Raw genomic sequence first — 51,494 nt, 5'->3', positions numbered from 1 at the left:
GCCAATTTACTTTCCAGAAAAAATAATCCAATTTACACTCCCACCAGAAGAATATGAAAATATATCTCCTCATACAATCATTATTATTGAACACTATCGTTTTGTAATCTTTGTTAGTTGCAAAATGGCAGCACATTGCTACTTCAATTAGTATTCTTTCAATTACTTGTAAAGCAGAATGCTTGTTTGGTATGTTTATTGGCCAACATTTTTTTATTTGAAAACTAGTAATTACTTTTGCCAATTTAACTATAATAATGACCATAATATATTTATTCATTATTGATTGATAAATTTATTTTATTTTGAGAGAGAGAGAGCACGAGAGCAGGGGAGAAGGGCAAAGGGAATATCAAGCAGGCTCCACACTTAGCGCCAAGCCCGACATGGGGCTCTATCCTATGACTCTGGTGGCATCATGACCTGAGTCAAAATCAAGAGTGGGACTCAACCAACTGAGCCACTCAGGCACCCCTATTTATTCATTTTTATTTTTTTTAATGTTTTTTTACTTAAAAACTTTTTTTTAATGTTTATTTTTGAGAGAGAGACAGAGTGCAAGTGGCAGAGGTGGAGAGAGAGAGAGAGAGAGAGAGAGAGAGAGAGAGAGAGAACCTGAAGCAGGCTTCAGGCTCTGCACTATCAGCACAGAGCCTGACGCAGGGCTCGAACCCACGAAACGTGAGATCATGACCTGAGCCGAAGTCAGATGCTTCACCGACTGAGCCACCCGGGTGCCCCTATTTATTCATTTTTAGACAAATATTTCATCAAGTACCTGCTATGTGCCAACCACTGTTCTAATTTCTGGGGATACAGAAGTGCCCCTCATGGAATGTAAGCTCCAGGAGGAAGAAGAACATTTGAAAAAATGAAGAAGTAAATTAGTTAGGATGTTAGAGGGTGATAGGAACTATGAAGAAAAATGAAGCAGGGATGGGTGAGTTGAGGACAGACAGAAAACAGGATGCAATTTTAGACTGGGTGGTCGGATAAGTATTTAGGAAGCAGGTGACATATGAAGAAAGACATAGGGTGGGGATACACAGAATATGGCCCTATCAGTTGGTGAGCATATATAACTCCAAACTGGGAGCTATATATGTTCCAAACTAGGAGCTATATATCAAACTGGAGCATTTTTAGCATGAAAGGTTGTGGGGGGTATTAATAATCACCCTGGGCCAGCTGTGGCTCCTCTGGGAAAACTGAGACATGTAGTCGTCCTCTGTATAGATTATTGTAAAGACTTTGACTTTTTAAAAACTTGACTGATGTGGGACATAACTCACATAATAAAAGTATGTGCTGTGGGAGCATAAAGGGGGGAAGAAAAGCACCTGGCTGAGAGGAGAAGCTACTGGAAGGTTTGGAGTAGAAAAGTAACATGATCTCATTAAAAAAAAAATTTTTTTTAAGTTTATTTTAAGAGAGAGAAAGAGTGTCAGCAGGGGAGGAGTAGAGAGAGAAGGAGAGACAGAATCCCAAGCAGGCTCCATGCTGTCAGCCAGGGAACCGGATGTGGGGCTCTATCCCATGAACCATAAGATCATGCATGAGCAGAGGTCAAGAGTCAGATGCTTACCTGACTGAGCCACCCAGGTGCTGCAAGACATGATCTCATTTAGATCACCCACACTGCTATGCTGAGGATAGATTCAAGGAAGACAGGAGCAGAATTAAGGAGGAGGGACTAGTTAGGATGCTAACAGAATCCAGGCAAGAAACTAGATTCTAGAACATGTGGTGTAAGATTGGCTGCCAGTCTGAGATTACTATTCATAAGTGCAGGATAGTGCTTTGTACACCTAATTTTAAAAGTAGTTTCTAGAGGTGCCTGGGTGGCTTGGTCGGTGGCTTGATTTTGAATCAGGTCATGATCCCAGGGTGGTGGGATTGAACCCAGAGTCGGGCTCCATGCTCAGCGTGGAGCCTGCCTGAGATTCTTTCTCTTGACCCCTCCTTCTCTCTCTGCCTCTCTCTCTTTCTCTCTCTCTCTACCAAAATAAATACATAAACTTAAAAAAATAAATAAAAGTAGTTTTTAAAAATCAGCAATGCACCTTCAGTTTAATCAAATAGTATTTGGGCACGTATTGATCTACTTGATCTTTGAACTACCGAAAAGATAATCATGTCTGTACTTGTTGCCTTTATATAAACAGATTTTCAGAAGACATAAAGCACCTGCACAAACAGCAATAAAAGGTAATTATAAAATCCTCACTTTTCACATTTAGAAAAAGCGTTGAGAGCATTTAAAAATTTGAGAGCATTAAAAAATTTAAATTTTTTAATGTCTATGTATCAAACATATTCACCAAGCTAGATTTACAAAGTTTTTCAACTAAAATATTTATCAATGCTTGCTAAATGCAAGAAAACACTATGCTAAACAGATCTACAGAGGATAAAAAGACAAACAAGGTAATGTCCCTAGCCTCTGGAAAGCAATAAGACAAGAGCCCAACTGAGTAAGTGCATGAGGAGCACAGAGGAGGGAACAGCCACTACCGGTGGGAAGGAAGTTCAAGGAGAGCTTCTTGGGAGACACCGTGACTTGCTGTCTGTGGGACAGGCTACCTAGTGCCCAGCAAGGTAGGTGGAAAAATAATCCAGACAGGCTGCATCCATGGGGGAGACAAAAGCACTGGGTGGATGAAACTGTGCAAATGACATGACATAAACTATTCTAGGATATTCTAATGGATTTTAAAGTAACAATCAAAAGCTAGGATCAGTGTGTCATGAGGATATAAAATATGTGTTAGAAATACAACAATAAAGAGAAAGAATTCAGGGTTAATCAGACAAGTTCAAGATAAGAAACTTGAAATAACATGGACCATTTATTAAAGAAGTTATGTCAAAATTTCCTCTACAAAATATTTAGTGAAAATTTAATCTGGGGGATAAGTATTTTTAGGAGATGATGCCACCAAGCATCATATAAAAAACCAGAGCTACCTCCTTCTATGAGCACACTGTAGTGCTGGGGATGTCAAAGGCTCAGTTGCTTTTCGCTGTGCTGCTGTCGCAGAAGCCACTTTCAGAGAAAGCATGCTGCCTCAGTCTCCAGGATTAACTCCTCGCTGTGTTATCATCTCAGCATGCCTAAAACATGCTGAGACAGAGACCTGACATTTATTTTCTGAGCTTATGATAACACATTACCCCATTAGTGACCATTATTTTTTACACTGCTCATTCATGGAACCAGATGCACCCCTGGTCAGAGAGAATGTAGCTGCATACCGTGCTTAGGAAGGAATCTATTAATGGAAAGAACTGTTTTAAAAGTCTTTCCAGATTGTTGGCTTGGACAGCCTTCTTCCTGAGTGCTGATGTCTCTTGGCCATGGGGCATACAAACCATCTTTACCAATCTAACTGGTTTGTGGCTTTCCTGATTATCTGTTTACTAGCAAAATACCTTTTCAACCAGTCTTAAGAAACAGAAAGTTCAATCATGTGCCTCAAAAGATCACAACAAATACAGACCATTCAAAACACTGTGAGTTATAGCCGCTGAATTTTAGCAGGGAACTGTCTGGGTTTCCTTCGTAAAGGCCAACAGGTCATATGAGCCGCATGTCAAGGTTTCTTGATCTCTTACAGTGTTTCACTTGTAAAACACTATTAATATCTGCCATCAATTCCCCTCAAAGGATTGTATGAAATTCTCTGGATAGGAATACTGCATATAATCATTTAGTTACAGCAATATATAGGTTCACTTCAAAAATTACTCTAATTTTGAATGTACTAGTTCACTTATACACATACACACATATACTGTTATCACCTAATAGTTGTGTTAATACAAAGACATTCTTTTTATTTGAATAGTATTTGTATGTTTGAAAATGAAGGTTCATCTTTGTATGAATTTACCAGTCCTTGACCAATGCATTTTTCAAAAAAATCTTTTCATTGAACCCATTTCATTGAATTAATTAGGAAGGTGGACTATCTAGAAATGGTTTGTTTTTAAAATAAGGGGATTATCTGGAAGAGTGGCTTGGAGTTTGCTATGTGACAAGCATTTCTCAACAGCAAAGTCATCTTAGTGTTAATCCTTAGGGTTGGTCCATTTCATCAGGAAAGACTTTGGTTTCTCCATAGAGTCTTATGCATCTGTTTTTCAGGTCACCAAATGGGGTGGAAATTTTATCAGAATGAAGTTATGAGAACTTTGGGATTTTCTTCTTTCTCCGTTGAATCTCTTGTGTTTTTCCTAAGTCTGAACCTGAAAATAAGATAAGCAGTAAAGAAAATTAGTCAAGACTCTTCTCCTTAAAATGCTAGAGGGATGCTGAAAAACATTTATCCAGTCAATGAACATAACTCTAGTAATAACTCAGGAGTCTAGAGTTTGTATTCTATAATTTTACAATTCTCCTCAGGAAAGGATCGAGTGGTAAACATGAAATTCTTGGCAAGCTAAAGTTAATATTGAAATAGTCCTATCATTAGAAGAAACAACGTCTTGGGTACATTTTGTTGTACATGTTCCTTCAGGGACCAGAATCTACTCACATACAGATTTATGTTTTTCATGGCTTAATGCTAAAGTCACTTTATCTTATGTAAACTCGCAACAGCCATATGAACTATTCCTGTACAACAGACGCAAATACTGAGGTTCAGCGAAAGTTAAGTAATTTTCCCTAATTTATGCAATAGATTTGGGATTTGAAGCCAGACATTTTCACTCTAGAATCTAAACTTCTCCCACACTACCACTCATCTTTAATTGTTTGCCAGTCTGTGATACTGTATAAAGATATTTGGTTTTTGTCCCTGGTTCCTGACTCAGCGCTCCTAAATCCTTTGTCATTTCCTGAGTGATAGGGGAAATAGGACTGTCTTGTCTTTTGTTCTAATGAGGCAACTCCTGGTGGGTCAGTTGATAGCTTCAGGATGGAGACTGGTCACCAGAAACACTAGGCCTTGGTTAGCAGCCTGGAACTTTCAGCCCCACCCTCCAACCTCCAAGAGAAGAGAGGGACAACAGGTTGCATTAGTTATTGATCATGCCTCTGTGATAAAACCTCCATAAAACCCTCTGAACACTGAGGTTTGGAGAGCTTCTGAATTGGTGAACACATCCATGCTCCAAAATGGCAGTGCTCCCCAGCTGCACAGGGACAGAAGTTTCCTGTATCCTGGACTCTTCTCGACCTCACCCTTTGCACCTCTTTGTACCTCACCTCTTCATCTGGTTGTTCATATGTATCCTTTATAATAAGCTTGAAATGGTAAGGAGAGTGTTATCCTGGTTCTGTGAATCATTCTGGACAATTACTGAATTTGAGCACAGGGGTTGTGGAAACATCAGACTCTGAAGCCAAGTTGGATAGAAGTGTGGATAATCTGGGGACCTGATATTTATCACCAGCATCTAAAGTGAGGGCAGTCCTATGGGACTGAGCTCTTAAACCTGTGGATTCTGATGGAAACTCTGGGTGGTAAGGGTTGGAATTGAATTAAATTACAGGACACCTAGTTGGGTAAGAAGTGGTTGGTATCAGGGCAAAAACTCTCATAAAATCTCACAGACAAAAAAATATATATTGAATTATTTTATTTTGTATCTCTTTATAAATATGGACAAGTATTGCTTTTCATGTATGTATCTGCCATTGAAATTTCCTTTTCTGTCAACTGCTTGTTGATGACCTTTGGCATTTTTCCTGCTGAGTTGTTTGTCTTTTTCTGACTGACTGCTGAGAGTTTCTTGTGTATTAGCTATATTAGCCCCAGGTACCTATTGTGTGTTGCAAATATTTTTGCCCTGGATTTTTGACCTTTGTTTTTAGTTATGGTTTCTTTTCTTGCTGTGCCAACAATTTCTAAAGTTTCACAATCAGACATAGCAATCTTTTCCTTTCATATTCTCTTTGCTTTTCATACCATATTCAGAAAGGCCTTCTCTAAGGTTATAAAAATATATATCTTTTCTTCTGGAACATTTATGATTTTACATTAATTGCTCTGCAATTTATCTTGATGTATTTTGAAGTAGGAGTCAAGTTTTTTTTATTTATACAACATAGCTAGCTGAGTTCTCTAACACCTTTTACTGAATAATCTAATTTTCCTCACTGATTTTGAATAGCTAATTTTTAGCATATACTGCCTTATCATATTTTCTTGGATTTAATTCTGAACTCTATTCTATTCCAGGGATTTCTATCATACACCAGTATCACACTGTTTTAATTACCTTTGCTTAGTAATATGCTTTATTATCTGATAGAGCTACCCTCCATTTACCACCCTTCTTTTTCAGAAACTTCCTAGCTATTCTTGGATGTTTATTCCTTCTGAGGAATTTTGGTATCAGTTTTTAAAGTTCCACTTACCCTTTCACTTTCTGCATCTGCTCTAAGGTCTCTGGTAGAGTTACTCCAAAACTTTCAGGGAGAAAGAGGGTGATGATTCCAATCAAGACAGTCAGGCTGCCCATGAGGATGTAGGGCAGAACTCTGTTGTATGCACCTGTAAGGAACAAGAACATCAATTACATATAGGGATTCTTCAGACGCTCTTGGGAATCCTTTTCTCATGGTGAACAATGGTATTTGAGAGCAGTTTTAAATCTGAACATTGTCAGAAGGAAAAAGATATGTAAAATATCACAATCACAGTTTCTCTTTGGCAGATGTCATTGCCTTCATGATTTCCATACTCATTTACTTACATGATGCTGCATAAGGTCTTTCATGCCAGTTCCATTCTCTAAGCCACTGTTTAACCATGTGTGACCCATGTTCCTTTGATGGAACTATTTGCCTACCAAGTTTTCCCTCTTACGGTGGAAGAAATTTGAGAGGAGGGATGAGAGGACATCAAGGAGAGAAAGCATATTGCAGGGACAGATACTAGCCATTATGACTGGTGTGACAAGCTGTGACCTTTGCTTTTGCCAGCAAAAGTGGGCTGCAGTGGACAGCTAGGTCCAAAGAGCCATGAGACTCTTCTTTTTTTTTTAATAATATTTTTTTTAAAAGAGAGAGAGCATGAATGGTAGAGGGAGAGACAGAGAGAGAGAGAGAGAGAGAGAGAGAGAGAGAGAGAATCTTAAACAGGTTCCATGACCAACTCAGAGCCCGATGTGGGGCTCGATCTCACCGAGCCACCCAGATGCCCCTAAAGAGCCATGAAACTCTTACAGAAAAAAAACCTAAGTAATACGTTCAATCCAGTTTCAATCACTAAATGTTAGGCACCGTGAATTCTGCCTGGCTTTGGTTGCTTTCTGCAACATTTGCATGTCTTGGTTTTGTATGTAATTGTATGAGCCATTCCACCTCTTCCTTATCAGGCATTCCTTGGACAGGAGAATAATAGATCCTCACCTTGCTTCCCTTCTGCATACAGAGATTACAGAGGAACAACACACCCAAGAATTTTATTTGACAGAAAATGTTAAACTTGAATCTTCTGCGAGGCGTCTATGTCACTAACAGGAGTAGCTATTGTGGAATAGAAAGCTCTGTCTTGGATTCCTCTGTTTCTTAGGCACCAATGGTCCACCCTTTAGACCAAGTGAGCAGGGTTTGAACGTATAGGGAGGAAGAAAGGAGAAATGACACCATTCTATATAATAATGTGCTTTCTTAGGTGTTGTTCAGGGCAGCCATGTAGAGTATGTTTAAAACAAGAAAATGCTTCATTTTCTCTGTAAAGATTTAGAGTGTACCTTTCCTGGGGATTAATATATAGTCTTTGTGTGTGTGTGTGTGTGTGTGTGTGTGTGTATGTTTTGCAATAAAAAACAACTGAAGGGCTATTCACTGAAGTGTTAATATTAGCTCCTTTTAGTTCTAGGGCTGCGATTTGGGCTGCCCGAGAGTGAAGAAGTAAACTTGCACTTTTTCCAGTACCTTTTATGCTGTTAGCATTTTTCACAATGAAAAAGTTATTCCTTTATATTTAAAAAAAAGAACAAATTGACAAAATGCATCTCACCGAGGTAAACAAAGTAGGGAGCAATGATGCTGCCCACTCTGGAGGCCATGGATGTAACCCCCACAGCCATATTCCTGACCAGGGTGGGGTAAAGCTCTGCAGTGAAGACATACAGCATGGAGAAAGCAGAAGTAATTCCGAACTTTCCTAACATCGCCAGACCAATGGACAAGAAGTTGTAATCTGGAAAAGAGACCCAGTGTAAATAGAGGTGGTGGGGTTTTGGGGTGATGGTGGGGGTTCAGAGCTGACAGCCAAGAAAGAATTCTTGAAGACATCTCGGGTACAAAAAAGTGATTTTATTAAAGCATGGGGACAGGACCTGTAGGCAGGAAGAGCTACCTTGGGGTCATGAGGAGTTGCTAGTTACATACCCTCAGGTTGGGAGGGGGTTAGGGATAGAGTAAGTCTCTAAGGAATTTTGGAAGCAAGGTTTCCAGTCCCTTAAGGGACTGAGTGTTGTTACGAAAATAAGCCATTTATTACCATTTAGTAAAACCTGAGTCATGAGACGCTTCATATGTATATCAGGGGGCCATAAGCTTGGAGTATGATTGCCAGCATATATCTTGGGGGTGAGATAAAGGAAGTTACCAAAGGAATTTAAAAAATCTTTTTTAATGTTTATTTATTTTTGAGAAAGAGAGAGAGAGAGACAGAGCAGGAGCAGGGGAGGAACAGAGAGAGACGGAGACAGAATCAGAAGCAGGCTCCAGGCTTTGAGCTGTCAGCAGAGTCTGATGTAGGGCTCGAACTTACGAACCGTGAGATCATGAGCCGAAGATGGATACTTAACCAACTGAGCCCCCAGGTGCCCCAAGGGAATTTTTATATGTTAAAGTAGACTTACAGGACCCTGGGGTGTGGGGTGGGGCAGGAGAATGTTAAGCCAAGCAAAGGGTCTAGCAAAGGGTCATCATTGAGGCAGCTCCTAGAGGAAGGTCACTGCTGGTTTCCAGGACTTGTCAGTGGGCTGTAGGCAGTAAGGGAATCTAATTTTTCATTTGCCTTAACTTCCCTCATCACCATGGTAAGCACTTAAACCCCTTTCCTTTGTTCTTGGGTAGGCAGGAGTGTCTGAGGAATATCACACACATCCCATCCTGGGGTGGGTAGGTTACTGTTAGTCTGTACTTTGCCCTCAACTTGCCCCACACTCCCTCCTCAGAAGTGGTTTTAGAAGTGAGATTTTCTTAACTCAGTTGCTTTTGTTGTCCTTTTTGCTTGTTTGGGGATTGTTTTTATAGTATAAAGATATTCCTCAAGTAACACTTTTTCTTTAAATATCTTTATCTTTTCTTTCTTTCTTTTTTTTTTTTAGGAGAGTGAGAGAGAGAGAGCATGAGAGGTAGAGGGAGACAGAATCTTAAGCAGGTCCAAGCCCAGTGTGGATCCCAACATGGGGCTCAATCTCATGACCCTGAGATCATGAACTGAGCTGAAATCAAGACTCAGACATTCAACCAATTGAGCCCCTCAAATATCTTAATAATTAGACACAAACAAAGGTGGAGAGTGACAGGTTCCTTCCTGTTTTTCTGTACTGTTTTTCTAGATCATTTATTCCTTCAGTGACCTTTGTCCACATTTATGTGTAACAACAGTTTCAGAGTAAGTTGTTAGCACGCTAATATAGTTAAATTTAATCCTCAAAGGGAAGAACCAATCCTTTTTATCCTGTTAATAATTAAGAAATATATATTTCTATGTATAATACTATGTATCAATGATCTATTGATAACATTTTAATAATATGATAAAGGTTGATATAAAGAGAAAAAAGAAGCAAATGTCTTTATGTGCTCTTTAACAACTTAAAGATTACAGACCATAAAAATCACTGGCCTAAGGGCGCTTGGCTGGCTCAGTCAGAAGAGCATGCAACTCTTGATCTTGGAGTCATGAGTTTAAGTCCCACTTAGAGATTACTTAAAAATACAACTTTAAGGAGTGCCTGGGTGACTCAGTCATTTGAGCATCTGACTCTTGATTTCAGCTCAGGTCATGATCCTTGGGTTGTGGGATTGAGCCCCACATTGGGCTCTGTGCTGACAGTGTGGTACCTGCTTGGGATTCTGCCTCTCTCCCTCTGCCCCTCTCCCCCAGCTCATGTTCTCTCTCTCTCTCTCTCTCTCTCTCTCTCTCTCTCTCTCAAAATAATGAATCAAATCAAATCTTAAAAAAAAAATCACTGACTTACACTGGACCTGGCAAGTACTACAAACTACAACACTGGAATATGTGCCTCACATAAAAGTACCAAGGGGATGATTGACAGTATTGTTCTTCCTCTCAGTGACTTCTGATTCTCTCAGGCTGACTCCTGTTTGGGCGGGGGAGGGGGGGGTGGTTGTTACGAACACAGGAAAATTATGTAGTTGTCTATCACTTATCTGATTGGATTGACTTATGAAGAACTTACGATCTAAAGGCTACATAACAACAGAGCACAGTGACAAATGATGAGTTTAGTCAAGGTGTGGAGCTTTTCTAGTAAGCTCTTTTTTTAAAAAATTTTTTTTAACATTTTATTTATTTTTGAGATAGGGAGAGACAGAGCATGAACAGGGGAGGGTCAGAGAGAGGGAGACACAGAATCTGAAACAGGCTCCAGGCTCTGAGCTGTCAGCACAGAGCCTGACGCGGGACTCGAACCCACGGACCGTGAGATCATGACCTGAGCCGAAGTCGGCTGCTTAACCGACTGAGCCACCCAGGCACCCCTCTAGTAAGCTCTTAAAATTGGTTAACTTCTTACCTTCAGGTACCAGTTGAATTAAGAGAAGCACACCTCCTCCCAAGAACAGTACTCCAGCTATGATATAGCGTCTGGGCAGGGTTTGCAACAGGAGCCAGGCTGTAATGTAGGCTGGAACTTCAATCAAGGCAGAGAGGAAACAGTTCAAATAGGCATCTCCATGTAAATTAGGAGCGTTGAGAGACAGAGCAAAGTAACCCACTGAGGTAAGCATCCTGCAAAACCACAGAAAAACACAAAAGTGATGAGAGGATGACCCGAACCACTCAATAATTCCATGATGGTCAAGAAATTGTCTAGATCTTTCTGTCCTACAAGTAGCCACTAACCACATATGGCTATTTAAAAGTAAATAAGTTAAAATTAAATAAAATTATAAATTCAATTCTTCAGTCATACTTGCCACACTTCAACCCACTTAATAGCTGCATGGGGCTAGTAGTTACTAAAATGGACAACTCAGACATAAAACATTTTCATCATTGTGGAAAGTTCTATTGGATAGCCCTAGTCTAGATATACCAACATTCAACAATACCTACCCTGTTCTAATGAATTTCAAATTTTGTTATTTCCTGAACAGCTTGTGTACATCCTCATTCCCTTACAACTATAATTTGAAGAAAGATTGTCAGTCATGTCAGTGAACATAAAATCCAGATTTCATTCTTATCAAAAAGAAAAACGAAGATACATAGGTAATACTATGGGATTCACTTACGGTAAATTCCTATCAATTTATTAAAACTCACTTTGAGGAAAAGAATGAAAGTCCCCATAATGGTTCAAAGTATCACACAGTACACACCCCATATCCCGTCATTACAGTGAATTTCCACATAACTGTGAAGCTTTTCTGTGCAAAAAACAACTGCCCTTTAAAGACTCCTCTGTGCAGAAATTTGCTTATTATTGACATGACCGAAAAGCAGAGGGCATTTGAAAAATGTTTTCAGGAACAATGTTGGATCTTTTTATACATATTCTACTGGGTTGGGTAGCACAAGGGCTAATGCAAAACAAAAGAAAAAATGGAACGTTATCAGTCTGAGGATTTTCGCGATGGTCGCATTTGGTAATAAGTACAATGCAGGCAAAACTAGGGACTAGTACTGGTTCAGTAGCACTCGAGATACATTTGCACCAATGACATACACTGACATAGAAGAAGTAAGCAGGTGTAGAGTGAGGAAAGCCATGTGCTTGTGACACACTTGCTGTATCAAGTGGCATAATTGTCACTGATCTCTTCTAACTGCAAAACAGGATGGCCCTAAAAGCAGACTCACTGCAGTCTCTGAACCTACAATTTCTTGTGTTGCTCCTGTCGGGTAGGCAGGTCTTCTTTTCTCCTTCCTCACTTCTTGGTAGATACATCATCAAATCTAGTCTACAGACTCAACTCATTATTTCTATGCCTGAAAAATCACTGGGTAGTCTGCTATTGGCAAGGGTGAAAAGCTCATCAGAAGTCCGATGCAGTGGGGATGTTGTGACGTCACTGTTCAGCTGCCAGTCCAGCTTGGAGAAGCAGGAGCTGAATTACCCTCTCAGTCTCAGGCACCAGGAACATTAATGGTCTTCATCTCAACTACCCTAGGATTGGCAGACCCTTTCCATGTGGGCCACAGGACTGCAGACCTAAAGATTATCCCCTGTGACTTTTTTTCAGCATCCAGTTCTGTGAATTGAATGAAGACATTTCCAAATGGCTTAGAATTCTATAATTTTTATTTTGTCTCAGGAAAACTCAGGCGATGCCCTGATGTTCCCTGTGGATTAAAGAAAATCAATTGTACACTTATGTGCTGCATGTCACATTTCTAGATCACTTGTTACTTACCACAACATCAAAGACATAATGGTAATTGTGGCAATATTCCGAGTCCTGAACAGGCTGAGAATGAGAATTTTCTGCTGGCTTGGGAGTTTTAGTTCCTGTAGCTAAAATAATGCAAATAACCAGGAGATGAAGAGGTTAGTAAGGAAGTATCTTCAACCATGACAGCGTGGGAAAGACTAATGCTTGTAACTCTGCTTCGCCTTGAGTATGCTCAGAAGTCTGGAATTTGAGGGGAATAAGGGCATCTACATATATGATGCTTATTCTAACACTTTAAAATACTTGTGGCCCATTTTAGACAGAAGCCTTTGAAATATGTAACATTGGTTTCACTGTCTCTTCATATAAAGCCTGATTGCTAACAGCCTTTTCTTGACTCATGGTCACATCACTGTGGTGACCTTAATCACACGGAGCTGTGATCCTTAGGATCTGTGCTCCTTAGGGCCAAGCAGCCCCTAACTGCCTTGGGATCCATATCTGCTTTTTATATTTTTCTTGTTGTTGTCTCAGAGTCAGAAAGGATTTGGGTTGACTGAGGGACCTTGGGCAAGTGACTATTCCCCCTGAGCCTCAGTTTACTTGTATGTTAAAAAGGTATAATAATTGGGAGTTGAGAAGATTACATGAGATCATATATATGTATATAAAGCTTAGCATAGTACTTGAACCATAGTAAATACCCAATACATTTTAACTATAATTATTGCTACTACTGCATCACTGAGGAAAAGGTGCTATTTGGCTAGTGGCAATTTCTTACTGCTGTCAATGGGCTTCCCTCCTTTATTCTTAATTTAACTAAAGTGAACTTGCCATGTGTTAGGAGTCTAGATAACCAAGCTCAGTGGAACTTGTAAAAAAGTTACAAGGCCCTGAGGTGGGTAATCTTTTTGGGATAAAGTGCAAGGACATAGAGTGCATGTGCAATAAGAGGCTGAGGGGCACCTGGGTGGCTCAGTGGGTTAAGTGTCTGACTTCAGCTCAGGTCATGATCTCACAGTTGGTGAGTTTGAGCCCCGTGTCAGGCTCCCTGATGACAGCTCTGAGTCTGGAGCCTGCTTCGGATTCTGTGTCTCCCTCTCTCTCTCTCTCTGCCCCTCCCCTACTTGTGTCCTCTCTCTCTCTCTCAAAAATAAATAAATAAACATTTTTTAAAAAAAGATTTAAAAAAATAAGAGGCCGAGGAAGGAGTGTCTACAATGAAGGAGTAAGACTGCCAGACTGGCTGTTGAAGCAAGTGCTCCCCAAATATGAGCATCTGTCTTCCCAAGAATAACCACACTCCCTCCTGCAGTTTGCAGACATATCGCCTTTCTTCTTCTACAGTATTTGGAGTGTGCAGCTCTAGAACACGCCCCTGGCAGTAGAACCCTGTTATCATGACAAAGCAAAGCCCCTGCATAGACTAGTGGGAACTAGAAGTCTTCATGGGGGTTCTGGAAGTGGTGCCATGCATGGATAGGACCTGGGCACCAGGTCTATGCTAACACTTGGTGCTTTATGAAAATGCAGATCGCCAGGTCTTACCCTGGCCCTGCTGAATCTGAATATTTCCTGTGGGCCCTGAAGCCTAGGATTCTGTATTTTTTTAAAACAATTTTTTAATCTTTATTTATTTTTGAGAGACACGACATGAGTGGGGGAGGGCCAGAGAGAGAGGGAGACACAGAATATGAAGCAGACTCCAGGCTCTGAGCTATCAGCACAGAGCCTCATGTGGGTCTCGAACTCACGGACCATGAGATCATGACCTGAGCCGAAGTCGGACGTCCAACTGACTGAGCCGCCCAGGCATTCCAAGGATGGTATTTTTAAAGCTCCTTGGGTGATTTTGATGACAGCCAGGTTCGGAAACCTCAGTACAAGAATATTCTTATATCCAGTGCTCGCCTCTGTATGGAGTCACCAAAATGCCTTTGAACCAGACTCGATGAGCAGGTTAAAGGTGCTTGAGAAGGAAAGCCAGAGAAGCCCCAGATCACTTTCCAAGATGATACTACTCTGTATTTTTTCCTGTCCACTGCCTCTACCATGAGATAAGAAAGCACAGTTGTGAAGAGCATGTACTTTGGCACCAGACAGCTCTAGTGAGACTTCTAGCTGTGTAATTCTAGGCAAATTACTTAACTTCTCTGTGCCTCAATTTCTTCTCCTGAAAAAAAGAGCCTAGAGTAGTATCCACGAGCTATGGCTTGAATGAACATCAAATAATTTGAATACCATGCCTGGCACCTGGTAGACTCTCCATTATCATTCTGAGCAGGCCGCACTTGCTGACGCAGGGCTCTGTGGACCCTCCTTAAGAGGACCCCTCTCCACTGTCACCAGGAGGTGAGCAGCAGAGATGAACACTGGCTCTCTTTTCCTCCAACAGGCTTGTCCAATTCAGGCTCCAAATGCCTCATGGTAGGAAGAAACAAGATTCTATCAGAAGCATGTGTTTTGACACTGGACTTTATTCTTATTTGCCTCTAACTATCTCTTGTAAGTCTGACTTATACTACTAAACTGTAAATTCCTCAAACACAGGAATCAGATCACATATCCAATAAATATCAACAAACAACCACCACAGCCCTGAGATGCAGAAGAGTTCACTGGACACTCCCCATGTCCAATAAATTATCTAAGGCTGGGAATGAAATTCTTTTTTTTAAACATTTTTTTAATGTTTATTTTTGGAGACAGAGAGCGGCGGGAGGGGGGGGGGAGGGGAAGGGGCAGAGAAAGCAGGAAACACAGAATCTGAAGCAGGCTCCAGGCTCTGAGCTGTCAGCACAGAGCCTCATGCGGGACTCAAACTCACAAACCATGAGATCATGACCTGAGCTGAAATCAGATGCTTAACCAACTGAGCCACCGGGGGAACAGAATTCCTGATGTGAAGAGTGAAGGATTCAGCAATCTCTGTCCTAGCAGCCCTCTGGGACCTTGGGTTCCTGGCACTGTAATTAACGCTCCAGCCATTGCCAGGACATCTGCTTCTGACAGAGGGGCCAAAGGCCAGGGACGGAGGAAGCCCTTGGGGTGGAGCAGTGGTGTGCCCACCACCCTCTGAAAGTTCTGCTTTCTGTGGAAGCCAGCAGTGCGGACTTCAATGTGGGCAGGCATACTGTTGCTGCAGCTGCCCTAGTCTTCTTTGGGTTTCCTGGGCAGACGCCTACCCTTCTCCTAGCCAGGAAAGCCCTGTTCCATTCTTTCCATTCATCTAAGGGCCCCCACCCCTGGTTCAGACCTGCCTCTTCAGCTCTGAGTCTGTTCCCTTTCTCTGCTGGCACACAGCATCTACTCCTTGGATACATAAGCATTTCCTCCCTCCTGGCATCATTTATGTTTCATCTAATCTTGGTGACACTCTTAGCTACATGCTATTCTCCTTAAGCATAGGAACTGTATCTCATTTTCTTATTTTCTCTAGGACGTGGCACAGGGCATGAATGGGGACACTGCGAGTCTTCACTGACTGTCAGGAAGTGTGGCTGCCACCATGGAATATCTTTTTCGCGTGGTCTCTTGCCTTCAGGGATGAACCTTCGAGCCTTTTGGGTTGAACCCTTGAGCCTGTGCTTTCACACCTTTAGGTTCTAGACACGACACAGCAAGACTAAAGGCATATACAGCTTCCTCAGCAGCTTTGGTACGATTCAGAGTACAGTGAGTAAATCCTGCATGGAATTTCCCTCAACTACATTTTTTTCCACTTAATGTGGACATTTAGATTATGTGATATGCAACTGCACCAGTGGTTTGGAGCAGTACCAGTAAAAAGTTGGAAGTAAACTTGCCAAAGGAAAGGGAATTAGTATTTAATCAACACTTGCTGTATGCTAAGCAGTTTACATACATGATCGCACCTAATTCATACACAGCCTTTTGACGTGGGTTTCATCTCAGAACTTAATCATCACTATGTCTCTAAGGACTCATGCAGCACGTGGTACATAGTGGGCACTCAAAACACATCGGATTAAATTACATTCCCTGAAATCAAGAATGCATGGCTGACCTCAAGAGGGCACATCTGCAAATGTTTACCTCCATAGGATCAAAAATCACCACTGGGGCCGCTTTGTTGTTCATTTTTGCAGCTTTTTGGATGATATTTTCAGCCTCTATAAATCTTCTCTGGGATATCAACCACCGGGGAGATTCAGGAATAAACCTGGAATAAATTTTTAAGGGTTTATAACTTTTCAGAATAGCAAGCTTTGATAGTATTCACCACAAGTTCCCCCCAAATGATTTTTATTTTGTGAAATTGTAGTGTGCCTGTTTAAAGGAAATCAGGAAGGGGGGCGCCTCATAAGATTTCCATTGATAATAGGAATAAACAAAAGCACCTCCAAGTTTCAAAGTCTTGATCAAACCATAAGACCAATCATCATCAGTCGTACTTGAAGCCAGGACCAGACCATAAGGAGTAACATTAACTGTGGGTGCGTGTAAGCCAGGGCAGTGGGAGAAAGTCATCTCAAATGTAATAGCCAGGGTGGGTCATAAAAGAAACACAATCTAGTGTCTTTTTAGTGTCTCCATCCCTTGAAGAATTCCTGGGGCCCCAGCTGACAAAGCTCAAAAGTTTATCAGGTAAAGGGTGGCCAAGGCATCTGTGCTTTCTGGGCTCTTCTTACAGTCAGAGGAGAAGATGTACATATGGACACCCTCTGATGGGCTATCCTTGTGGCTCTCAACAGACTACCAGGCCAGTGAGTAACCAAACCAGTTTTTGGGAGACAGTCAATGTTATCTTTTTTTTTTTAACCACCTAGAAACTTTTTTTATTACACACACTTGACTTCTATTCTTTCCTAATTTTTCTATTTTTTCTATTTCTATTTATTTTTTCATACTTATATTTATTTATTTTTTCTATTCTTTTCTACTTTTTATTTCTCAAAATCTCTCAGCCATTCTTCTGCCATTCTTCTCTTGTTTTTCTCACCTATTTGTCAGTACTCAGTTATCCCAGAAAATAAATCACATGTAGCAGGTATAGGGGCCTCCTATAATTACATGTGCCCCTCCAAAGCCTCAATAGGAATTAATCTCAGAGCAAAACACAACTTATCAAATGGTCAACCCTCAGCCTCCTTCCCCAGCCTATTAGCACATCAGTTGAAAAATGAACCCAGTTTATATTTTTTGGAATCTACTCTTAGTTGGTCCTTGTAGCAACTGTGATGTTAGGTCACTGACCTTCAGTAATTGAGCTGTGCTGTCCAAGGGAACTTTCTGCAGTGTTCTATAGCTGTTTTGTTCAATATAGTAGCCAGTAACCACATGTTGTTGAGCTAGTGTAACTAGTGTGACTGAGGAAATGAATTTTTAATTTTATTTACTTTTAATTAATTTTAATTTACATAGCTGCATGTGGCTAGTGGCTACTGTGTTAGTGCAGAATTTGAGGCCTTACTTCCCAGCCACTGTATACTTCATGTATATATACATGTATGCTTTACTTCTGATTCTGAGCAATGTCTTTCCCCCACCAGGTTGTTCTTAGAAATACTCTACCTTTCCTTCCACAGGCTTTCAGGGCCATCATTGACCTCAAGTTCCTAATGTTTAGTCAGCTAGATATTGAAAAGCTTCTATTGGTTCTTCAAGTTGCATCTATTGGCTCTTTCTCACCCCCTATACACATACTCCATTCATACCTGTAGTCACTTCTTGCCAAACCTTTTTAAAAATATTTTTTTTAACATTTATTCATTTTTAATTTTTTTTTTCAACGTTTTTTAATTTATTTTTGGGACAGAGAGAGACAGAGCATGAACGGGGGAGGGGCAGAGAGAGAGGGAGACACAGAATCGGAAAGAGGCTCCAGGCTCCAAGCTGTCAGCCCAGAGCCTGACGCGGGGCTGGAACTCACGGACCGCGAGATCGTGACCTGGCTGAAGTCGGACGCTTAACCGACTGCGCCACCCAGGCGCCCCGACATTTATTCATTTTTAAGAGACAAAGAGAGACAGAGAACAAGTTGGGGAGGGCAGAGAGAGAGGGAGACACAGAACCCAAAGCAGGGTCCAGGCTCTGAGCTGTCAGCACAGAGCCTGATGTGGGGCTTGAACCCACGAACCGTGAGATCATGATCTGAGCCGAAGTCAGATGTTCAACCAACTGAGCCACCCAGGCGCCCTTTGCTAAACCTTTTAAAGGGAACTTGGGACAGGGGTGGCTGGGTGGCTCAGTTGGCGACTCTTGATTTCGGCTCAGGTCGTGATCTCACAGTATGTGAGATCAAGTCCCACGTCGGGCTCTGTGCTGACAGCACAGAACCTGCTTGAGATTCTCTCTCTCCCTCTTTCTCTGCCCCTCCCCTGGTCGTGTGTGCCCCCCCCCCCCCGTCTCTCTCTCTCTCTCTAAATAAATAAGTAAACATAAACAAACAAACAAACAAAAAAGGAACCTGGGACATAAAAATTCCCCAGACTACCTGCAGGGCTCTGCATGGGTTTACTCCCATTTCCAGGCCACCATACTCAGGGCTGCTGTGATCTCTATTTTTGGATTGCCATGGCTTTTTACTGCATGGAGAATTAAGTCTAGCTGATTATTTCAAAATTTAATGGAGTACCATATGAGGTTATACACCGTAGCCTCTCTAGGTATTGAATTCAAGTTGAACAGGGGAAGGGCATTGCTAGAGAGTCTCTATCATACATTGAGCAGACAGCAGGAAGTGCAGCAGCCCTAACCTGACCCCCCAATCACCCCAACCCCCCTAGACTGATGAGTATGGCTTCCGGAAGTCCCACCCTCAGGGACGAGGCATTCATAAGAAAGCTATTCTGTTTTTATAGGGGAATGATAAGACTGTTGTTAAACTTTCAGCATAAGCACTCAGCTTTGTAGTGCTGGCCCGGGGCTGCCCTCTGTCTAGGGCAGTCCTGTCCCAGGTACAGTGTGCCCACAGCCGGGAGCGCTCATGGTTCAGCCCATGGGCAACCAACAGAAGCAAGAACTCTCCTTAGGGCAAGAGTAATGCAGCTCCTCATGGGATGGACCTCCTCAGCTGGAAACTGAAGGGACTGACCTACCAGAGTGGTTTCTTGCTGTAGTATCTGGGCCTGAGGCAAAGATCCAAGCCCCAGAAATTAAAATCCATACTAATCTCTAATGGTCAGTCAGGGCCCTTCTATTTTTATTCTCTCTCTCTCTCTCTCTCTCTCTCTCTCTCTCTCTTATAGGAGCACATACCAATAACATATTATTATACCATATTTTAGAAGTACTGGTGTCTTATGCCAAAACAGCAACCAGGAATCAGAGATTATTAACATCATTTGTGTGAAGAGGCAGAAAATAACCTTTGAATAATCTTATCTTGTGTCTTGAGAGAATCTCTGGTCACCACCATTTCTTATAATAAATTCAGCTAGCAAGGGAATTATGGAAACAGGGACAGAAGATGTGATGAAGGTAATGTTGATGATAATGATGATGCTCACTCTCATGCCAGGAAATTGCCCTTCTCTTGTAAATCTGGGGTGCTTCCTTGGAGACAGAGCTCTGTAGTTAATGGCCTGTCCTGATTTCCCATAAGCTTTCCTGACCCTCAGACTGGGTTCCAGAAGAAACCTCCAAATCAGAATAGTAGCTAACCTTGAAAACAGTGTCTCTCAAATTCCAGAGAAGTAAGGAAAAAAAGTGCTTTCTCCTCCCAGGCACATGTATGCCAAGAATTTACACTGAAAAACATAGCAGTCTTAGAGGTGATAAAAAGACAGTAGCTTGGAGTGGTCCAACCTGAGCTATCCAGTCCAAGGAGGCCAAAATGTGCTGTCAGTCTGTATGGCTGTCTAACAATTGCAGGAAGATAAAAGACCTTCTGGCAACTTCCTAGGCTATGTCCACAGGACAGGGAAACCATAAGAGCTAGTCTAAACCATGAGTTTTTAAAACCAGTCAAAGAAACTTTCATTGTGTGTAAGCAGGTACAGATCAAGCAGTTTGGTAAAACCTGTCACTGCGGGGAGATTTGATATTGATAACCTGAAACCAAACCAAGAAGGATTAACGAGAGAGAGAGAGAGAGAGACCCACCAGTAGAAGAAATCCCCTTTCCTCTTACTTAAATATGGGGGGGGGGAGCCCATAATACAAAGAAATGGGGGAATCCCCCAAAAGAGGGTGCAACTGGAACCTTATTCCATGATTCTAATCTCTTCTCTCACCTGAAATTTCCCACTTAATCATGTTGGGTGAAACTGGGACCCAGTATCTCCAAACTTGGTTATTCCCACACCAATGTGTCAAAATTGGGTGGCAGGATTATGGAAGGAGAGAACATTTCTCTAACAACTTATTAAACGAAAGTAATTCTTTCGCCCTTCAAGACAAAGCAGATAAATAGGAGCAACCTACATGTTAATCACCTTGTGATAGAGAAGCCTGAGGAAATGACACTAGATGAATCCATAAGGAGAAAGAGATTTCCTAGAGACAGAACAGTGTGGAAAGAGCACGGTGGGACAGAGTTGGAAACAACAGAACCCCACAGTAACAACTCCACAAGCAATATCAACAACCAACATCAAGTTAGTGAGCCTGTGGGGAGGAGCCTGTGGGAGGGGGGTTTCCTGAGAACTGTGCTTTGCGGGGACCATGGAGAATCAAACCCCAGCACACAGGCCCACCCACAGCGAGGCAGACACTCTACGGGCTCCGAAACCCCAGCCTCAGCCAGCCGCGCTGAGGTCACGCAAGCCCACGCGAGGAGGATCCACACCAGGCTCTGGCTCCAGGCATGCTGGCCCGCAGCAGGGGGCTGTCTGGGACCGAGCCACACTCACCACCACAGGGGGATGCACAGCACCCCCGGCACCGTCAGCGCCAGCAGCAGCATCCGCCAGTCTCTGATGAAGTAAGCAAACAGTGGCAGCAGCATGTAGCCAACTGCAAAAAATGTGCACACTCCTAACGTAGAGAATATAATACGAACTGACTTGCCAAGAATTTCAGTTCCTGTTCAAAACAAGGGAGGAGTATTAGCATTTTAACTTACTTTAATATTTGTTGTTTTACATCAATTACCTGGCAGTTAGAGTTCGAACTGTAATTACTTGCAAAAGGGAAGAGGCACTTGTTTGCCGTGTGGCCCGGAGGAGGCATGATCAGGGTGAAGGAAAGTGGGAAGTGACCCAAGACTTGTCACCTTAGAGAAGGATGAGTTTTCATGAGATTTTAAAGGAGCCATAGATTTATCTTTTGAAGGCCATCTCATGTCACAGAAATATCATGCCCAGCCCTGAGGGGTAATATCTTCTGAGAAGGCCACATTTCCAAAATGAGTGTCCCAGGTTGAGGAGCCGACAGGGTGCTCCAGGAGACAGTTGGGGCTCTTCTGGGGGGCTCTGTGGGGTCATGATGCATGGAGCCTTTCCCAGAGTTCTGCACTATAAACAGACACGGGGTCTTGGGAAACAGTGGGAAGTTCATAGTTAACTGAGTCGCGTTAGGACACCTTTAGCCACCCTTGAGCTCTGGGAAGTGATAAATAGCTGGCTCCTGAGGTACATAGGGAAGGCTCCAGCATCCAGAGCTGAATTCCCCTCAGCCACACTGTGTCCAGAGATCAGCCCCAGGCAGAAATAGTCTATTCAGACCATGGAAAGAAAAGAAGCAGCTGATTTGCTGGCCCAGCAGGTGACAGGCAGCTCTACAGCTGGCCACACACCCAGAGAACTTCATGGAGCCTCCCCAGAGCGCCACAAAGGGCCAAGACTGCTTGGCGTTGGGCCCTAGTTTGGGACACACAGGTGGCTGTTGGCTGTTGGCTGTTGGCTCTTGCTGTGCTCAGTGCCACAGGTCTTCCAGAGACATTCCCTGCCTCTTGGAGCTCTCGGTTGATATGGGGGAGTCTGAGAAGAAGCTCCTTCTGTTGTCACAGAGTTCCAGGCCCTTTCCGGAGTCCACTCTTGGTCCTCTGCCCTTAGGCAGAGATCTGGCCAATGGCAACGGCTCTGCCTTTTATTTGAGATCTGCCCACCACTGCAGAAAAGTAACCCAGGAAACAAAACAGCATTCAAAGGACCGTTCAGGCTTGTCTTTAAAGAGATATTTTCTCAGATGTGTTGATATGCCCTGAGCCCAGGCTAAAGAATTAAGGGCTAATTCCAGAGAAGCAGTACAATTACTACTGTTGACCCTTGAGCAATGGGTTTGAATTCCATGGGTCCACATACACAAGGTTTTTGTTTTTTGTTTTGTTTTGTTTTGTTTTTGTTTTAGTAAATAAGTATGGTACTGTAAATGTATTTCTCTTCCTTATGATTTTCATAATAACATTTTCTTTTTTCTAGCTAACTTTATTATAAGAATACAGTAATAATATATTCAACATAAAAAATATGTTAATTGTGGGGCCGCTGGGTGGCTCAGTCGGTTGAGCATCCGACTTCGACTCAGGTCATGATCTCACAGTTAGTGAGTTCGAGCCCCACTTCGGGCTCTGTGCTGACAGCTCAGAGCCTGGAGCCTGATTCGGATTCTGTGTCTCCCTCTCTCTCTGCCCCTCCTCCACTCATGCTCTGTCTCTCTCTCAAAAATAAATAAACATTAAAAAAATACATATGTTAATTGACTGTGTATGTTATCAGTAAGGCTTCTGATCAATGGTAGGCTCTTAGTAGTTAAGTGTTGGCAAAGTCAAAAGTAATACATGGGATTTTGGACTGTGCGGGTGAAGGAGGGGTCAGTACCCCAATCCCCTTGTTCATGGGTCAGTTGTATTTTCCTAGTTTCCCATTCTCACCACTTGTTCCTTATCCCCAACCCATTTCTTCCTCAGCATGACTCAGAGGTTTGCCTCAGTGGTTCCCTCTTGAACAGCCATTTCTAAAAAGCAGACTGTTGGAAATGTGTGCCTCTCACATCCCAGACTGTGGGCAACAGCCCTAACCACCTGGGGCCTGTTATAGCCTCTCAACTAATTTCCAAAAATAGGGCCTGACTTCTTTGAAGATCATGAGTGTTAATTTCAGGTATTTTCTTACCTCACTAAGGACCCTCCTACCACTCCACAGGCAGACTCACCATGCCATGTTTCTAAACACTTCAGCTGTAATTATTGTGATGTAAGAATGGATAGGGGGTGCTTTATTCCTAAGCAGAGATTCAGAAGTGAAGTAGCAGAGGATTTGGTTGTGGAAAAGAGAAAGTGCACAGGACCAAGGGAGAATCTTGCAGAATTGTGAAGCAAGGGAGCTCCCCCATACTTCCACGATCCTGATAAGAAAGAGAAGCGACACAACTGGGTTCCTGGATAATCTCTGTCTCTAAGCTCGAGTGTCAGGGCAGAACAGAGTTGTTCTGACTTTGCAGAGTACCCATGGGAGACAGAGCTTTTTAAATCTACCTCTCTGCCTTTCTGTGGAGCCACATGGATGGCATGAACCTGAAGAGTTCCTTATTAGCACGGCTTCCTGCTCTGTGACTTTTAGACCATCACCCCTCTGTAAACATTATCATTGTCCTCATCATCACCATCATCTTCACACTAGCATTTATTTTGAGCCGGCACTTTGAGTCAGGTTCTAGACTAAGTGTTTACATCTATTATCTCTTTGAAGCATCACAATAATTGTGCAAAAATGAATATTACTTCTGTTTTACACATAATCAGCTGAGACTTAAACAGTTCAAGCAAATGGTCTCACTTCACACCATGTATAAAAAATCACCTGGGGGCAAAGCCTGGGCCTTCTCAACCAGTCCTTCACCTGAGACTCCTAAAGGAGATATTCATGGGAGATGGGTCAGGCCATGGTCTCCTTTCAAGAAGCGAGGATTTGTGTTTTCCCTTCCTGGGCTGGTCTTCGAACCAACTGGAGGCCAACCAGCCCTCTCAGAAGAACGCTAAGAGAGGAGCCTTGATTCCTGCAGACCTTTCACAGGCTGTAGCTGCCCCACAGGTGACAGCAGTGACTTCTGGTTCTCCTGGCTGGGAATGCCTCTCCTGGCCTTGTTTACACCCTAGGTTTTTGCTTCTAGTTGGTCTTGGTCTAGTTGGTTCTTGGAGTGTCTATTGGGAGTAAGACTCTGTCATCTAAGCCAGAAGGGCCTGTCCTGGCCAGGAGTGTTTGCCTTTTGCCTGTCACTGCCCCCTGAAGCTAAGTACTCTCTCCAAGAGGGTACTCTGTCCAAGTGGGTGACTCAGGGAGGGCCAGGCTCACTTCTGCATTGATCAAGGCCCTTCTGTGGGAGTCATCCCAGGAACCACTGAATCCATTCCACATGGAGGCAGGACATGCTCTTCCATGAATGACTAACACAGGCCTGTGGCAGACCCCAGCTCAAGAAATAAGGTGGGGCAGTTGCCAGAATCAGGAGTAGGAGGCAGGGGCCCCTGGGTTGTGAGTACAGAAACCATATGCAGAGTGGCACCTGCAGAAAGCCTGGGCTCCTTGACACTCGCTTACTACTAGAGTAATTTTGATAAGTCCTACTTCATGGAGTTCTTATTACAAGGACTGAGATACTGTGTGTAAAGTGCCTAGTAGAGCATCTGGCATATGACAGGTTCTCAGAAATAGCTAATTCTTTTATCCTTGTCAAACAATTGAAATATGCTGGATGTCAGAGGAATGATGGGAAGTATGGTGCCTTTGATCAAGAGGTCAGACAGTAGAACCTCTCTTTGCTCCCTGGAAAATACTCAGAATTCTCTCCAAATTAACCGATATTCCCCTACTCAGGGCTACTTCTCTCCCTTCTATGAACCTAAAGAGATCATTCTAGTTAAAAGTAACATTTCCTATCCCTGCATATATCCAGCATATAGCCACCCCTACCTCACCCATGTCTCATGTCCTCAGTAACAACTGCATTGACTGCCTCTGTTGACCAGATGTAAACTCCTTGAGAACAGACAAGCGTGAGTCCTTGCTCCTCCCTGGGTCCCTCCAGATCTTTCTTCACATGATGCAGTGCACAAAAGGGGTGACAACAAATTTCTGCATCTTTTTAATGTATTTATATCCCATCTCATCCCTTGAAGTCTTTGAGGTAGCTAATAACTTGAATACAATAAGAAAATGGTAACATTAAAGTAAAATACAAAGAAAGGTAAAAGTTATGCCTTGGAGAAAAGAACAAAAAATATGCAACTGATCACTTTGAAAAACACTATGGCACTTCCTTAAATGGTTAACCATAAAATTACCATATGACCTGGCAATTCCACTCCTAGGTATATACACAGGAGAACCGAAAAACACATATCCACAAAAAACTCTGTACTCATATGTTGATAGCAGCATTCTTTTTGATAACCAAAAAGTGGAAACAACCCAGATGCCCATCAACTGATGTATGGATGAACAAGATGTAGTAAATCACTCAATGGAATAATGATTCATGCTATAGCATGGACCAACCTTGAAAACATCAAGTGAAGCAAGTCAGTCACAAAGGTCACATATTGTATGATTCCACTTATCTGAAATGTTCAGAATAGATAAATCCATATGGACAGAAAGTAGATCAGTGGTTGCCAAGGGCTAGGAAAAGAGGAAAATGGGGAGTCTCTGCTAATGGGTACAGAGTTTGGGGGGAGGTGATGAAAAAGTCCTGGAGTTAGAAAGAGCTGATGGTTGTACAACTTTGTGAATATAGTAATAACCACTAAAATACATATTTTAGGGGCACCTGGGTGTCTCAGTAGGTTAAGCATCCAACTTGAGCTCAGGTCATGATCTTGTGGTTCATGAGATCGAGCCCCATGTTGTGCTCTGTGCTGACAGCTCAGAGCTTGGAGCCTGCTTCTGATTCTGTATCTCCCTCTTTCTCTACCCCTCCCCTGCTCATGCTCTGTCTCTCTCTTTTTCTCTCTCTCTCAAAAATAAAATAAACACTAAAAAGTTTTAAATACACATTTTAAAAGAGTGCATAGTATGGTATGCAAATTACACCTTAATTTAAAAACAATTTAGGGGTGCCTGAGTGGCTCAGTTAAGTGTCTGACTTCTGCTCAGGTCATGATCTTGTGGTTCGTGAGTTCGAGCCCTGCATCAGGCTCTCTGCCATCGTCAGCACAAAGCCTGCTTTGGAACCTCTGTCCCTCTCCTTCTCTGCCCCTGCCCAGCTTGTGTGGGCATGCACGCTTTCTCTTTCTCTCTCTCTCTCTCTCTCTCAAAAAAAAAAAATTTTTTTTTAAAAATATGTGGCTAAAAAAGACTGCACAATTGATATAGTGAAATTTCAATTTTGCCTGAGCTTTCTGGTAGCCAGAGCTATAAAGGAAGATGCCATCAGTTACATACTTATGAAAAGGAAAAACACATGTAAACACCAGAGGAAGCAGAGTTTTATATCGTTCGGCATGCTGGCACAAATATTGCATAGGAGGTTGAAGTTAGGAGTACTAGGAAAATACTGAATTAATGGATTGGTCAAGACAGGAAGGCCGTTAACTGTGCAAAATAAATTTGAACAGGTAGTGATGAGGGATAAAGGAGGAGCCTGTGGCATTTTACCCAGAAGGCTGTGGACGGCTTGAAGGCATAATTTCTGGGAAACAGTGGGAGACGGTGAGGTCTCCTGTAGAAAGGGTCAGTGTCATTGGTCCTGAGTGGTCATTTCCTCCTAAACTAGCATGGTTGTGGCAGTGCCCTCACTTCCAGGGGTATCCACTTCATGTTCCTTTGGCTAGCATTGTTCCTTCCCTTCCTTTTCTTGTCTTCTGAGATTCTGCCAGGTTTTACAATTTTTAAAAGGTCTACTTCTGCATCGTTTTGAGAATGGGAGTAATTCAGCTTCCTGAATTAACGTGAAGCCTCTTAAAATGAGATTATCATCACAGAGTCTTGCCAGTCCTTCCCTAGTGCCAGAGGGCAAAAGAGAAGGCCCAGACCCCAAACTTCAGTTTATTTTACTTGAAACCCGGAATTCGCTGTTTTAGCCCTGGAACACTAGAGAGCGCCGCTGTGCTGCAGGAGAAGCCAGCCTCCACCAAGTAGTGCTCGCACTCCGCGCCAACCATGCCACCCGGCCCCAGGCACTGACACGAGTCTGCTGCTCCAGGGGGCACATTGGTTTTCAGTGATGTTCTTAAATGTGCATCCAGAGAACCCAACAAAAAGAGTCTCATACGAGGATACAGAAGTCGGCAGTTTCCTGCAAGTGCAATGAAAGCGCAATAGCCAAGGAGGCTCTGGGACCCAGGTGGATGGATGGGGAGCCTGTTGCACCCAGCATGCAGCTCACTGATTGCTGGCTTGTACGTGTGGGCTCTGATTGATTGTACATGATCTTACTTTCCCCGTGGCCCTGTCACTTCTCTTACACGGGGACCAGGGAGGGGAGTAGGTTGTAGTGTCAGGGCCAGCTGGGCAGGATTTCCCTGTGGGATGCTCTTCCAGCCTCATCCACTCACACAGGGGAGGTTCCAAGGCTCCAGAAGCATCCTACGCCCCTGGAAAGGCAGGACTCAATATTGGCCGTTCAGTAGAACCTGGGGGACACCAGGTCTGGGACAAACCCCACCTGGCTCCCAATCCCAATGATAGGGTTTCTCTGGCTTCACCATGATTTTCTGCCCTTCCCTTTTAGATGGTCTTTTAGGTCCTCCTTAAAGGAGTCTGCCAATCTCAGGCAGAATCATCTGCTTTGGGGAGACCTGTTTAGTCTCTGGTATGTGTCTGGCCCAAGTATAGCCACAAATTGGGCTTTTTGGACCTAGGGAGGATCACCCCTAGGAAGATGGATTCTGGGTGATTTTGCCCATGAGAACAAATAGGCTTTATTCAAGAGCCCTGTGTCCTTGCAGCCTTCATTAGGAGGTTGCAATTTCATCCTAAATTCCTCCAATTTCTCATTTCTAGCACTACTGGCCTGAAGCTGTGTGTCCTCTACACAAAGGACCTTCTTTAAGAACACCTGGCTCTTGGGGCACCTGGGTGGGTCAGTCAGTTAAGCATCCAACTTCAGTTTAGGTCATGATCTCACGGTTCGTGAGTTCAAGCCCTGTGTCTCGGGCTCTGTGCTGACAGCTCTGAGCCTGGGGCCTGCTTTGGATTTTGTGTCTCCCTCTCCCTCTGCCCCTCCCCTGCTCACACTGTCTGTCTGTCTGTCTGTCTGTCTGTCTTAAAAAAAAAAAGAACATCTGGCTCCCCTCTTTCCCCACAAGGAAGAGGGAGGCCCCCCTCCTGCTGGGGCCTGCTGAAGAGGGTACTAACTGTCAGGACCATGTGGCTCCAGCATGCTCTTCCCTCCCCCCATCTTCAGACACCTTGGCTATGGGAGCTCTTCACAAATCATTAAAGGAGTGGAATGTGAGCAATTCCATCTTAACCTCACAGAGAGTGTACACGTCCTCAACTAAGAGAGCATAGCATCTCCAAATCCAGGGAGTCATTCAGATTCTTAAAAGCAATCAGAATCCATCTTACCAGACGCAGCAGGAAGAATTGTTAGACTTACATTAAAAGGGCATGTTAATAATTACACTGTGACAATAGGGGCAAACTGGGTCAGCAATGAATCAACAAGGATATATTGTCAGCCTAGAGATTATAGGAACTGTTGTCTATTGTTCCAGAAGGGCCCCTCATTTCCCCTCCTCTCAGCTGGTCAGAGTCAGCAGGTGGGCTCAGAGAGCATGTTGGGGTGCTTGCTCTCATGGGTGACCCTGGTCAGCCTGCTTGGAGCTCACCTCACTTCCCCTCAGGAAATGCTGGTGAGGGCCCTGGGGGCCTCCTCATGTCTTTTAGTTTGTGTGTCCCACTCAGCAGCCTGAGACTCCAGAAGCAAGGCTGTTGTTAGGAGATAGGACTACTATCAGCAAGACTTCATCCTGCACACTGCTGATATGCTCTGGAGTGAGCTCCACCAGACCTGCCCAGGGATGGCAGACTGGCACTGAACTCCTGTCTGGCACATGCCTGCCTCTTCTACCTGTGTACCGGCTACACCATCTACCCTAAGTTCTTCCACAGGCCATGCACAGCTGCCAGGAAGACTTTTGCCCTGACACAGGCAGACATCCCAAGCTTTCAAAGCTCAAGTCAAAGACATCCCCAGCACCCCAACTTTGTGCCTTTGCCAAGCCCCGTGTTGCTGAATTGTGCTCAGCTATTGTGTGGCTGGTTCCTATCAGCTCCAGCTTCTATCTACCACTACATTCCAGAGCCCAGCCTTGTGGGTGCCTGCCTTGCCTGCAACCAGATCAAAGAACCTGAGGCTTCAGCCCCCTCCCCAACACACATATGAGGCCGATCATGTCTTAGAAGCACAGCCCATGGGTTGAGGAGCCTCCTGCTGTCCTAAGAGCACTCCCTATGCTCCTCTTTGGTGGTCCCTTCTTCCTGGCCTCTCAAAAGGTTTGAAGGAGAAGGCCTGAGCATCAGAAAACATTCTTACCTAGAATGAAGGCCACTACATAGTTGGAGATCTGTCCCATGCCCACGATGACAAATAACACAGTAAACATCTCCCAGTTGATGGAGAAAATCTGTAGGAAGCTGAAGCCAGTTTGCACAGCCATGGTCGCAAAGAGGATGCTCTTCCTGCCAAACCTGTAGAATACAGCACAGCACAAAAGATGGCATGTGCAGTTCACAGCCGGGCATGTGGCAAACCCTGAGTCAGGCATCACTGCAGACTTTGTGTTTGTTTGTTTGTTTGTCTGTCTGTCTGTTTGTTTGTTTTCAGGGCTGTGTGATAGACTTTTCTCCCTGTCTCATCCTCCCACTTCTTCCTTGGTGAGGTCTTGGGCATCCATCTACCCAGGAAGTGACTTCTGAGATTCAAAACTTTCTGTAAAGGCCCCATATCTTGAAATCACAGAGCGGCTCATGCAAGGACCACATAGAATTCTGCTCTTTAGAATAAGCCACAGGAAGAAGCTGCCACCACATTTCTGGCAAATTGGTAAGTACAGGTTACAGATACATCTATCAGCAATATGGGAATTGTGTCAATCCAGAGTGAAGACTCCCTTTATGGCAGTGGTCTTCAACTTTAGCTATACTTGAAACCTCCTGGTGCCAAAAAATGCCCGCGTCAGCATCTCACCTCCTAAGATTCTTATTGTCTAGGATGCAGTTTGCGTGTCAGGATTTAAAAAAAATTCCCAGATGAGTCTAATGTGCAAACAAAATTGCAAGCCAGTTCTCTATGGGAAAAGTAGCTCTTAGCAGTAGACATGCTGAGAATTGGCTTAAGCCTTCACTTCGCTTTCTGATAGTGACCAATGAGTAGAATGGAGCACAGGCGTGGGCAAAACTGTCTCCTACCTCATTTTCAAAAATCAGATCTCAGGCTGTTGGGTTTGCTGTCCCTTTGGACTTGGTAAGTGGCGGAGTGATAGGCATTCCTCTGGGAAGCCTTCTCAACACTGCCGTTTAGCATTCCCACCTTCCTGCTCTGGTCCCCATAGAACATTCAGGGGCCAGTGAGGCACTTCTCCTGGAGCTGCGATGCTGTCTCCTCTAGATTGAGATCCAGGAGGTCCACAACCAGCCTCGGTCAGTCTGTGGCCCTGGTGCCCTGCATAGCAATGATGTGGGCACTCACTGTCTGGCCCTTACTCTGACTGATGGCTGTTTGTGGACAGATAATGTGCCATCTGAAAGTTAGGGATAGGATGGGGAGGCAGTGGTGATGCCAGCAGGGTGTGTGTGTGTGTGTGTGTGTGTGTGTGTGTGTGTGTTCTTTTTTTGAGAAGTTTGGTGATATAAAGACTGCAGTCTCCAGTGGAACCATTGCCTCCTCCTGACCTTTGGGCAAAACCCTGGAAATGCAAGGCTGGGAAAACTGAACAAAGTAAGGTTCCAATAAGGAAATGAGGGCAGGGAAGATGTGAGATATTAGGGCTCCTCCTTGCACTGACTTGTTGGTATGAGGGGCCTCTCTTTCTCTGGGTAGAAATACCCGAAATTCAGTTCAACTCCCAGACAGATAGTGAATGGACAAGGGGCTCTATCCCACCCTTTCTCCCTCCCAGCCTCCTTACCTGTCTGATAGCTGCCCGGACACGAAGGAGCCAAAGAGCACACCCAGGAAGAACAGGGAGGAGGTGAGGGGCGTCTTCCAGTCATCTTCACACACTAGACTCCACTGCCAGAGAAGACAACATGAAGCATGGACCCAGCCCTCCAGCAGGCCCAGTCCCAGCCCAGATCTGAGGGAGTAGCATGGCAGCTGGAAAAGGCTCTCCTCCCCTGTGACAGGCTGTCAACTTTGTGCTAAGGGCCTAGGTCTCACCCTGGGGGTGACTCTTGACTCTAGCATTTACTGGGGCAAGTCACTGCCCTCCCTGAGATTCACCTTCCTCTTCTCCAGGTAAGGGAGGGTAATGCCTTGGCTCTTCTTGCGTCCCATAGCAAAAAGCTAGCCGAGGCCACGGCTGTGACCGGTGACCCCTCAGTTGTGAAGCAGTATGAAGCAAGGTAGTATTTCTGCTTCAGAAGGCATCCAAGCATGGAGGGAAGGTGTTTGAAACTCCCCAGGGGCAGGGCAGAGGGCCTGGTCCCTTGGTCCAGGCATAGAAGTTTCCTCTGCCTTGTTGAAAAGTGCAAGTGGTCTATGATTATATTTTCTGAGCTGACTCCTCCAGAAAACCTTGTGTTCACTGCTCTATTCACACCATAGGCTGAGTTTGGAGCCTAAATTCAGGGCCCACTGTGTGGTGGGGGGTGGGTATCTATACCTCCCCAGCACCCCTTATCTCCCCTCTACACTCCTCCATACTCTTTCCTACCCTTCCTACCCAGCCTTTCCAGAAAGGTGGTTCCTCCAATTCCCCAGGGCCTGTGGGCTGTCACACCCCTAACAAGTACCTGCTGGTGGATCCATAACATGAGGGCTTCAGCAGGAATTTTAGCTCCCAGCTCTTCAATTTAGTCAAGTCAGCAAAATTTCAAGGGAAGTTGCAAAGATTTCAAAGTGTGCTCAGTGAGCTTTCATATATATATATATATATATATATATATGAAATATATGTGTATATGTATGTATATATATGTATATATGAAATATATATACATCCATATACACATATATACTGCAGGTACCCATAGATATTTTGGGGGCTCTGGGTCAAGGGATTGCTATGTGTGGCAAGATGATCCAGTCTACAGGAAAACCCCCTGCCTCCTACCCAATCCCCCCTCCACTTGGTGGTAGAACTGCTTCCATGACATTCATTAAGCAGTTCAGTTCTTAATCCTCACAACTTCCCTAAAATAGATTTAAAAATGAATTCACATATTTATATCACACTTCAGTCTCCAGCAGGATGCATCCAAGAGAAAAGTGTAAAACAAAAGGCTAAGGAGTCAGGGCACACAACAGAGGGGAGGAAGGGTTGCAAAATAACCAAGCCAGGATTAGACCCACAGCCAGCTGTCCTGCCCAGGGGCCTGCATGCTTGCCAGAGACGCTCTGAAATCCAGCTCTGAAGATCCCTGTGGCTCAGCTCACAGGATCCGCATAGGCAAAGTGATATACTCGTTCTGCGGAATTTAGTTTTTCTAAGTACTAAGACCTGAGAGAAGTCTCTCCTGTAGACTTCCTTCCACAAAGGGGTCACGCTGTGATGTTGAGGATAAGGTCCTTGAGAACACTCCCGTCCTAAAGACAATAACAAGATTCATGAGGCTGCCTCTCCTGGCACCCACGATCCTGGCTACAGGCAGAAAGCCCAAGCATAGCTCTGCAGAGGAAAAACAAAGTGGGCCAGGAACTTGACTCTCTGTCCCCCAGGCACAAGCAGAGGATGAATCTGAGATCATGTCCAGAGTACAGTTTTTCTTCAACTGAGGTTCCTGAATGGGCTTCAGGGGAAAGGGCACAAACCCTCCAAAACTGTATGCCTGGATTCATGTGCCCTGTCATGCCATGGGTTAGAAGGCATAGACAGGACATGCACCTGAATTAGTGGCCACCCACTTCTGAAAAATCACTGGCCAAAGTGTCAGAAAAGAGCTTGGAATCTGCCCCAACACTCAGATTCATAAAACTGAGACTCCAAAGCCTCCTAACATGTTGTTTTGCCTGCTTTGTGTAAGAGTGAACTGAGGTTCTGAGACTGGGTTTGTCTGAAGTCATAGCAGTAAATGGGCTTGCTAGATACCAGCTCAGGCTTGATCTTGTACCAACCTTGCACCCATGTCATGCTTTGGACAAGAACTCCAAAGGTCAGGCAAATGAGCTTATTAAATACCATCCCCTATAATTCTTCATGGAAGACAGTAGGACCAAGGGCAAAAGACCTCTACCACAGCCTTTAGTGCTGGGCAGAGCTGAGAAACTCTCAAGTGTGGTAGGGGTATTGATGTGTCTATTGTTCACTGTCACCATCCCATCTGCAGTCAAGCAGAAAAGCTCTTCAAAGAGAATGTGCTCTCCTTTGTGGTTTTTGAGTATTTTTCTGTCAGGATTTTGCCTTAGAGTAGGATAAATAAGACTTAAAGACGGGCGCCTGGGTGGCTCAGTCATTTGAGCGTCTGACTTCAGCTCAGGTCATGATCTCACGATTCATGAATTTGAGCCCCGTGTCGGGCTCTGTGCTGACAGCTTGGAGCCTGGAGCCTGCTTTGGATTCTGTGTGTCTCTCTCTGCCCCTCTCCTGCTCGCTCGCTCTCTCTCTCTCAAAAATAAATAAACATTAAGGAAAAAGAAAGACTTAAAGACAGAAAGGAAAGAGGAAGACTGTTATATGTGGAGCCAGGGATTACATGGCAAAGGTAGCGAGCAGGATTGGCTACCTGGTACAATCTGAAAATGCAAGACACTTTGTTCAAAAACTATGAAGAATTTCAAGATGTTAGTAGCAGAGCATTACAAACAGCTTTGGAGCCCCATATGACTGCACAGTTTGCATGCCCATAAAGAAGGCCTGGCAGTGGGTTGAGCCTGGTCCATTTAGGGAATGGAGCAGGACAAGTTCTGAATTGGGGTGCTGGGAAGGATGGGTTAAGGGCCAGCTCCCCATTGCTCTCCTACTGGAGCCCACACAGCCATGGCTCTAGGTCCCCCTTCTTCCCTGAAGAGGGGCCCAAGAAGCCCTATCAGCAGCATGTGGCACAGGAGGTAGTCATGTGCACACAGCATCCACCTGTTGCGGGTTCATGGAGGGTGTTTTTGGCCTTTGGAGCTCCTGCTCATACCCAGCAGAGGAAGGCAGCTGGACATCATAGCTACCCATGGTTCATTCCAAGGTTGGGCCCTCTCTTGAGAAGTTACTATGCCCAGAAAATCTGTTTGGAAAGCTGAAGCAGACCTAGTAATAGGATACAGGATTTGTAGACAAAGTTCCAGCTTCAGCTCATGAGACTAGAGTCCTAGAAATCAGCTGCCAGCCTAAAGAAGGGCCCTTTTCTCCATGGGGCTATTGTGGAGGCCAGGCCCTACCTGTGACCAGCCCCTTGGGACTTGAGGGGTGCATCTTGGTGCCCCACTAGCCAGAGCCCAGGGAACTCCCTGTGGTTAGCAATGACATTGTAGGCTGAGTGGAAGATAGTCTTAAAAAAATCTTTTTAATAAGAAAATGTTTATTTTATTTAATGTTTATTTTGAGAGAAATTTTTTAAATAAAAAAATTATTTAAAAATGTTTAATGTTTATTTTTGAGAGAGAGAGAGAGAGAGAGAGAGAGAGCAGGGGAGGGGCAGACACACACACACACACACACACACACACACACACACACACACAGAATCCAAAGCAGGCTCCAGGTTCTGAGCTGTCAGCACAAAGCCCAACACAGGGCTCAAACCCACAAACTTGGAGATCATGACCTGAGCCGAAATCAGACGCTCAATCAACAGAGTCAGCCAGGAGTCCTGAAGAGAGTCTTTTCTTAAATAAGACAGAACTGTCCCTTGGGTCTCTGCACATATGTGTACATACATGTACACACAAACATGCATAATGTGATTTGCTCAGAGACTAGTGGTGGACGGTCTGGTGAGGAGCTGGCTGGTGTTGCTCTGGAGCTGTGATTTCAGGTCAAACACTAAAATTTCCAAAACATAACCCCCTCCTCCACCACACACACACACACACACACACACACACACACACACACACACCACATTGGACACAGTGTAATGTAGGAACTAACTGGCCCAAGCTGTGTAGAGTGGGGGCACCGGATATGCCTTCTCAGGGTTACCATGTCTGCTTCATCCCCAGGGTCTTAGACCTCAGGGTCTTAACATTCCTTAACATAGCAGAGTGAGTTGTTGTAGCTGGGCCACCCACCCTTCAGCTTTGCTTTAAGAAACAAAAACCCAGGTCACAAGGTAATAGAAGACGGAAGGCCACTCTTGGCATAGAAACGCATGTCTCTCATGCCCCTTCACAGAAACATTGACTATAGTGTATTGGGTGCTCATTGTGTGCCTTGTATTATCTCATGGGATCTCAAGGTTGTCATGTGAAATGAGTACTCTCTTTATCCCTACTTTATAAATGAGGAAATGAAGGCACTGGGCAATGAAGCAACCAGCTCGAGTTCTAGTGGATTGGTAAAAGGAATTGCTTAATTATTTATTCAACCGTCATTGAGCACCTGCTCTGGGCCAGACTCTGTGTGGGGCACAAAACAGACATGGTTGCTGCCTCCACAAAGCTCAAGGTCAAGCATACTTTATAGGACAGATCAGGTGTGCATATGTGCATGCATGAGCCCAGTAGTCCCGGGCAGGGCAGGCTCTGTTCTGGGCCACTGTGCCCTTGATCTCTGGCTAGAGAGAAAAAGAGACACCCCTTCCTCAACCTCTTTCAGATGGACAGAGTTCTAAAACCTGAACTCAATCAGGTAATCATTTTAGATAACTAATGCTTGCACCAGGCTAGGCAAATGGTGTATATTCAACAAATTGTTCATGAATGAATGCTGAATGCTGAACAATCAGGTGTAATGGAAAATGAGTTTGGGGAAAACCATGGTATCACACGCTGTCCTTTGAAAATCACCTTTAACCTTGAACTGTGAAAGTAGCCAGTCTAGCTAGCAGTTTTACCCTTTACCAAAGCCATAAAAGAACATAAAGATAAGAGTATCCCTGTGACCTCCATAATACTGAGAACTCCAGAAGGCAGCCTGACGTTGAGCAAAGAGCACAGGCTCTCTTGGGCTCTACCACTTCTGGTTGTGTGACTTTGGGCATTCATCCACCTCTATCAGCCTGCTTTCTCATCTTCAAAGAAGTAACAAGAATACCCCTTCCTGGGGTTGTCATGAGCACAGGAAATGTAAGTACAGTGTTTAACACAGTGTCTGACACATTTCAGGCCTCATTAAATGGTCATTCACTTTCTACTAAGCTCATGCCTTTGTCCTCACAGCAAAATCATGACTTAGAACAAACAGTATGAATGAATAAGTAAAGCAGGTTACACTTAAACCTGACTAACCAACAGAGATTCTTGGATATAAGAACTTCTTCGTCAGTGACCGAAAACCAAAAAAGCTTTTACCAGAAAGCATAAAATCCTTTTATAAATGGATATCAATCTCAGAGATTACTGTGAATGAAAAGCTAGCAATAGTCCATTTAAGAACGAAAAATAGGTTTCCATTGTGTCATCTTACACTTTTCATTCCAGGGGAAAAATAGGAAGTAGTAGTTAGTTAATAACAGAATACACATCCACTCCAATTTCTTTTTCATAACTTTGTTGTGACTAAGCTAGAAATTTCCCAGCCACATGATGGGGATGGGGGTGGGGAAATCTAGGTTTTTTGTTCTTTGTGTTTATAATAGCTTCATTGAAATACAATTTACATACCATAAAATTCACTCTAGTAATGTGTACAATTCAGTGGTTTTCGGCATTATTTGAAGAGTTGTGCAGCCATCAGCACTATCTAATTTGAGAACATTTTCAGCACCTCTGAAAGAAACCCCATACCCATGAACAGTCACTTCCCATTCTCTTCCCTCGGCCTCTGGCAACCACTAATACATTTTCTGTCTCTAAGGATTTGCCAATTCTGGACATTTAATTTAAGTGGAACTATACAATATGTAGTATTTTGTGACTGGCTTCTTTCACTCAGCATAATGTTTTCAAGGTTCATTCATGTCGTTTTAGCATGTATCAGTACTTCTTTCCTTTTTACAGTTGAATAATACACCACTGTATGGATAGACTACATTTTACTTAGCAGTCATCAGTTGATAGACAATGGGGTTGTTTCCACTTTATGGCTTTTATGAATAATGATGCCATGGGGGTGCCTGGGTGGCTCAGTTGGTTAAGTATCTGACTCTTGGTTCAGCTCAGGTCATGATCTCATGGTTTGTGAGTTTGAGCCTTGCATCAGGCTCAGCTCTGATAGTGTAGAGCCTACTTGGGATTGTGTCTCTCTGACCTTCTCCCCTCCCTCAAAAATAAATAATAAACTTAAAAAAAACATTAAAAAATAATGATGCCATGAATTTCTGCAGACAAGATTTTGTATGGATATATGTTTTCATTTTTCTTGGGTATATACATAGGAGTGGAACTGCTAAGTCGTGATAAATCTACATTTAACCTTTCAAGAAACTCCCAAACTATTTTCTAAAGTGGCTGCATCATTTTACAATCCCAACAGCAATGAACAAGGGTTTCAGTTCTCCATCTTCCTACCAACACTTGTTATTGTATGTCATTTTAACTCTAACCATCCCAACGGGTATTAAGTGTCTCATTGTGGTTTCAATTTTCATTTCCCTTATGACTAATAATACTGAACAAATTTTGTGTTGAATCTATAGATAAATTTGAGGAGTGCTACTATCTTAACAATATTATGACTTCTACTTCATGAGCAGAACATGACATGTCTTCACATTTATTTATGTCTTCCTTTTTTTTTTTAATTTGAGAGAGAGAGAGAGAAAGACAGTGCATGTGCACACGCGAAGGAGAAGGCAGAACGAGAGAATCCCAAGCAGGCTCCATGCTCAGCACAGAGCCTGACTTGGGGCTTGATCCCAGAACCCTGTGATCAAGACCCAAGATGAAATCGAGAGTCAGTCCTTTAATGTACTGAGCCACCCAAGTGCTCCTATTTATGTCTTCTTTAATTTCTTTCAAAGATGTTTTTTAGTTTTCAGAGCTTAAGTTGTTCATTTAAAAAAACTTATTCCTGAAGAATAAGTTGTGAAAACTTTCTCTCAGTTGTGCGTTTTTGTATTTGGGAATATCTTTACTTCATTTTTGAAAGATAGTTTTGCTAGAACTAAGATTCTTGGTTGACATCTTTTTTCTTTCACCATTTTGAATATGTTACCCACTGGCTTCTGGCCTCCATTGTTTCTGATGAGAAGTCAAGGGTAAACCTTATCAGGCTTCCCTTGTATGTCACAAATCATATTTTCTTTGCTGCTTTCAAAACTTTACCTTTGTCTTTGGGTCTCAGCAGTTTTACTATAATGTATCTGCGTGTGGAACTCTTTTTGTTTCTTCTACTTGGAATTCTTTGAGCTTCTGAGCTGTGTAGATTAGTGTTTTTCTTCTTCAACTTCTAACAAATGCAATTATTTCCCGTGGGGACAGCTTCAGAGCTCCATTCTTATGGCCTACCTGTCTGCCTGGACAAAATCTCTGAGCCCTTGCTCCAGAGCCGGTAGTAGGAAAAGTGGCCCTCAGAATTGGATTCTGGGTGAGGATTGTAGCCTCTGCCTTTTGGCTTGACTCTCCTGGGATGGAACATCTTACCTTACAAACAATCTGGGACAAGCACAACCAGGGCCCCAGTATTCTCAGTCTGTGGAATCTGGGCTTGAGCTGCCACTATATGAGTAGGAGCCAAGTAGAGGATGGGATTCCCCAATCTCTTAGCTGTACTCACCAGGAATAAAGCCTCTACAACTCGGTGCTCAGGGGATAGTGGGGGGGGGGGGAAGGGGGGCACTAAACCTTAAAATGTCCTCAGTATCCTTCCTTCTTTAGATTACAGGTAAAGAAAAAACAACCATAGGTGGGGAGGCCTCAGTGGAGAGCTCTGTGGTCACTAGAGGCTGAACCAAAGCAAAAGTTTGAGTGGGGTGGTAAGGATGGGAGTGGAGGCACCTGAAGGAAAGAGAAGGGGACTCAGAGACCCGGCTCTCCCCCGTGCAGCCTGGCATTGGATCCACCACACATCTCCTAGGCTCCACTCTGGGAACAGAAGTAAGTGAGATGGGGTCTGTATCAGTCCTCCAGCACTGAGGGGAAGCTATGGAAGATGCCACTGTGAACCTGACCTCCAGTCCTACAAATACACAGCAAAAGCCGCCAGCCTCAGGCTATCTGTGGCCATCGCTAGGGCATGTGAGTCAACCTGGCCCTTCCCAAGAGCCTCCAATCTCTCTCCACCATCTCTACTCCAAATGCGTGCTTTTCTTGCTCTTCTTTTGGGCTCCAGAGACATACTTAAAACCAGACCAAAGTTTCAGATAACAAGGCAGCCCTGCATTAGCCCGGAATATGAAGTGAATTTAGCTTGCTGCCAGGACGAAATTATAGTCCACTCAGAGGTATGTGCAGCTCCTGTGACCCACCCTGCCAGAGCCTTGTTTTTGTCAATACACCACCCTACCTCTTGGACTCTGTGTGAGCATTCTGTTGTACACCAGGAGGGATGGACAAAGTTTGTTTATCCAGAAACTTGGCAGGAGATGTGGGTGAAGAAGCCTCCGGACAAAAGCACATTCTGAGATCCTGGTGGCCATTGTCAGAGGAGCACAGCTGAGAGGCAACGCGCAAACTGTTTGGGGTGAGGCAGCTGATAAACAAACAGGGAAGCAATTTCAGATCAGAGCTAGGGGAAGCCCCTGAGTCTCTTTTATTTGTTTTCTGTGCAAGATCTTTCTGAAAATCTCGCTGGTGTTGGCTGGAGGCGTAGATCCCATACCTTGTCCCCTCTGGAATGTGACAGAGAGCTAGAGTGTGAACTTGGTTAATAATATTCAGGCTGTCCTGACAGCCAAGCTGCTAGTCTCTACACTCACCAGCAGCATTTCCTGGTAGCTTCCAGGCCTGACAGAAAGAAAACTGCATAAGCCTGCCTACTGCTCAAAGTTTTCACCTTTGCCAGAGGCCACCCAGGCCTCAGAGGAGGCACATCCTGTGGTATGTAGTCCCAGGTAGTAGCAACCACATATCAACCTTAGTCTATTTCATCGTCCCTCCTCTGCTACTCCCAATGCCTCCCATAAGCGCCCTATTAGCAGAGGATGAGGCCCTCATGTTCCTACCTCATACTTTTGGGTTATGGGTGGAGAATCAGTGTGTCTTCCTCTGTCTGTGCCCTGACCCCAGGTCCCAGGAAAGATGGCACGAGTCTAGTGCCCCTAGAGGCCCAGGCCCTTTGCTGGAGGCTGTATCATGCTCAAGGGCATAGCCACCAGCAGCTCCACCCACGGATTCCTAAAGGATGCAGCCAACTTCAGGAAAGGACAGAAGCCTGGATGATGGAGAAGCATGCCCGCCTCAGGCCACTGACAGCCTGCCACAGAAAGCTGGTCCTTACCAAAAAAAGGCTCTCACAGGGCCTCTGGAGCATGGGGCCTAGGAGAAGTGGTACCCAGCTCAGAAGTGACTGCCTAGTTTTCCCAACTTGTAAACTACTTGTAATTTTGTGAGGAACTGCCATACTGTTTTTCATAGTGGCTACACCTTTTTACACTCCTACCAACAGTGCACAAGAATTCCAATTTCTCCATATAACAGCCATCCTAATGGGTGTGAGGTGATATCTCACTGTGGTGTTGATTACATTTCCTTACTGATTAGTAATGTCGAGCAGATTTTCACATGCTTGTATCTCCTCTCGTAGTTAAGGAAACTGAGGCTTTGAAAAGTGATGTAACTGCTGAAGTCAGCCAAGTGGCTAGGGGTGGGGTCAGAACTGGCCCTCCAGTCTGACTCCAGAACTTCTTCTTGTGTCACCATCTGTCTGTGGAGAACCACCTCCCCCTACTCACCGACTCAGAGGTGCTTCTCCTCTCCTTCCTCCCAAACACCAGTATCCATTTGTCTTTTATTTTACTCTTCCACCAAAAAAGAAGCAAGGAAGGGAAAGCCTGCTGAGAAAAGCAAACCCTTTTCCTGCGTGTGAGTGTGTGATGATGTGCATCCCCAGAGGTGCCCACAGGATCCTTTAGTAGGGCACAACAGGAGGAGCTATGGCCTTGAAGGTGAGCAGCTACCCACCCTTCACACCATGAGGTCAATGACACCAGCAAGGAAGAGAAAAGAGTTCAGACCAGCTTTTAGGGGGGCTGCAGCTAGTGGGGCCAGCTTTAGCTCAAGTTCCAGGAATTGAGGTGGAGTGAGCTGATCCCCAGTCTTAGATACCCCAGGACCAGGCTGTGGGAAGGGGGTGGGCACTAGGAGCCCCTGCTAGGGGATCAATGCCAGAGAAGCACAGTCACTTCGGGGTCCAAGGTAGGCCTGGTGGCAATGCTGGGGGATCCAGAGGTGGGTCACAGGCTGAGCCCACTTTCCACAGGTCCTATAGATCCTGTAGCCACCACCCCTGGCTGGCCACCAGTCTCTTGCCAAGGAAACTCCCACAGATTCCTCACTGGTCTTCTTGCTTTTCATAGCAGCTAGAGTAAGCTTCTGCTGAAAACCCAAATCTGGCCATGTTACCCCTTGCTTAGAACCCTTATTATTTCCTCACTGCTCTCAGAATAAAGTCAATTACTCAACATTTTTACAGTGACCACTGTGAAATGATCTCTGTAGGCATATCTAGCCTCACCTGTCATCCCCTGAACATCATCTGCCTGGATCTACGGGAATTCCTTCCATGGAATCTGCCATGTTCTTTGCTTGGGCAAGTTCTACTCATATTTCCAGACTCAGCTCTAATTTTTCACTCTTTCTTGGAGGGTTCCCTCACCCTGTTATCTGCACAGAGACAGTAATATACTGCTCCAGGTCACACAGCAGGTCAGCCAAATTTGAATTCAGGCTCCAGAATCCTATTACTAACCAGAGTTAGTGTTAGCCCTCTCTGTAACCTGGCCAGTGTGCCCCAGGGGCATGTGAGTTTTGAAAGCAGCCCCTACACCCCAACTGTCTTTAGCCTAGTGCCCAGCATAAGGCCAGACATGGTGTCTGATGATTGCTACATTGTTCTGAGACAAGAGGATTAAGGACTAAGAGGGGCCACACTGGGGTTTTTCTTGGGAGGAACATAGAGCAGGGGCAGGGCCAGAAGCTGGGAAATCCTACCTGTCTGATCAACAGCAGGAAACTGGTCTGGGTATGCCCCCCTCAGAAGGACGCGGCATCTTGTGGCCCATAGCACATGTGAAGCAAGAAGTGTAAGGGACAAAGTATGTGCGTAGCCTGACTCCTGAAACAGAAAACTTGCCATCAAACCACTTAGGATCCTAAGGTGCTAATGGCATAAGCTGGAACCCCTGCCGGCCCCTGCATCCTATGCTCAGAAGAGTCTCTGTGAGTCAGTCTCTTTATCAGTACGTTGGGGCCAGAGTTATGGCTCCTGTGGCCCCTGTAGCCAGTCAGCATCAGAAGGTCCTCTGCTCCTTTTCAGAGAAATTGGAGCCTCAAGATAGGACCCAAAGCTTCACCAAAATGTGTATGGCAGAGCAGTAGACCCTTTGATTCTTCCAGACCTCTGTGGCCAGGAAACAGGTCAAACCTGCCCACAGCCTGCCCTGCAACAAGGCTCTTCTCTGTGTCTGCACTTGGGTTCAGCAGAGATCCCCACACCCTTCCTCATGTGAGTAGCAGGAACTTGAATCAGACTGTACATCTGAGCAGCCTGGGACTGGGCCTCTTGGGAAACAATTTCATCTGTTGTGAAACTCAAAAAGGGAAAGACAGTTGGTGACAACACTCCCTGCTCCATCCCCTCCATATTAGACTGGACCGCTCAGGAATAAGCCTCACTCGAGCCCTGCTCATGCGCTGCACACACGTGTTTGAGAAGCATAACCCAGTTGCTTGCCAGTCAGGTTTGACTGCAAGTGGGAAACGCGGACCCAGGCACTGCCAGGGAGTCTCAAGGGATATGAGGCAGATGAAGTGTCATTCACACACCCACCTCAGTCACGATGGTGGACAGGTAGATGTCCTGGCTGAACTCCCAGCCATCCAGGCAGCTCTCCTGCTCCAGTTGCTCCAGATCCACATCGCGCCCCGGCTCCAGCCCCAGTGCCGAGAAGTTGGCGATCGCCGCCAGCCGGTAGCGCCGGCAGCTGTGAGGCACCTCACGACCGTCCTGCAGCCGCAGCGGGATACTGTGGTTGCGCCACGCGCTGCTCAGGTTCGCGGTGTCGGGCACCCGGCAGCGGTGCTCCGGGGTGGCGGCCAGGAACACGACTGACATTCCATTGAAGCCGTTGGGGATGATGCTGGCGCTGAGCAGGAAGAAGATGAGGCGCTGGAAGGGCCCCCACTCGCCCAGGAAGGCGGTCACCTCGTCGTAGTCCCGCATGCCTCCCACTGTCGCTCTGCCCCAGCAACAAGGGGTGCGAAGAGCCGTCCCCGTACCGAGTCGTACAGCAGAGAGCGTTCCCCGAGGGTGTCAGAACGTTCTCGGAGTCGTGGAAGGCTGCGGGAAATTGGGGCCCACGACCGGGGAGGGTTCCCGGGAAACAGGCTGCGTGCGTTGGAACTCTCCCGGTCGCAAAGCTAGAAGCCACGGGAGGCACTACGGACCACACGCCCCTCTCGGCAGGGGCGGGGAGGGGAGTGGAGGGCGGCCGCGCAGGAGGGGTGGGGCTCCCCGCCGGCTCCGCCTGGTGCTCCACCCCCCTGCCCTTGCGACCCCGCGCCTGAGCCGCCCTGGGCTCCCAGCGGCCCGGTGAGGCAAAGCTCCGCTCCCTCGCACCCTAAGTCGCCCGCGACCCCAAGTGCGGAGGTCCTAGGCCGAAGCTCCGAAGGGGAGAGCGGGCGAAAGGCAGGAGCCGAGGCTGGACAGCGAGGTCTTGGAGAAGTCGGCCCTTGGCCCTCTCCGTGGGCGTCGCTCCAGGCCTCTCCTGGGGCAGGGGTCTCTCCGTTCATGGCCCTTCCAATCCTGGTTCCGAGTTCAGGTGTCCTCGGGCGCCGCGTGGACGGCGTGTCCGTGGAGTCGGTGCTCAGGAGAAGCCTCTGTGAGCGCGAGGGTGACAGGAGTGCGACCTCTGCGCTGGCACCAGGCTGACAGGGCGCTCACTCCCCACCCGTCCGAGGACGAGGACGGCCGGACTCAATCACCATCCCGCGCTGCTCCGGAAAGCGTCTTCTGGCCAGCCTGGAGCTTCACCTTAAGAAAAGGGGGGAACAGGCCCAGAGCCCGGAAGGGATGAGCAAGGTCACACTGCGTCAGAGACAGGCGCTGAGGAAGGGAGGTAGGGGACAGGGGCTATCGGGTCGGTCCAGGATCTCGCTGGGGTTTCTAGAGGACTTCAACACGAAGGCTGGCCCTGTGTGAGAGCACAGTAATGGAGGCGCTCTTGTCACCACCTCTGGGGTCTGATTTGGATCCCTTCATTCTCCCCATGCCCCCGGGGCTCTTTATTGGGGCTGACTGCCAGAGCCTTCTTGGACTGGAAGGCCTTTGGGTTGCAGAAGGGACCGCCCCCAGTCCAGGAACGGAGAGAGGGAGGAGGAGAAGGTCTAGTTTGGCCAGATCTGGCAGGGAAACCAGAGCAGGGGCTTCAAATAGTTCAGTGCCTGCCAAAGGCCCCCTGCTGTTGTGTGAACTAGCCGGGGCTGTCGGCTGAGTCCTGGGGTGCAGAAGGCAGGCAGATGAGGTTGACAGGTTCAAGGTCCTACCTTTTTGGAGATTGTGTGCAAGTGTGTTTGCTTTCCAGGTCCTGGTTAAGTGGCTGAGGGACATTTCTGCCTCAGTTTATGTAGTTTTCAGTCTAACCCCTCCTCTTAGGCTGGTTTCTCATTCCTTTTCTCACTCCTTTAGAACCTGTTTCCTTTCCTTTTTTTTTTTTTTTTTTAAGCTTATTTTTTTGAGAGAGAGAGAGAGAGGGACCAGGTAGGGAGTAGAGGGAGAGGGAGAGAGAATCTTAAGCAGGCTCCATGCCCAGCGTAAGCCTAGTGCAGGGTGCAGGGCAGGGCCCCAGCTCAGTACCTGTGAGATCATGACCTGAGTAGAAATCAAAACTCCCACACTTAATCAACTGAGACACCGAGGTTCTCCTCCTGTTTCCTTTTCTGTAATGAGACCATATGTCCTGATGTGCTAGGACAGGTCTGATTTATGCATGCTAATCCTGCAAAATTATTAATAGCACATCCCTTTACTTCCAAAAGTATCCTTTAAATAATATTTTATGTGGCCATTGTGTTACTTAGCTTGAATCTCATCCTTCCTCCTCTCCCTCAATATAAAAGCAAAGCCTGAGATAGGAATTTATGTGAAGATGGTTCATTTTGAGCAATGATCCCAGGAAAAGGAGTGAGGGGCTCAGAAGAGTGAACAGGAGAGAAGGTAAGCCCAGAAAAGACTGTGTAACACCCGAGGGGTTATTGGCACCAGGGTCAGTGATTATGCTGTGCTGAAACATTGGATCCTGAGGCCAAAGGAAAAAAATTAGTAATACTGATCCTAATCTTTACTTTGATCATGGATTTTTATATGATTTTGATTTTTTAAAATGCTATATTAAAATATTATTTCTTTTGATTATGGAATTTCTTGGTGCCCCCTTAAATTTTTCCATCTGACACAAGTGCCTCACTAGTTTCATTTGCCTCAGCCTTTCCCCAAACCTCACTGCTATGGGTGACAGAGATCCCAATGGGACCTTCTAAAGAGCCATATGGAATGAGGAGGCATTTGTTTCCCAGTTCTGGCTCCATTAGTTAACTCCTCTGCACTTCTAGATTGCACATGTGTGACAGCTGAACAGGTTGCACCCAAGTAAACTGTTTGACACTGCCCATCAGCAAATGTAAATCCATACCTTGAGCCATTTTGCCCCCCATACAAAATAAATGCCCAAGCGCACTACTTAAAGGTGCACCCACTGAAAGGATTTCCCTTCACCACTGTCTAGGGCCAGAGTGGGGCTTTGTTTCAGTAAGGATCCATTTTTTTGGCTAGCATCGAGCTAACCCGTCTGTGAGTGAGGGCTGAATATTTTTCCCCACTATTATTTGGTTGTAGAGAATCACCCCCACAAGACCAAAGTTTGAGCTGAGGGGAAAGGACTGGTATAGCTGAGATAGGTGTCATAGGAGTCTGAGCCACTTGTTCGTAAACTTACATGAATACCGTGGACCTGCTCAGTCCTGTCACAACGCTACCATTTCTATTACATGATGAATTGCCAATGTGCCTGCTCAACGTTGTAAGTTGATAGAATTTGGCAATACTTAGTTAATATTGGACATTTCTAGCTGTACAGACCCTTGATGTCCCACTGCCAAGCATTTAGTTTTTTACTGTGGCCAAATAGCTGCTTTTCTAAAGACAAATAGCTTTCTGCTGCAGAAGACATGACCTTGCCCTGGAACTCTAGAGATCTGTACCGAAACCCTTTTATTAGAGCTTGTCAGAGGCTCTACCCAGCATCCCAGCATTCTTATCACCATGAACACCATTGATTCTACTGGGTCATATGGACAGAATAGTAAGGAACCTTGTACTATAGTTGTACACACTGTAGAGCTCTCTCTTGCTCTGGGCTTCACTCAGAATTGGGAGCCTTCTAAGGCACTCAATAAATGGATCAGAGTAGTATTCTCACCAAGCACCAAGTCTTTATTAGTGGTTGAGGGTACAGGGTACAACAACTTGACTTAACCTTATAGGGGATTGCCTGGCATACTCCATACTACTGGTTCCCCAATAATTTTACCAATTTGCTTCAAAATACTATGGGATAGAAGAAGCAAATGAGGATATAGATGAAATAGAATTGGCCATGATGGTGGATCTACGGGTTTATTTTCTAGTTTGTTTATTTTTATGTACATTTAACTCATTGCAGAACAAAAGGGTAAGAGAAAAATGTTACCAGTGTGGAAGGCCCTGAATCTTCATACTTTTTATTTCTCAAATTCTGGCATGCATGTGTATTACTAGGAGATCTAGAGTACTTGATTATTCTTGCTCATTAGGTCATATTAGCATTATGTGATCAATTATGGACTATCATGATGTTTTAGGGAATATCAATATAATCAAAGTCACTAAGTACTATATTGTGACAGAGAGCATGAGAATTGACATAGTTCAGGGGCAAGAAAGTGAATATGTACTGCTATTCATCCCACAGAAAAGCAAATAGCTTTTGATACTCTTACTGAGGGATTTTGAAAAGAAAATCTTTGGTGTTGGTGCTAATCCTTGCAGCATCTCCCAGGATGTGGTATTACTTCTGATTTAATAAATTTATCAAAAATGTGGGCACGTTAGAGGCTTCTAGTTGTCCCTACATACCCTAATGGCTCTTAGTTATTAGGGCAGGGAATAAGTATTAGGGTCTTGCCAGCTGCTCAGCATAGCTATCCCAGTTATGCACTTAGGGACCACTACACTATGGATCTTTACATCTATTAGACCTGTTTGAATGAGAACTCTGTTTACCACCTGGCTTTCATGAGCCTCCAATCTAACTGGGGGACCATGATGGTGTTTCCCAACCCTTGGCATCAATGCTAGCTCATACTCTTGAATCCTTTGAAAGGTCTAGGACTTTCCCTTTCTCCAGGCCAGAGTTGATCTGGTAAAAGATCACTGCTATGGACTGAACTATGTATCCCCCAAATTCATATGTGGAAGCTCTAATCCTCAATCATATTTGGAAATGAGCCTTTGGGAACTAATTATGTTTAGATGAGATCATGAGGGTGGGGCCCTTATGATGGGATCAGTGACCTTATAAGAAAGAAACACTGGAGAGCTCACAAGAAGGTGGCCATCTACAAGTCAGGAAGACTCTCATGAGGAACTGAATCCATCAGCACCTTGATCTTGGAGTTTCCAGACTTCAGAACTGTGAGAAATAAATTTCTGTCGTTTAGGCCTCCAAGTCTGTGGTATTTTGCTATGGCAGCCTGAGTGGACTAAGATAGCCACAGATCCTTTGTGGGAAGAGATTAGAGAAATAATTTTCATATATACTTTTGGTAGTATAGGTGGGTTTTTCCTTAAGGAGACTTGGACTTGTTTTCAATCAATAGGCTTGGAGCCTGTGAACTGGCCTATATCTGGGAAATTTATGAGAAAAAACTATTTTCCATTGTGGCACCACTGTCAGCCTTCTGCTCACTAGCTCTTGATTTTGGAGGTGAGATTGTTACACAGGGAACACCTGGTCATCTTCCCATTTATTTAAGTCCTAGGAACACCATGGTCAATTAGCCATCACCACATAGCTATAGGCCAAAGCATGCTGATTGCTACTTTGGTCTTGTAATGACCTCCACCCTGCCCCTGTTGATTGTGTCACTATTCAGCCTCTGCTGTTCTAGAAGCTTATCCTCACTGACACTAGGGGTCCTCACTTGTGCATTGTGTATTGCCTTAGAGAAGGGAGTTGCCCGCTGTACTTGCCTTGGGAATGCAGTCTGATGATAGGTTCTCTGGTCTTGCATGATAAATATATGCTCACTCCCCTCAGCCTTCTGACTCCTTTCATAGAGTGTCAAGAAAATTCTGGCTTCTCTACCTTATTTCTGTAGGCCATAATTGTGTCCAAGTGTCAAAGAGCCATCTTTGACAAAGGAAATGAAGGTGTTTTTCTTCATCCTTGCTTGGATGTTAAACCCAGAATAATGAGAGAGTGCTCCTAGGTTAATAAAGTCCCACATGTTACCCCTGTTTCCACCCAAACACAGGTCTTGTTTTGTTTTTTTTTTTCAGTGTGTATGCCGTTTCCTTGTGGATCAGGGATCATACTCTCCCACCTAGGCTGTGCTGAGACTTCACCTTGGTTGTTGGTCTGGAGGCAGTTGGGGGGTGGGGGGTGGGCAGGGGAGGATCTTGAGGAGGATAAGCATCATCTTTGGAGCTACTTGCCTCAGGAGGAATCTTGGCAGGATTCCCAGATAGGAAAGCTACTCTCCTATAGCAAGGGGAAGAGAGCTGCTGCTGTTGACCTTGAAGATTAGGGAAATCTAGGAATTCAAAACTCTCACATTAATTTACCCAAATGTTTCTATTCTGTGTTCCAGGGTCCTATGCATTTTCTATCAGGGCCGTCACTTTGTCACAGGAGATCCATCTAAACTATAAAGGCAGCCTTTTGATGTGGCTGTCCTACTCTTACAATTAAATCAGTTTAATCCCGGTTTTGATTTCCAGCACAATCTTCCCTGTGGCTGCAGGAGATGAGGGTCTCTTTAGGAACTGCCATGGAGACTTCCTGGCTTACACAGTGTGCCTTGAGTTTATAGTTGCCTGACTTGGGCCTATCATTTTCTTTTTTCAAGGCTTCTAAAGCACTTAGCAAAAGCTAGTCAACTCTTTGATCCTTGTCATCACCATTGTCCTCATGCATTCTGTGTGCCATAATTGGGGTTTCTCAACCTTGGCACTATTGAGGTTTTGGGAGATAATTCTTGTTTGTTGTGGGGGGGCTGTCCTGTGCATTTTAGGGTGTATAGCAGCATCTCTGGCCTCTACCTACTGGATGTCAGTAACACTGCCCTTTAGTTGTGATGACAAAATATCTCTAGACAGTGCCCTGGGGAGGGGGTGGGGAGTGGGGCGGGGCGGGGAGGGGGTTGTCGGGTAAAACTGCTTCTGGTTAAAAAACACTGATACAAGCCAAATGTTTCATTTTCTACTTGTATGTCATTCTAATCTACCATGGATAGGAGTTTTGCATTCCATGCCGGGGATTATTACCAGCCTACTCACTAATAGTTAAGTGACTCCTTAACCCTGTTTGATAGGTGAATGTTCCAGTTGTAGAATCCCTCCCTTGCATGTCTGCCTTCTATTTGGGAATGGATCTACGAGAACAGGAGTAAAGGACTGCAGAGGGTGACAGAGGGAAGAAATGCAACTGCAAGTGTACAGCATAGGGGTGTTTACGGTTGTGGGAAACTGGAGGAACGTGTCTCAGAAATATCTTTCTCAGGTTCAGAAGTAGGCAACATTTATCCATAGGTTTTGATCCCTTCTTGGCTCAGGGGTGCCCCTTCGCCTGCTGAATCCCCCACACTTCCAGATTGCACATGCGTGAGTGTTGGGCAGGTTTCTGTGTGTGTTCCACGCCTCAGTGTCAGCGAAGTCCAGGAGCACCACGTGAGAAGTGAGATCGGGCCACCTCAGAAAAGCTGGCTGCCGCTTCAGTGCCTGCAGTGAGCAGTGGGCCTAGAGGATCTGAAGCTGAAGGAGGAGGTGCCGTGTTTGGTCATCCTAGTCGGAGATGACTGGGGAGGATGCAGCCTGTGCTGCTCCTCGTGGGATGCTGCTCAGGAGCATGAGAAAGGTGGGCCCCGGCTGCCTCATTAATAGAATGAACTCCTGCTTCTGCTGGTTCTGTTTAAGAGGGCCTGCAGTCAACAAATGTGTGTCTTGGGCCACTTCCTGGCACCAAAACAGTCTGAACCAGCTCAGACCCTTGCCCATGTGAGCACTAAACCAGTGGTGGAAGAAGGCAGAGGGATGAGGTTGGAAAGGTTGGCAGTGGCTAGAACATGCTAAACTGTAAAAACTTTTTTTTGAACTTTTTAAATTTATTTTGAGAGAAAAGGAGAGAGAGAGAACTTGCTTGAGCAGGGGAGGGGCAGAGAGAGGGAGAGAAAGAGAGAATCCCAAGCGGGTTTCCTGCTGTCTGCACAGAGCATGATGTGAGGCTCAATCTCACATGCCGTGAGATCATGACCTAAGCTGAGATCAAGAGTCAGCCGCTTAACCAACTTAGCCACCCAGGTGCCCCTAAAAGTTCCTAATTGTTACTTGGTGTTAGTTTTAATTCTGAGGCCAAGGAGAGTCAGAACAAACCCTAATGAGGTCGGTGTTTTAGAAAGTTCCCTCTGGTGGCCAAATTGAGAA

General features: G+C 45.0%; 1 protein-coding gene across 1 annotated transcript; it reads right to left on the bottom strand.

Annotated features, from left to right (window-relative positions):
* Positions 1-3,907: 3,907 nt before the first annotated feature.
* Positions 3,908-44,114, bottom strand: SLC22A4 (solute carrier family 22 member 4). Its single transcript, XM_007087816.3, has 10 exons — positions 43,587-44,114; positions 31,536-31,639; positions 29,942-30,096; positions 21,376-21,547; positions 16,616-16,742; positions 12,578-12,678; positions 10,735-10,949; positions 7,977-8,159; positions 6,368-6,503; positions 3,908-4,248 (listed from the first exon to the last, which is right to left on the bottom strand). Exons 1-10 carry the CDS (start codon positions 43,977-43,979, stop codon positions 4,173-4,175), a joined length of 1,662 nt encoding a protein of 553 aa, XP_007087878.3. The 5' UTR covers positions 43,980-44,114; the 3' UTR covers positions 3,908-4,172.
* Between the last annotated feature and the right edge of the window lie 7,380 nt (positions 44,115-51,494).

The sequence above is a fragment of the Panthera tigris genome, chromosome A1 (genome assembly GCF_018350195.1).
Source record: "Panthera tigris isolate Pti1 chromosome A1, P.tigris_Pti1_mat1.1, whole genome shotgun sequence".
Lineage (NCBI taxonomy): Eukaryota > Metazoa > Chordata > Mammalia > Carnivora > Felidae > Panthera > Panthera tigris.
The sequence above is the reverse complement of the archived record's forward strand: the minus strand, read 5'-3'. Positions and strand labels throughout refer to the sequence as shown.

Coding starts and splice junctions, on each gene's coding strand:
- SLC22A4 (XM_007087816.3), bottom strand. CDS start 43,979: ATGCGGGACTACGACGAGGTGACCGCCTTCCTGGGCGAGTGGGGGCCC. Junction 30,097..31,535: donor TCCGGGCAGCTATCAGACAG/GTAAGGAGGCTG, acceptor TGTATTCTACAG/GTTTGGCAGGAAGAGCATCC. Junction 6,504..7,976: donor TCCCTACTTTGTTTACCTCG/GTGAGATGCATT, acceptor TGTTCCTTACAG/GTGCATACAACAGAGTTCTG.